Source organism: Chiroxiphia lanceolata, chromosome 1, assembly GCF_009829145.1.
Source record: "Chiroxiphia lanceolata isolate bChiLan1 chromosome 1, bChiLan1.pri, whole genome shotgun sequence".
Classification (NCBI taxonomy): Eukaryota; Metazoa; Chordata; class Aves; order Passeriformes; family Pipridae; genus Chiroxiphia; species Chiroxiphia lanceolata.
Window position 1 is genome coordinate 121,991,780 of NC_045637.1, and position 71,461 is coordinate 122,063,240.

Sequence of the window (71,461 nt, forward strand, 5' to 3'; positions counted from 1 at the left end):
TCTGAGGAGTTTTATCCCAATTATTTTTTGTTAGGGGACTCATGTGTAAGCAGCAAACTCCTCTTTCCACAGTAGTACATAACACCTGAAGTTGGTGGGTTTTTTCCTAGTCTTGCCTTTGTTCAGCCTTTATCATCGTTCCTCAAAGGATGTGTGCAGAAAACTCTTCCTCTTGGAGCAACTTTGTTCAGTGCTGAATGATCAGGGCACGTCAGCACCTGAACATCACCAATAATGATACCAGTGGTTGAAATAACTGACTTTTCCTTTATATGTTTAGTGGTCAGGAATCATTATACAAAAAAAAAAAAAAAAGGCAGGCAGGGAGGACAATGCTAGCTCTCATTACGTTTCGCGATGATGTGGCTATGAAAGAAGGTAGAGCTGTTCAAGAATGTGTAACTAGGCAAAAAGGGATGAGTCTAAGCATAGGAAAATTGTGACAGAATATCAGGAAACATTTCCTCACGGTGAGGCCTTCAATTGTGTAATGGTCACCCCAGGGAAGTGATAGAAGTCTTGGCACTTGAGTAATTTAAAATTAGAGTGGGTAAAGCACAGGGGAATACCCTGTTGGGAGCAATCCTGTATTGATAGTTGAATAGGCAGAGTCACCTAATTGGTCTTTTCAGGCAGAAGTGGGAGTCTGTGATGACTGATCTGTCCCTTAGGCATTAGGTTGCAGAATGACCATTTTGCATCACTAAATGCCTGTTCCCGATTTTCTGGTTGGACAGTTTAATGCATTTCTAAGCTTGACTAGCAGAGATGAATATTGTTGCATCCTATACGGGGCATAAAAACGTTAAGCTTGAAAGAAGCTCTTACGGCAGATAAGAGGATTTGTGATTCTGATCCAGAATGTTGTGATTAAAATCTAACAGCGTGATACAAAATTTAATGAATGGCTGTCAGCATCCTTTTGCTCCGGGTTCAATTTCACAATCCGTTTAATTTTGCACTGCTACCAGCAGCAGCAACCCTGCCACTTCACAACACTGGCAACTGCTGCCTTCCCGTCTTCTTTCTCCCTTGTGCCAGCACTAGTGACTGTGGGGCTGCGTGGTCAGCTAGATCTCTAAAAATGAAAAGTTACCCTGCGACACCTCCCAAAGACTTGTGCTCAGCCAAATCAGCTCTCAAAGCAGCTGCCTGCTGTGCTATGTGGATGCTGAGGCCAGCAGAAGGGAGGGATATGGATATACAGTTATGCAGCTTCAGGTTGGGGGCTTTCAGTGACAGCCCAGACTTAGGTCAGCCTCTGCTGATCAGCAAATCCAGTCCTTTTTATTTTAATGTTTTGGAGAAATAAGGCACAGCCAGCATAAGCACTTTGCTGTGGTTGCATGGTCAGTCTCCAAGAGCTTCAGTTACCTTGGGGTCATTGTGTCATAACCTTCCCTTTAAGATCATGGGTAGAAGTCAGATACAGCACAGATGCATAGTGTGGGATTCAGCTCATCTCATTTAGTTAGTTAGGCTTCCAGTATCAGCTTTCTGCAGCCCAAGAAGAGACACAGCATCTCCAGAGAGTGATTCACCTCCTGTATCTTAGGCTTAGCCTCGAGCGCCAGTTTCAGGCTGCGATGAATCTCAATGAGTGTAGAGGGAGCCCAGATGACTAATTCAGACTAGATATCTAATTTTCCACAGCAAAAGTGAGCTGGGGTGAATGCCTATCCTTGGATATAGAGAATTAGCCCATGAAGTGCTTGTGATAATGATAAGCTTCAAAATGATATTGAAATATTGTTTTAAATATACATTTAGCAATCAAATATTCTTTCAGAGAGGGAGCTCTGAAAAGTACCTTTTGGGATTGAGAAATGTTCTTTGTGGTCCCACAATGACAGTTCTCTGTCTCAAACAGGTGTTTCATCTCTCTCAGACATTTTTCTCAGACCCCAGAAGGAATAAACTCGCAGATTAATTTTGTTTTGTTTTTTATTAACTAGAACCATTTTCCCCTCAATCTGCAAAAAGCAGAAACAACTTGATAGCGAGCTAAGGCAAAGGGGTGATAAGAGTGACATGGGACATAGTCCCATTGTTAAAGCCTATTAGTTTGGCTTGTATACTCCTGGGTCCAGGTGCAGCCACACAGCTCCTCGCTCAGGTCACCACCCTTGGCATTAAGGTTTGTGATTGTGTGGACCAAATCACCCACGGACCAAAAAGTACTCAGATGCACCACTCCACTTGAAATAGATGGTCTCAAAGTTGTTACAACTGGCTACAAACTTGGACCTTTAAAAGCTGAGCTTTTCTAATACATGTATGTTCTAGGCAGACGCATTGTGTGAAGACTATGGCTGTGTGACTTCTGCTAATGCAGGAGGTGACACACAGCACAAATGAACACGGGCCGGATCACCCACCATTTTGTGCTGCCTGTGTCCTACCCCCCTTACAAATGTACAGTCACATTTGTGGTTGTGTATAAGCATTCATTCATCACCCTTAGTCCTAAAGTACCAGGAGGCAAATACAGTGCAGTTCATCCCCTTTAAACATACAGGAACTCCTGTGTCCTAAGGAAAGCAAGGCTGGGGTATAACATTATGGGCTTTAAATTACACAAAGCTGCAAAATCCCTCTACTTTGATAGCTGTCTGTTTGCAGAGTGATGACAAAGTGCGCCTTCCCAGCACAACTTAAGGACTGATCTTATACATTTACAGCAGAGATGAGGAAAATATATAAGGATTTACTAACATTCTGAAATGATGAAATGCAATAAGAGAGGAATGATAACTTTCCTTTTCAGCAACTGCTCTAACCTACACTAATGAGTAGACTGTTAGGAATTTTCTTCACTTAGCATTTCTCATTATTAATAAATTTTGCCCTGACAACTATAAAGTGAACACTCTGGATTTATGCACCTAACCTAATTACATATGCTGCATGTACGCATTTCATTATTTACTTGACAGATTCATTCCTTGATACCATAAATAATTAAAGAAGGATCAAATATTAACAATCAGATACACGTTAATTCTCCTCAAATCTGGGGAAACAAACACATTTTATTTTCCATCCAATAAAAATGAGGTAAAATAAAATGCTTTCATTAGAAGGATTTAAAAACACAGGTAAAGTTCTTCAGTGTCATTTTTATTTTGTATAGAGTGAAAATTAAAATGTCCAGCTGCTCTCTAGTTCCTTTACATGAACACGTATAGCAATTTTAATAAGTATAAAATGTTAGTAATTCCTTTCTGACAGTTTCTAAATGAAGCATTTTGGTTTGGTGTTTGTCAGGCAATCTCAGAGCAAGGCGGCTTCAAATATAGAGTCTGATCCTGTCCCCATGAATGTCAACAACCAATTTGTACTGAACTTCAGGTAAAACAGCATCCATTCCATTATTTCCTATGTATTAGCGGTTCATTTCTTTCCAGGCTGGAAACCCAAACTTGCCCTCTTCCACCAAGCACTATCAGCTGAGCAAATGCCTGATCCTATTCACTGGGGAGGGCTGACAGTGCCCAGGGTTAGCCAAGAGCCCGATGTGTGCAATACCTCCGGGATTCAGCCCTAATGTGAATAAAAGGGGAAATTCTGCTCCTACCCCTTTTTGCTGCTGTGTTACATCCTCTCTGGAAGCATCCTGCTCTGATTTGGTGGCGTTTTCTGTAGAGGGTGTTGCACAGCAGGAACCAGGCAAGCCAAGGAACTATGTGGCCCTTCCTGTGCCAGCGACAGCTGGGGGGGCAAGAGCCGCCAGACAGCCCCAAGAGCTGTTCAGGGCCTCCAGAGTAAGGGCTCTTCTCAGAAGAGTTACTGCTTAAGCTTTGAGTTATAATTAAATCTGCAGGCGAATTATTTGTGACGGAAAGCTGCTCCCAGTCACAAACCCGTACAAACTGTCTTGCCTGCTGTGCAATTTAAATTGATGTTTAAATATTTTTCTACACATTATTCAATATCTCCATTTGATCAAAAATATTCTCCAATTTGAACAAATTTACTTTTGGATATCACATCCCACAATTTTATCATTTTAAAGGTGTTAAAAATTCATAGATTGCCACATTATTCATCATGCAAGATTAATGCCGGCCTGACAGGTTTTTCAAAGATGTGGGGTTCTTTTTCCTAAGTGCATGTACCATATCTGTATGAGATGTACCATGGTTGTTGAATATTGATTATTCACATCCCCTTTCTTATTTTTGATGCTAAAGAGAGAATATTAGGGTGTGATTGTCAGGGTTAGCGTCTCTCTGACCTACACATGTACTATTAATAATTTATGAGTTGATTTGAAATAGATCTCTGCGAAATGAGCTGGCAATAAGCAGGGCTGTCTAAGATGACAAAGATTCAGAACAGGCCAACTCATGTACATTAGCTTCCTGGTTTCAGATTTTCAATCTGAAAACAAAACGAAACAAAAACCCAGTGTGGCTTATGCAGTAGTTAGGAATTTATTATTTGAATACACCAAGAAATATCAGTGCTACATATTAAAAGCTAAGTCTGGATGACGCAGTTGACATATTGATCGAACATTCTAAAGTATTACGCTTGTTCAACTGTATAAATATATATATATGATGCATGAAGAAGCAATAAAAAGTATGGTAATCTGTTGGTCAAGTGGATGAGCATCAGCTTACAAATACAGAGCCAGCTCATAGACTCCTAATTCCATTTAAGAGTTGTCTCCCTGAACCCAAAGAAGATAAAAATAACAAAGGTCAAGACCTGCAAATGCAGCTGCTGGATTGGCTTGCTGTTGCCAGCATCTAATGGGAGCTCTTCAAAGATTAATATCACGGATTTTTTACTTTAAAAGCCTTCTTTCTTTGCACTTTATCTCTTAATTTAGAAAGCAACCCTGCTTATGTCCACAGACTTACTGAGGATGCCCACATTGCATTTAAGGAGTGTCCTCAGGAGCAGACCTGGAAAAGGCAGCCTGTCCCCTTTCACTGATGTTGGGCACACCCTGACAAGGTGCCTCTGGCAGAGCTGAACCCTGCCACAACGCTCATGGAGAGGAGGGTGAACCCTGGCAAGGGACAGTGAGAGCACAAAGTGTCCCACCAGAGCAGGGCAGGGGTGGCCACACTCCAGGACCTCCCAGACAGGTTTACGTGTGATGGCAGCGAGACACGGCTAAGAAACCACAGCAAGGGTGCCCACTGCTTTTCAAAGGGCATTCCTATCAATTTTGTAGTAAACAAGTAAACTCTGCCAGCTCCCCCAAAAGAAACAGATCTAGTAAATGTCAGACCTCATCACTTGACGTTGGGCTTCTCTACGTCTGCCTTTTTTTCTTGTCTACTGGACTAAGTGTTTTTGTTACTCATTGACAAAGTGTATTTCTGGTTTCCTTGTCACACACACTGATGTGATCCTGAGCCCTTAACCTGCATGGAAATATAGCATATAACGTTGAAGTTTTTTTAAAATGTGATACAAAATCAAATGGCAAAAGCAGAAGTCTAGCTGACCTGAAAAGGAAGGATACTGTTACTTAAACCGCTAACAGTTAGGCAGAGGGAAACTAGTTAATACCTTGTTACAATTCTAAAATAAAGATGTTCAACCAAGGAAATTACATTGAGCAGCGCAAGCTAGAGCAGCACAGAGCAGCATGTCAAGAGTCACAGGAGTGTTGCAGTGACACAGAGACAATGAAATGGGATGACACCAGCTCTTTTCAGTGGGAGGGTTTTCTCCATCTGTCTCTTGGGAGTTTTGCTACACATCCACTGCAGGAAACCTTTCCACCAAAAGTGCCAGCAAGCCTTGTGAGAATCTTATTAATATTCTTCCTCAGTGCTGTAAAGTATGCTGCAGACAGGAGATGACAGTTGCCTTACCATGAGCAAGGGAAGAGCAGGAGGCTAACACCAGCGCTGACATACTCCAGTAAAACTGCACTGCTGGTATCTCGAAATAAGAAATGAATCAGGAGGGAGAATTGACTCATAAGTGCAAGCCCAGCCAGCAGCTAAAGTGGTTATTTATTATTTGCAGTATGGTGCACTGAACACATGCTTCCCAGACAAATCGCAGGGCAAGGTCCTTGCCCTGAAGAACATACAATTTATGGAGCCGACCCTGCAAGATGCTGCAGGCCCTCCCGGGAAGACCAGAGCAATTTCATCTCAGGATCATTTTGGCACATCTTGGGAGGTCTCGCCTCTCCTGCTAACACAAATGGTTCTTTTGACCCCAGGGGATGACTTCTGTAAGTGGGGGTGATTTGGTTGTTAATCTGTGATTCATGAGAAGTAAAATCTTTTATCTGTCTGTAGAGTTTCTGCATGTGCACAGTATTAATACCTGCCTAAGTGAGAGGGAAGCTTGAACTCTCCAGGTCTATCACGGGAGCTGCAAAGAGTCAAGCATTCAAGTGGCAGAGTTCAGCACCTGTCTCTCAGCAGACCTCAAAGCACCATTTCCTGGGGGGAATCTGAGCAAGGTGAAACCACATCAAAGTGGTGCAAACAGGGAATGAGCAAGAGAAGTGACTTTCCTGCTGCTGACATGCCTGACACTAACACACAGCCAAAGAAGTCTCCCTCAGCTGTGGCAGGAGTTTCTGCCAGGGGCTCCTCCTTGCCTTCCCAGCTATGGCAGACAGAGAAACAGAGAACTGCTGGAAGATCCTTCTCTAGGAACTACATTTCACTTTAAAAAGCCAAATCTTTGAGGTATCTCCTTCTTGAGTTATTCCCACATGGGAATTTGGACACTGTCTGCAAAGAAATTTCAGGGCATGCAAAAGTTGATAGTTATGAACTAGTGCAAGCACATCACCACCACGGCCATGAACTGGCTCCCCAAATTATGTTTCACTAAATTTAACATTAAGGACTCTGCTTCCTCGTGTTGCATCCAGAAAAACACCAAGTACTTGGTTCTCAGACCAACAAAATTCTTTGTGGAATCCCAAGCCCTGAAGTAGCCCAGAATACTCCTCTCCTTACAGGATGCAACATATCAGGGCACATCCAGCTCTTCAATACAAAGCATCAATGAGTTTGCCATCTTCAGAAGGAAACATAAGCCTCATCTTTTTACAATGGCTCCAACATTATCCAGGAACAAGGAGGGACAAACTAAACCAAGGCATTTCCTAATGGCTTTCTTCTGTGGGAAAGAGGAAAGATAACATTGTACTTCTGGCTTTTGGAAAGGACAAGAACTTTCTTATTTACAGGCAATGGCCTGTGCTGATAAATGCATTGTAGGAAGCCATTGTGATTAATAAGGAACAAAGTGGGAGGGAAGATCCAGTAGAGCTCCAGCACAGCACAATGCCCTGTCCTTGGCACAGTCTTCATCTCCTTCTCAGAAGTCATTGACTCTTTCTACAAACAATGCAGAATTAAGGATAGGCTTGCAGAGCCTTCTGGTGAAGTGTTTCAGTCACCAGCCACCTCAAGAAAAAGATCTACCCAGAAACCAAAATATGAACCTTAAAATATTCTTCTTGGTTTTAGTTAAATGAGCTGTTGTAATCTAAAAATATTGTATTCACCTATAATGCTTATATTTTAAGTCAATTTTTGAGAGTTTTTTTACTTATGAAAGGTCAGATTATACATCCCATCAGCAGAAGAAATTCATACCATGAGGATATCTGCTGGAATCAGCTGAACAGGCAACACAACTTTGGTAAGGGAAGTTTGCTGTGCTCATTCACACAAATGGTCTTTACTCATGCTAGCGGCTCCAAATTGTTTTAGTAAGTACTGTCATGGATGGATGAGTAAAGACTGAAAGATCTGGCCAAAGTCAATCTTTCTTATACTTTTCAGTCAACATCAGCTCCGCTTCCTTCAGTCCAGTTCCAATGTTAACACCATCTGATGGCAACAAAACCACAGCACTTCTCCAAGTATCCCTCAGAGAAAATCCTGTCAGTGCTGCTTATTTAACCAAGCTAAACAAGGTACCCTAATTGCCTCTCTTCTCTCCTCCTGATTTTTTAATTAGCGAGAAGACTGAGTAACTCTCATTTTACAAAATAGACATAAATTTCTGTTCTGAACACTGCAACCCCAAAGATAATTAGCCCAAAATTTTCAAATGCAACAGATGCCAGAGGGAGTTTGATTTCCAAGTACCAGAGTGCACAGTGCTTGGAAGTAAAAGAAAAAGCCTTTTAGGTGTTTTAAATCAAACATCAATAACTGGGACCGCTCTGCTACCTCTTAGAAGTGCTTCACGCTGATAGCTGGGGTGAGATTTTCACAAAGAGCATGGCACTTTGTCTCTCTCATCAGGTAAAGCAGCGGAGCCCAGCAGCAGGAGGAGCACTGTTCTTCCCTTATCTGTGAGAGATGCCTGGTAAATCATTGTGGTCATTTCACTGTTCCTCAATTTCCTCAGCTGTAAAATAGTAGATCCTGTTTATTGTAAGGATTAATTAATTCCTCATCACAAAAGGCTTTGAAACTCTGGATGGGGAAGCTTTATCCTAAACACAGACAAATTATTAACTTCCTATATCCAGCCCATGATATGCTGACTCTGGTGCCAGGGTGGAGCTTTAACTTCCCAGCAAAATTCAAACCATCCAGGATCAAAACTTGCTTTTATACTTCTTTTTGTGCGTGACCAAATTGGCAGCATTTTTATGGGTAGACAGTCATATCCCACCTCCTCTCCCACTGCTTTAGATCACTAGAAGTAGCAAGAGTTTTAGGTCTTTTGGAGAGCAGAAAATAGTAATAAAATAGAAGATTCATAGAAACAGCACTTAAAAGGCATTTCTTGCCATGCAATAAGAAGCTATCCTATTACTATAAACAGGTTACTCTTCCAATGAAGTTATTTCTTGTGGCTAAGTACTACTGTTCCAAGGTGGACATTCACACGGTTACTTTTCTGTCATAGGACTGGGTCTTGAACATCAAGACCCTTGAACATCAGGAGTGTGGTGGGCTTCTTCAGGGAATGAGTCAGAGCAACTAAATTTGTTTAGGAACCAACCTCCCTAAGCCAATGTTAACTTCTGAGAAAAGCTCTGCCCACATTTTTAGTGCTTCAGTCTCATAATTCAACACACAGAGCCTTCAAATGATCATTGGAAGTAAAAGGTGGTGTGCAGACACAAATGGGAACACAGGAACCCTGGACCTTGTGGTTTAACTCCTGTCCCGCATTGAGATCTCTCATTAAAGCCCAATTTCAAGGGATAAGCTGGATCCAGATCAAGTTGTATCTTACTACCTGACATCCATTGCCTTCAAAAAAGCAAGAACTGGGTCAAACCAGCAGTTACTGTGACTCTGAATCTGCTTTCAGACAGGGGCCACCAGCAAATGCTGAGAGTAGACTGCAAGGGCAAGACAGGAATAGAGAGAAGCCTCCCTCCTGGGAGACCTGCCCATCTCTCAGCCCCACACTGACTGTTTTCATCCCCACACAGGGATAAATACACAAGCCCAAAATCTGGAAAAAAAGCCTCCAAGAAGTAATCACATATCCAGATGAACACAACTCAGGGAGTGAGCTGTTAAAATCTCTCAGAGCATCCAGGCCAAAGTGAGAAGTGCTCTGAAGAACTCAGGGCTGCATTTTCAAGTTTTTAACACCTTCATCCAACTAAAGCCTTTAAGATGTTTGGCCATCTATGGCCACTGACTGCCTTTTCCTCACAGAAACCTTTTAAGAATGTATTGCTTACACAGGAAATAAAACAGAATCAAGATTCCTGATGCTCAGCTCAGAGGCGTGACTTCAGAAAAATCACAAGTACTCCTTTTCTGAAGAACAAGGAGATACTGTCTTTTGAAACAGTTTTCATTACCTGTTCAAGTAGCAGGAAACAAGAACTTATGCAAGGTTTTAGCATCTGGAAATACATGGCACTTTAAAAGCACAAACATACAAAAAAGAAAGGATAAACTTCATAGTCCACTTTATCATCACTATTATTGATCAGTTAGGACAAGGGGTGATGGCTTTAAACTTAAAGAGGGTAGGTTAAAATTTGATATTAGGAAGAAATTCTTTACTGTGAGGTAGTGAGGCACTGGAATAGGCAGCCCAGAGAAGTTGTTGACAACCCATCCCCCAAGTGTTCAAGGCCAGGTTGGATGGGGCTTTGAGCAAGCTGGTCAAGTGGAAAGAGTCTCTGCCTGTGGTAGGGGAGTTGGAGTTAAATGATCTTTAATGTTGCTTTCAACCCAACCCGTTCTATGATCCTGTGATACCACACATTGAAGACTCATGGCTTAACATAAGCATAAGTACACCAAAAATAGAAAATAAACCCAGAACTTCATCTACTACCTATTATCTTTCACAAACAAAGAATGAGTTTGCACCATATTTGAAAATTATTGTTTTAAAATGTTCTCTATTTCAAAGCAGACATTTTTCTGTTTTGAGGGAGAAATTAACTATAGCACATTTTAAAAGGCCACCTATTTGTTCAAACAAAAATGTCATTTTTAATCTGAGTGCCTTTCAGAATATAGAATGTTTTCACCCTCATAAGAAGCATGAAGTTTTTACCATTGACTTCAACTGAGCCAGCACTTAATATGTCTTAATCAATTCTACTGTGAAATTTGCATTTAGTATTTGTACTCTAACTAAACCAGGCCTCTGGTATTGTTGTAAGTTACAAAATATCTGAAGCAAATATGTTTTTATTCAGAAGGCTTAACTAGTTTTTTTTCTGAATTCAGTTTTCCATATCATGTTTTCGCTTTGTTTTCTGATTAACCATGAAAGAATAAAAATAACATAAGAATCTGACAAAATACTCATCTCAGCTGATGACTGTTTTCTTACTTACAAGCAAAAAAAAAAAAAGGAGAAGACACTATGAGTAATTTTGCAAGCACTCAAAATCATCACTGCCCCAGTAAAGTTCTACCACTCAGGTATGTTTTAAATATAACCATGGGAAAAAATCAGAGAAAGTGCAAATACTTGTAATTACAGCATCCATTTAAACTTTACAATGTATTTTATTGCTGTTAGAAATAATTCTAAGCTCAGGCATATGCTGGCACATTTAACATGGAAATTAGCTGTGACTGGTAAAAATTCAGTACATTTTAGTAAAACCTATAGCTGCAGCACTACCTGAGTAGTTTGCTCCTCCTGATCATTAAAAGAAGCAAAGATAAACTGAGTGAGACAATGGTTGAGTTTGGTGCACCATCATAAAAGATAAATTATTCCCTACCTTTGGGGAAACGTGTGATAGTTGACACATGTGAAGATTTTTTAATTTATCAGGAGACAGTAAAATAAAATACATTGTTTAAAGGAGCCCAATTAAATTGCAATCTCTTGGTCTGGATTGGGTTTTATTGTTCTTTTGAATGGAGGAGATTAAAACTATGATCCAGATTATTGGCTGACAACTACAAGAGCAATGTGAAGCCTACAATGGAGCTAGATCTATATGCCCAAGACACAGCAGCCCTTCTTCAAAGAGTTTACAATGTGGTGAGGACTCCAGCACTAAATGCTTAACTTCTGGAAGATTCCCAAATTTAGGACTGAATGCTCAAGTTTTGGTACTGGGATTCGTGTAATCATTCCAATACAACGATGGACAACAAGACAATACGTATATGGCCAAAGATGTCCAGAGGACTCAAGCCACATAGGCCTTATTAGTTGTGTTTTATTTTTAATCTGCATTTGCCCTTACAGTCATTGCAAACAATTGTGGTTTTACTGTCCAAACCCCTGTTTTACATCTTTTCCTTTCTCCACAGGAGCAAATGGCAGATCTAAGCAATCAATGAAGGGGAAATGTTCAACTATCAAATGGCATAAAGAAAAGAAACAATAAGAAAAGGAAAAATACCTCTCCCTCTCTGCATAGCATTCATCACAAGAGTAGGGAAACACTTAGCATGTAGAAATATGATGATGCATCATGAAAACCTTTTAATGTCTTGCCTAACAACTGTATTCACTACCAGGGCAGTCATTAACAGGTTGCCAGGAGAGAAAATAAAAGCTCCTAGACTGTTTCCATACTGTCTGCACTCAATGTTATTACTATTATACCAATGCCAAGAAATTACAATGGGATGAGGGCCCGCCCCAGCCAGGCACCATGAAAAACCATACCGAGAGGTTGTCAGGAACCAGTGGACAAAGGGAGTTTTCTTACTCTTGTCTTGAAGCTGAGGCATATCATGTGCAGAGCCACCCTTGCCATGGCTGCATGGAGGCCTGTCCTTGTCCCTGGACCTGGTTCTTACCCACCCTGAGCATCCTTTTCCCCACTGGGGAGGGAGTCACAGTCCAGGCTGAAAGAGAGGTACCTCCCACTCCCGCCTTCCCCAGTATCATGACATCTCTATCTCTAAACCCCTCCAGCTCTTGGCAGCCTAGACCCTGTTACCAGAACCTCTGGCACTGCAGCCTCAGGTGCTCAGTGGCTCCCAGGAGACTCCATCTGAAGGTCTGCCTGAGGCAGCAAGGCCCATGCTGATGCTACAGACCTTCAGGCACTTTCCCTATACATCATCCCAGGGCTGCCTTTGTGGCATTTTCATTGCCACGGAGCTGGGAAAATCCAACTCTGATGCCTGTGCTCTCCAGGATATATCCCTCCTCTCCCTCCCCTGCTTTGCTCCATACATGAATACATTTCTCTCTCTCTCTTTTTTTTTTTCTTTGGGTATTTATTTTTTTCCTCTTTCCCATTACCCCTTTAATGCAGAGCAGGGCTGCTGATTACAAAAGAGGCAGTTTGACTTGAGCAATAGGTCTTCTTCACTAATCCTCACTGTCATGGAAATTCCAGCTGCTACAAGAATAAGAGGCTCAATCCATATTTGCCAGCTCTAATATGAAATCTGTCAGGGCCCAAATTAATGAGTTCCAAATTCCTTACATCACGATAACAGGTTAAGACTGGTCAATTAATTACATAAATCCTTCCCGATTCATTGTGCATTTTCAGGAGAGATTGTGTCTTACATAACTGGGTGACACAAGGCCTTTTGGCTCTTGCTGTTCCGCAGAAAGGCCTCCATTTAAGAGCCGCCTGCCTGCCACCGAGGCTGGCAAATGTCTCGCCTTTGCTCTGCGCTGCGCCCTAATTGCTTTTGTATAAAAATATAAATAAATAAACAACATGTAAAATATATTTTAAAAACACAGCAGAGCCGTGGGGGGCAGGTGCAGCCCCTCCCTATCCCGGCTGCGCCCCATCCCCAGCGCGGTGGGCACCTCCCTTGTTTCGCCCGATTGCGGAGCTGCGCTGCGGGAGGGGCTCAGGGGTGGGGGGGCCGATGGGGAGCATAAAAAACTAGAGATAAAGGGGAAAGGCTCGGTCGCCCCCGCGGAGGGCCGCGGGCACGGAACGCGCACGCAGCGCGGGGCCCCGCCCGGCCCGGGCCCGGCGGCGCGCTCCCGCTGGCGCACAGCGCCCCCTGGTGGCCGTGCGGGCGGCGGCGGGGGCGCGGGCCCGTGCGGGCTGTGCCGCCTTCCTTCCTTCCGCGGGGGCCCCCGCGCCCCCCCCGCGCCGTTGCCACGGGCTGCGGTTGCCACGAGTTACCGGATGGAGGCTGGGAGGCCCCGCTCCCTGCCTGGCGGGCGCGGGGCGGAGCGGGGCGGACAGCGCGGCGGCCCCAGGTAAGGCTCTCGCCCCGCTCCGCGTCCCCCGGGCAAGGCAGGGCAGGGCGCGAGGAAGGGCCGGGCCGGGGCGCAGCGGGGAGCGCGGTCTGGGACGCTGCCTGCCTGCCTTCTCCCTTTTTCCCCCCTGTTGGTTGGTTTTTTTCCCCCCTCCCTCCTTTTTTTAAGTCCTGCCCCGCGCTTGTCGCTCGCACCGGCGGCAGAGCCCCGCGGGCAGCCGGCGCTGCCGCTCCCATCCCCGCCGGCACTGATGCTACGGGCGCCTCGAAGTCAAAACCGCGGGATTCGAGCCCAAAGGCGAGAGTTCGATTTCTGTTTTCCAAGGCCACTTGAATTAATTTCTAAGGAGGTTTTGTTCCACGAGGCAAAGAAGCGAGCTAAACCGTTATACAGCATTTTTAACGCCGAAGAAGAGAATAGTTGCGTCTTTCCTAAAGCGTTTAGGCCTTTCCTGAAAAGAATCAGTCTGAGACTGGAAATCATTATTTACATTTTTGCAACATTGTAAAAGCTAGAGAAGAAGGGTTAAGTCCCGTCCTTCGCCCTGTGCCTAGTCCTGCAATTACAGGGAGACGACATAGGAACATGGAAGGTTTATTCTTTTGACTTTATCTGCACTATGTAATTTACAACAGAGCGAGTCACAAACGCTGTGTTTTAATAATTCATAATAATTATAAAAATTTAAATATTCCTCTGGAGAAAAAAAAAAAATCGGTATATCACATGTCAAAAAAAGACCTGGACACGGAAGTTTGCAGTGAGGCATTTTGAGTATAATTTTTCCTCAATGCTATAGATCTACATTGGTAGTTAAACATATTTCATTCCCAATACACCATCTTTCTCATCTTTCTGGTGTTTTTTTGCTGTTCTTTTTATAAAAATCAAAATGAAGTGAAAACCCAAGCACAACAGTGTGGGTGTGTGTATATACACAGTGTGTGTATCTCTCTCTCTCTCTCTCTCCACACACACATATATACACACTGTATATATATATATATATAGTGTATATACATATGTGTGTGTATATATATACATATTACAAAAATAATTGAAGAGTAAATCACACATGATAAGTCATAAGGTGATTAGGATATTGATATTGAAATAAAGGAAAGCTCACTGTCAGGTTTAAACATGAGCTAGAAAGTAGTAACTTGTTTTATTTAATTACTTAAAAGCTTTTAGGAAATCATCGTAAAAATGAGGATATAAAGTTCTAAGCAAAAGATAAAGCACAGCTTTTGAGGGCAGAAATACTGCAATTAGATAGAATGTAATCTGATTACTATTTCTAATTTATAAATTAGATATTAGCCTGTTAAAAACAAATAAAACAAACTAGCAGGAAATGTCAGCATTATTTAAAATGAGAATCAAAATACCAGTGATCAACTGATCAAACTGCCTGCCAGTGTTGAGAAATCACCAAATCACTGAGGTCACAAAGGACATTAAAAATCTTTTTTTTAACATTTAAATTTGTAATAGTTATATTTAATGTTCCAAATGAAACAAAATGTCTTAAAGCATTTATATGCCATTACATACAGTTGATACAGAAAGTGGACATACTAGAGAGCATGGAATACTTTTCCTCACCCTTTCATACAAAAAATTCCAGTAATACTAGCTACACAAGCAACATTCAAAAGATAAATATTTAAACAAATCTCTGTCAAAGCTGAGAAGAAAGTTCTGTCATAGTAGTCTTAAAATTTTTTAACAGGATGACGAGAAAATAACAGAACAACAATAGAGCTATTAGAAAACAAATATTTATTTCAGAAACATCTTCATTTGAAAAACACTCACTGGCCTACAGATAAGCTCCCAGAATTAAAAAATCAAAAAAACACCACAAAGGCTTTCCAAACCTCGTGTTTCTGTAATTTTTTGCAGATCTTAAAGATGTCCTAGGAGGCCAGAACTGTAAAGTGCTTCAACAGTTTAGCTCAATCTTTTAAAACAAAAGAAAAAACCACACTGTGTTAAATAAAAACATTAGTATCCTTCTCAGACATTATTCCAGTTTTTGTTTTTATATCCTTCCCATTTTTTAAATAAATTCGCTAAACAATTTTTCTTGTAATGTGCCAACTTACTGAAAAAAAAAAAAAAGAAGAGAAGAAAAGTCAAGAAATCAAAATCTGTGCCTGGCAATAACAGCTATTTTTAAGCTACTTTTTTGTGATAACTTGTTGCTTTAATTAAATGTTATCACTTTTAGATTAAAATAACATTGTTGCTAACTCACACACAAGCTGAGAAAGTGAATAGATACATTTGTGCAAATCAGTAAGACCAAAGAAAAAGAAACATGGATATTTATCTTTAAAAAGTGCTGCCATCAACAAAATACAGTGGCTTAAAGTAGTTACCTAAGAGATGTTATTCTCAAGGCTATTAAAACATGGTTCTAAAATTACACAGATTCCCATCTGGATGCTTTAAAAAAGCATGCCCACACATGTCTATGCTAGCCCTTATTAGCTGGCCATTTAATAATCCATTGTTTCTGTAATTCACAGGTTTAAAATGTTCCTTCTTTGAAAGTAACCACATAATTCTTACCAAAAAAAAAAAAAAAAAGCAAGCATGTATTTATATCCATTTCTAGGCCGGTAACTACAGCACTGAAGTTAATGGAAGCTTTGCTAGGGTGATCAGACCCCCTAGCTCTTTTTAATAGCAGTTAAATGTCAAATATAAATACAACACCACAGTGAAACATACTCCTTTGACAGAATCTGGGACAAGACACTACGCAGCTGCTGTGAACAATAAAGAGCAAAACTGACATTTAATCAAAATAAGTGTTGGTGGTTACGAAGTTGTGTTTAAGCCTGCCTTTTGTTTGTGAAAAAGTCAATATTCCAACGTGTTAACTACAGCCACAATGAAATAAGCAGCTCCTGTTACTCCCAAAGAGTGGAGAGGACAACATCCGTACAGCGTGTTATAGCTGTGTGATTATCATCACCTCTCCATTTCAGCTGCTAAACTAAAACATCTCTCCCCAGCATCTTCAAATGTAAGTGCCAAAAGTAAAACATGTTGGGTGAAATCCTGGCCTTAGCAAGGTCATTGCAAAATTCAGCCATTGGTTTCAATGAGCCTTATCCAGGATTTTCACTGCGAATGAGTATCCATAATTCCCTGGGAACTGAGAACCTCCATCAAGCCTAGAAATTATGTAATTTTTATTTATATTTCTAAACTTCTAAGCAACCATACTCAAAAATGTTTGCCTTCAGTACTCACACGTGATAAAACCAGGCTTTCTGTAAACACTACAGAAAGACCATGGAAACATGTATTTATTTATATCTCAAATTGTCAGCAGCATATAGTTTGTATGAACGTTGTTTTGCTGATGTTGCTGAGCTACTTTAAAAAGTGAGTACCTTGGTGGGGTGTGTAATTTCATCACCAGTGTCAAATGACTTCTAAAGATGAAACTTCTCTGCTGCGAATTACAAAAAGATGCTTTGAATATGTTTAATACGATATACCAACTTTTAAGATGAGGAATTAAGTTATCTTTATTTTTCTGATCCAAGACATGCACTCACTGAGGGAAATATTTTAATTGCCACGTATGCCAGAAAAGGACTTACCCAATACTGAGATTTTAATAGTCACAAAAACATAAACAGGTAACATGCAGACCTGAATCAAGATACATTAAAAAAAAAAAAATCAATGAAAAGATAGTATCGAGGTCTGTTTTGAATATTTTGTAAGGACATATGGTTGTATTGATGATGAGTCTTTTAGGTACGTGTTACCAGACAGCCCTGCTTATGTGGCACATGTAACCAGTAAACAGAGCAGAAACTGCTTTGTACTGTCCTTAAGGTAGTAATAGAGGAATGATTTTTCATGATTCTTCAGAAGCTGGGCTTGCTTTACATCCACATGAAATGCTGTCATCACTAGGTCGGAGCCCGGAGGATGAACTGCAGAAAAGGGGAGAGGGGGGGAGAAAAAAAAAAATAAAAGGAGGAAATTGGTTTTCACAACACACTCAAAGCCTGAGTAACAGAGGAGAACTTTAATTATCTCCAGTCACAAAGAGAGACAGGAAATTTGGACTTTTAATTAGCCATTTGGAGTGCAGTTGGATATTTTTTTAGCAAGATAATTTAAACGCGAATAATTCAAGTCTGACTAAATGAAATTCACATAATCAGAATGCAGATAATTGAATTTCTACTGCATTCATTAATTCAGTGTGGAGGTGTGTGTGAAGACTTCTATGATGAGCTGTCACAGCTCAATAAAATCTCAGTCAATTAATTTTTTCATTATCTTAGTATTACATCAACAAAAAAAGTGAAGCATGCGCGTGTGTACGTATGGATATATAACCTCAGAAAGTAAGGAAATACAGAAATCACCTCTCTGAATCAGAGTCTGCATCATTTTTTCCTTTTTTTCTCTCTTCATCTTCTATAGGAAAACGTCTGTTCAAAGAGGCGAACTCGTGAATCGCATCAGCAACAGAATATTTGGTCTGTCCAGACACACAAGCCTCCATATCTTCTGGGCTAAGCTGAGTCTGCAAGAAGAGGTGAAGTCTACTATCTGAAAGCAACAATGCATCTTGTAGGATCCTGGAGAAAGAAAAAAAGGCAAATGTTTATATATAAGCTGTGCACAGACACATAAACTGTTTTCTCAGAACAAATTCTAAATTATGTCCTGCTTTTAAGTTTTCAGATGAATCCTAAATCAGTAACAGAAGGTAATGAACATATTAAAATGATTAGGTGCGTGTTACTTTCTTATTGCATTATTTGGAATTTTAGGTGAGTAAAAACACGAAGCTAATAGTTAGGCACATCTGCTATTAGAATAACTTCAAGGACATTTCTTCCATTTAACCATCTGTTATTACCACATGGATCAATTAATGAATTTTAGGCAGTTGGAAGCATATACTCTTACAAAAACTTGGTCTTTTTTGTTTGTTGCTTTTTTTTTCTTTTAATAGCTAAACTTTTATAAAAATTACAAGTCATCAATTTGTTTGGTGGAATAAAGAAGTATGTAGAGAGACAGTGTGTAGACAGAACAGATTTCATACATGTGCAACATCAAGACTTTGGCATACCTGTAAACAATAGAGCCAACATTAGACAAAATTATTTACCCTGTTACAAATATGCATATATTTAAGCTAGAATGAAAATGTTAATACTGAATATCGATTTTAGTTTACTTGCAAACAGTTTTCAGAGACTCTTAAATTTTATTTCATTCCAGCTATTATTTTAAAAAATCCATTTTAATATTTGGTTCATATATATTTTAAGTCTCCAAATAAATTCAGCACAGTGTATTTACTTAACACACATGAGAGTAAACAAAATACAATCCATTCCAGTAACACAGAAAGTTGCAGAGTTACTTTTTCAAAGCCTCAGAATTGAGGATCACCATCACTATTTTGAAAAAAAAAAAAAAAGCAACTCTTCTTCAACATTTCTTTACAGAAGGAATTCTTTAATATGTAAATCCTAGAATGATTAACAAGAGCCTTCTTTTATATGTGCATGTAATTTTACTCATGTAATAAAGACATCAGACCATGCCAAAGAGTGCTCCACAGAAAATTATTAAAATATCTTTAAACAACTCAAAACTATTAAGAGTCAGTCAATATTTACCTATTTCTACCCATTTAGGTAACAGTTTTTACCAAAAAAATATTACTGTGCAATAGGAAACAAGAGATGATATTAATGTAAGAACTAGTAAGAGCAGAAAGAAATATTGCATTTTAAAGATACTCTGACTAAAATAAAAAGTATAACTGATTAGTTCCTTCGCTTGAATAAGATTAATGGTGTGTTTGGACTGTAATGTTTTAAAACACAAATACGTTCTGAAAACTGTTCTCTAAAGTGGCCAACATTACAATAATGTTTAATAAACACACAAAAGGATTTTTGGCTTCATTCAAGCCTATAAAATCGGTCAAATTAAAAATAAGTAATAAGAGGTATCCGCTTGAAAACACGAGATACTTGCGCACATGCACATTTCACTGGCCTGGGTAAACACACACACACGCAGTCTCAAACAAATAACTCAAACTCTTACACCTTCCAGTGAGGAAATGTCTGCAATGACCCTAACGATCTACCCAGGTACTACTGAAATTCAGTCTCAGAAAGACCAGATTTTGCTGAAGTTCAAAATAAGCACACACTCATACCTGGAGAAAGACTTTTTAATCCAATTTAAATTCTCACAATTTTACTTAAAAACAAACATAGTAAATAGACGTGTGTAAAAATCAATGCGTGTAGTGTATTAATACACAGAAAAACTTTGTAGTCTAGAAGCCAGCAAATGCTGTGTAAAAATGATTCAAAACACAGAATTTAGAGGTCCACACACCTTGACAGCAACAGCTTCATGATTACAGTTTGAAAAGCCATCATTCAGCAGCCACTAAAAGAGGATTTCAGCCTTGACTCTTGATAAACACACATTCCAAACAAAGACAAACATTGCAACAAAAAGTAAAAGTATAATTCCAGACAATAAATCCACTTTTACAGTTTATGCAATCAGGGGAATAAATATCCTCCTTCCTCTTCCCTTCCCCTCAAAAAGAAAGAAAAAAAAAAGAAAAAAGAAAAAGAAAAGAAAAATAACATGCTGGAGTTTACTGCAGAGTAACTACTGTTACTGTTTTTCACAGGCACCATGAGGGGATGCACATTTCTGCAATTCTAACATTTGCGTGTCTAATACCAAGTAACCAAGCAAAAAGCGAAGTCATTAAATTCTGTGGATGGCATTTAGTTTCACAGATTTTCCTCTTGCCATACCTTCAAAAGTTTCCTGCCAAGCAGCAGAAACACAAGTAACTAACTGTTCATGAGATTACACTACACTTACAGCTCTGTTGCTGTTTGAAATGTATTTTATTTTCTTTATAAAATAACGGCTAATCTTTAAAATTGATTTAAGATGGTTTGAGGCATTACACCAGAGAAGTAATGAGCACTAATGTCAATGATATTGGACACAAATTCATTTTAGCTTTATTTCATGTCCAGTACAATTCTGCTAAGCCTTGAACTGCTAAAGCACTGTTATTAACTCAGCAGTAACCTAACATATGGAACAGCAAACAAAAGTGATAAGAGTACAGACTGATCAGGACCTCAAGGCTACTGTCCTTTTTCTGCAGCTATAATTCAATTTCCAATTTTACTTTACATTGGACTCATTATTTCACAGTAATTTTCTTTTCTGCTTCATAGTGCCATCTGGAGGCGAAGGGAGTGAAGAGAAACCAAGGCGAAGAAATGGAAAGATCTTTATAAAACTAATCACACACACACACTCATATATATATGTGGGGGGGGGGTGGTACATACATATATATATGTGTGTGTGTGTGTGTGTGTGTGTTCACAATGTGACCAAACACTCAATGCATTTTGCAAATCTTTTAAAACCATCCTGAAAGCAAATATATGAACATCTTTCACCTGGTTGTACCCTTGAAGCATTTCTTTTTTCTCTTAATTAAAAAATAACTCCTGCTTTTCCTACCCCATCTGAACCAACAGGTTAGACTGCTTTTTAATTGCATTCTTCAAGCAATGAAAATGAAAAATAAATTCTGTGCTACCCATAAATGTTATGCTTTCCTGTTCAAAATATTCCTTCTTCAAGGAAATAACCATATATTTGTCACCAGATGGTACTAGTAGCATTAAGTGCTGGTATAGTAGTTGCACTCTGGGGCTTTCACTGTCCTGGGGACTCACTGTGTGAAGGGCTGTACATCTGAAAAACAGATTTGGCTCCAAGGGCTTTAAAAATCAAAATTACAACCCACTACCTAACAAATTAAAAAGGCAAGAGGAAGGGAGGAGCATCATAATATTAATACTGGGATGTCTTCGCAGAGGCTGAACGCATGCGCAGTCTCAACGTGACCAGTAGCACTCCCAGTGCTTCTTCAACACTTTTATTGCAGCCGGTGTCAGCGCAAGGCTATGCTTACAGTGATGTAAATCAGCACTCGCTGCCGTTGCGCTAATGGAGGAGTCACGGCTCACGGTAATAATTCCTATAAACTGACTGAGCATATTTAGGAGAACAACAGACCTTCTATGCAAGCCTGGAATAAGAACGAAAGGCTAAATCCTGCAAGTCTTGATCCCATCAGTAGTCATTACTTGTCAGAGATCTCACTCCTCTTGGCCAGATTGCTCACATGCATAATGACTGCTTATGTGATTAAGGGGGCTGCAGGATAAGGCTCTACATTAGAATTAGAGATAATAAAATCATTTTTTATTCACAGCCATGTGAATCTTTGTAAGCTTTCAGTAAATGCTCATGATCTCTAGACCTTTAAGGAAGCAGGGCTGAAAAACATCACTTCACAACCAGAAGAAATAATGTCATTTTTGAGGAAATGCTGGATACTATACAAGGAATATTTCTCTTTCCCTGTGTTATGGCAAAAATATTTACAAAAGACAAAACATGTGTTTTGTCTTATTTGGATAAGGTCCAAAATCTGGTTTTCTTCAACATGATTTTATTAGGTATATTATACACTGTTCTGCTGGAGGAGAACAACATATGGCTCAACAGTACAACTTAATCCTAACTAAAGATTTCCTGTATCTCCTGTAACCTAATCCAATGACAGATGCATGCTTGCATGTGTGTGGAAGGTTAACACTCTGGTTTTGTTTTCGACAAATTTACTCTGCCCATTTACATCATATCACGAGAGCAAGGTTAAAAACCAAGGAGTTGAGAGGCGGGGGATGACGGCCTGTGCTGTGGTGCCCTCTGTTGAGCATCCAGCCCCTCAGCCCCAGCCTACACCAAACAAAGCCCCAGCTCCCACTTAGAAAAAAGCCGACTCTGTTTCCTCCTTCATTTTTTATAAGGGAGGAAATGTTACTGATATCAAGCAACTGCGAAGCAACTGTTGGGTATCTGATAATGTGTGCGTTTAGGAAAAGATTAAGTGACACATGCCTGCTAGACATTATTCACTCACCAGATAGTAAATACTAGCAAGGCTCCACTGGAAAGAGGCAACCACCACTTGCCGAAGGAGATCCACCTGCCCCACAGCTGCTGATACTCCTACCTGAGCCCCTGGCAGGGGCAAGCTGGCATCCACCCCTTTTGGAGCCAGCCTCCCACTTTCCACATCCCTGAGAGAGCACCCAGTGGAGACAACTCCAAAAGAAACCGCTGACCCTGTACCAGCTTCTGCTTGTGGGATTGCAGTGGGGAAGGAAGGGAGGTGGGAAGAAAAGGGCAAAACACCAGCCACCTTCAGGGAATGGCTCTGCCTTAGGCAGCCAAATTTTGAGTGGCTTGCTCACTCCAGCACCAGGCAAGCCCAATGCATGGCCCTCTGGACCACCAACACTGTGGATGTCCTTTATCTCCTGCGGATCCAAGCACTTCCTTTCTCAAAACTCCTGCTATGTCTTCCACCCCCTCATAAACTGCATGTCTGAAAACTAATTGAAGAGTACTCCTTTTTCCTAAATCACTTAATTTTTTGAGATCCAACTATATTCAATTAAAAAAAAAATAAAGTCAGTGATTGAACCCAACTTCATTCAAAATATCTTTGTTAATTAGTTTTCTCATAAGCAAATCCAAATGATCTTCTGTGGGGGTAATCTAAATCCCAAAGTTAAACCCGTACAGCTACAAAGGGATGAAAGCAAAGAGGATCTTTCAGAACCTAGTATCACAAGACAGTGTTTTAATATTGACCTCTAATTTAAGAATAAGCTTTTCCTGTGAATTTACAGGCATCCTCAAAGTATGAGGATACTTACCAGGAAAAACACATAATTTTCCTTATTCTTACTGAGTAATTCATAATTGAAAAGGGGCTAGCTGACTTCCGTTAATGCAAATGGCCTCTTGAAATATTAAATTATGCCAGACAAGAAGTGAGCCTTACAGCTCTTCATCACTCAGAGATAATAACCTGTAAGACAAGTAGGTCTTACCCTGCATTTGCGCAGCAAACCCAAATCTAAATGGGACACTTGTTTCCAGATTTCACCAAAATCTAGTGCTTTGCTTAAGTTTCCAGCTGTTGGCCCAGTTCTTATGCTACTGTGCTCAGCATAGAGAGGCTTCACAAAGGTTTTAAGTATGAACCTTGCCCTTTGCTAACTTGTCCTGGAGTGAGACGCCAAGGAGGACAAGAGAATTCTGTAGCCATCCACATACAGGCAATATGGAGGTGTTCCCAGGGCCAGAAGCTGAGTACTAGAGAGCCTCCAGCTGCTCGATCCTTGCTCCTCAGGCACATGGCTCCTGCATGGGTAGATACTACAGCAACCCGCTCATGCAGCAACAGGCACAGGGCACAAACCAAGACTTTGAAAGATCTAACCCCCCTTTTCAGAGATGGCTTGGATCCTGATAACATCAGAAGGCACATAGAGCAGAGAGGAGCTGGGATTCCTGCATCGCATGCGGGCATTTAAAACTGTTACCTGCAAACATCTCCCTTGACAGGTCCACATAGGCTTGAATCCCATTTCTTCCCACTGCCACAAAGGAACACTGGTGGGACTGTGAGCTTGTGCACAGTGACTGCTGGGGCGAATGGAGCTTTCAGCTTTGCAGTTTTGGATTCTGCTTCACCTGGCATGGCCACACCACAGAACGTGCAGCATCCAGACCCACAGCTTCAGTAAAGTCAAGTGCGTGCAGATATATAGATATATAGATACATATACGCGTAATATATGTATATTATACATATATGCATATTATAAATATAGAACATACATATCTACAAAATATATATGTATATTATACATATGTATATTACACCTATATATTATATATATGTACATTATATATATATACACACACACTTCTTAAGGAGTCCCACAAATTCAGTTTCAGAGAAAGAATCATCCTTTGATTCAGAGTCATAAAATGGGGGCAGGGGGGAAGCATCATGGCAGCACGGCAGCATCATGGCAGCACGGCTGAGCCACTGGAGAGATGCTTTCTGTGAACAGCAGCAGCACACAGATGCCAGCCAGCAGAGGGCAACGGTACAGCATGTAAGGTGCCAGGCCAATTCATCACAACACAATCTCTGAAAATTCCTTCCAGTTATTCCCCAGCGCTGAGAGAAAGCTGATGCCTTTCTAGTAGTCACATTCAAACATTTAAACCCTTACTTGACAACTGAGTTTGCCTCTTTTCCCAGTCCTGGACTAACAGCAGCAAAGTGAAATGCTCCATATGCTGTCGTCTTCTGCTGCCAGTACTCACTTAAACTGCAGACATCCACAAAATTGGAGCATGATGATGTTTTAAGAGACTCTACCTCTCTGTTTTGCCTTTTAAAGCACTGACAGTGGTTTTGAACATTTCTGATGCTGATATACTGTACCTTGTTACCAGACTGGCCTCTTCGCTATTTTAAAATGAGAGTGTTTTTTGAAATGCACTACTCCATGGGGCAACACAGCTAAGCTAGACCTGCTCAGACCCTGGAACTTGAGCTACCACACCCTTTGTATCATCATTAATATGCTTCTAGGAGCACAGTCATTCCATTTCACTGTTTCTCTTTCCTGAGATGCAGAAAAAAGCCTCTGATCATTTTCTGCTTTCCCTTCCCTGTCTCACATGCCTTCATCCAGTATTTATTGGCTGACCTTTTGGCCACAGATCCTATATAACTGTATACAGAATACTATTCCTGCAGCAGTTAGCTCTCCCTGCCTTCAGCTGTTAAGCCTAACAAATGTAGCTCAGGACCAATGATTTGTAATCCGTTAGGGAGGCCTATAACACACTGACTGGAAAGAAGATGAATAGTCTCTACTTGCAGTGTTCCACCATGCCCTTACCCCGAGCAGCAGCTAGACAGCCTGCAGATGTATGCACAGTTCCTGCCCCAGCAGCTGTGAGCAGCCTGCTCTCATACCAGCAGTGCCAGGGCACTACAAGAATGGCAGAGAAAAAGCAGAAAATTACACCAACAGGGTCTCTGCCACTGCAGAAGGTGAAGTGGTTACAGCCGTGGGACTGAAGGATGCAATACTGAAACTCACAGTACTGCCTTGTAACACAGGTCAGGCTCCAGCTAAGCCTGATGAATGATTTTAGACAGATTGCAGCTATACTGAAAATCGTCACAGCTGCTAGAGGTTGCTTATATTAGTGGGACTGGTAAACAAAGTAATTTGCATTATGGAAAAGCTCTGTGTTAGGAGATCTCACTTGAGAATTTTCCCAGGTTCCCAGGGGTTTAGCTCACCAAAGACACTGATTTTCCATGAACATAAAGAGGGAGACTAGTCTGCATCTTTGTATGACAATATCTAGCTCATTATTGAAAGCTAGAAACAGACATCACAGTGAAAGATCTCCCAACTTCAGTACACAATTGCAAAGTGAATCAAATCCAAAACATTGCATTTATAACCAATGCAATGAAAAGGAATGGAAAAGCCCCAGTTGATGCTTCCTTATAACCAAGAGAGCTGAAGTCACATGTATGAAATATGACAGTGCAAATAAAAAATATAACCAAATGTGTAGCAATACAGATGACCACACGGTGGCTCTCAAGTACCAGAGATGAGCTATTTTGAACCAGAAATTGATGACCTCATAAAAATTCCAACATTTCTAGAATAGGCTGTACTTACTTTTCCAGGAATTCTTGCAGACCCTGACGGCGATGGTCCACGTGATGAGGATTGTTCATATTGAAAAAGGGAGTCTTAGATGGCAGTTCAGGTAGCTGTCTTTATTAACAGGAAGAAAATATGCAGTTAAAACCAAATGTGAAACAGCAGAGAAAAATGCAATAAGCAAATGCCAACCCCAAGCTTATGAAAACCATGAGTCATGTTCCAGAAGCTCTTGAAATCAATGTGGGAACACAAGTTGAGAAACCGGAGGGCTTCTCACACACCTCAAAGGGGAAAATAAATTAATCTGATTTTTCTGGTCCAGTTGTTGAGCCTGCATGCATGTCTGGCTGGGTCTCTTATGGTGCTTGCAAAACCTAAGCAGACCCAAGAAGTGCAGAGAGGAGGTGCAGACACCTATGCTAGATTGCTATTTCTGCTACCTGTGCATAGCAAAAGAAAACACAGATCAAATCTCTTACAAATTAGAGAGGGCCTCACCAAACAAAGGCTATCAGTACAAACCACATTCTTCTGGGTTTAAAGCACATAAAATACCTTGTACAGAATGAACTTGTCCTAGTAAGAAACACAGGACATTTTTCAGATCTGATTTCTGCGGTTCTCAGAATTAAGATGAAACAATCCTTCCCTTCCTTGCCTGACAGATTATGAAATAGCCATGTATAAAGTTGCTCACATAAGCACCGCATTGCTCTGAAGCCTCTGACGAAGCCAAACAAATTCTCTAAAGCGACGTCTAACACAGGATGTTTTCCTTGTAAAGCACATACTGTTTGTCTGTTGGGAAATAAAAAACATTTTATTTTGTGAATCAGTGCAGGCATGGTATTAAAAACACATCTGAGATTCTACAGTAATGCCCAAGACAAAAATGGAAAGCTTGACATTAATTCAGTTTATGTTAAAGACTTTGCTTTATCTCAGGCAGGACTGGTGACAGTTTCTACTGCTTCCCAGGGAAGTATTTTTCATTTGCTTCCTTTTTAAAAGGAAGAGATTTGGATTACTGTACAACTTACACTAACAGGAACAAAAAGACCTCAGAAAAAAGTTTCAGCAGATAATGTCAATCTTTGCAAGGGAAAAAGATCATCTTTAGCTATTCTAGTTATAGTCCTGCAAACAGCTACACAGAGGTCTTCCAGTGTGCAGTCTCACTTATATCAAACCAAAGAAACCAATGTGACTGCTCTCTGCAAGTAGCAGCATATAGAAATTTTCCCAAAGAACACTCTTAGTTCACTGGAAAAATGACAATTCATCAAAAGAGAAACAAGTTGTGGAAATTAAATACTTTTGCCAAATTTTCCCATGGCGTATACATTTAGCTGAAATCCCACCTACCAGACAAGACTCCATTAGAAAACTACCAGCAGCCCAACCCACCCTCCTCGCCTGTCAGGAGCCATAGCTCCAGAAGATGCAGACTCTAGAGGGCACAAAGATGACAGCTTTCTGGAATAGAGGAGTATCCAGGATATCTCACAGTTTAAGAAGCCAAATGTTCTAGGAGCTGGGTAGAAGAGGAACTCAGCTGGCTTAAGAGCATGGCAGACACAATAACTTAAATCCACTGAGAAGTCTGGGTGGTAGGACTGACCTAGGGAGTTGGTCTCCAAAAGCCCTGGCATTGTGATGGCAGGAAGCTGAGCTGGTGCTTAACAGCTTCACAGATGCCCAGTGCTGGAGAGTTAATTTTCTTCACAGTAGCTGGTATGGGGTGTGTTTTGGATCCATGCAGAAAACAGCGTTGATAACACAGGGATGTTTTTGTTATTGCTGAGCTGTGCTTGCACAGAGCCGAGGTCTTTTCTGCTCCTCATCCGTGAGCAGGCTGGGGTTGCACAAGAGGATGGAGGGGACACAGCTGAGACAGCTGACCCCAACTGACCAAAGGCATATTCCATATCATATGGTGTCATGCTTGGCAATAAACTAGGGTGGAGGTTGGCTTGGGGCCGCTGCTCAGGGACTGGCTGGGCATTGGTTGGTTGGTGGTGAGCAAATGTTTCCATTTGCATCACTTGTCTTTCTTTGGTTTTATTTCTCTTTCTTTGTTGTTTTCCTTTTTAATAATGATGATGACGATTATTATTACTGAAAATTATTAAACTGTTTTTATCTCAACCCATGAGTTTTCTCACTGTTACCCTTCCAATTCTCTTCCCTCCATCCTCCTGGTGGGGTAGGGTGGGCAGTGAGCAAGCAGCTGTGTTGTGCTTAGTTACCAGCTGGGGTTGAATCACAACACACTGGGTCTAAATGCAATCCCCCCAACTTAGCAATTGCAGAGAAAACCAGTAACACACTTCTATTCAGAGGCACCAGTGCCAGTAAAACTAATATAGCACTCACCCTGCCAAATCCACAGAATTTCTATTTACCAGAAATCAAAAATATAATTGATTTGGAACCAGCACTTGAAGCAAATTGCAAAATGTAAAAGTTTCACAGTTCTGATTGCTACACAGGAGAGAAGTACTTGTCACACAGACATTTAATAAGTCATCATTTGACTGCTTGCTTTCATTACACTGAATGCTTAACTCTTCCACACAGGAAGGAAATGCTTTTGGTCTTGTGCCAAGCATTAACCATGTAACTCGGTGCTCTCAAATTCTTTACCTGATAGTAGATATAATTCACAAAAAAATTATTTTACACTGCAGTTAACATCCCTGGATCTAGATTTGGTAAATCAGGATAATGCCTTCCATACGTCATCCACCAAAGAACAATCAAGAAAACAAAATTAGGTATAGGACAGATTTAAGGCACACAAGAACCGTAATTCTAGGTGCACTTCCATTACATATGGTGGACTACAATCATAAACCCAAATGCAGTTATTTGACACATCCAAGCACAAGTAAACTAACATAATATGAATGTCAAGGTATGCTGAAAACAACCACCTTGCAGCAACCAAATAACTTGGCAAAAAGAATTGAGGAGAATTTGAAGTACAAATAACCAAATAATTACTCTAAAAGAAAATTTTTTTCCCACCAATACCTGAACATCAACATTGTTCTATAACGGTAAGATACCACTGACTGTGACAGTCTTCTGGCTGGTAAGTAAAGCTAAGAATCATCTCTGTTGCAAGACATAGTGGAATGCACATGTGAACAAAAGAGGTCCAACTTCCAACCTCCCCAGACCTACTACATGGCTACTGGTCAACTCACCTTATCTGTTTCACTGCATCTCAGTTGCTGAAAGGACAATAATAGCCTCCAGCCTTCCAGAAGCAGTATACAGAAAATTCCACTAATATCCCAAAGACAAGCCTGGCTTGGACAGAAACAGCAACAAGAGCCCAAAGAATCTGTGGTGATATTTTTATACTTACATGAATAAATATCTCATAGTCTATGTAAGAATGCCATGAGTCTTCTTTCTGTGTCCTGGGGTCTCTCACCAAGACAGTTACAAATTCCTGCAAGAGCATAATAAAAATCAAGCAATTAACTTCAGAAAGCAAAGGCAGCAAAGACTCTCTTGATTGTTCTCCTGTTCCACAAACTACTGTGCTCAGATTAAAAGCTGAACTGCTGTTTTATTGAATTTTGCAACCCTATAAATGGAGAAGCAAAAAGCAATGAATCATCTGAGCTACATCATGTGTCTGGGAAATTCCCTGCCAAACTGCTGTCTGAAAAGGAGTATTTCAGATTAAGTAATACTGTGAAAACTCATACATGTTTCAGGCATGGGAGATGTGTCTTGGTAGCTACAAACTAAAAACCTAACATTCAAAGCTGCACATGTAAAGGAGAACTATGCAGGTACTTTAGGCTTTCCCCACACTTGTAACCAACATTTACAAAGAGACAAAGATGCAGCACCTGGGCACTTCTATTCCAATCTGCCCATCCACCTGTCCAAGGAAGCAACACAGCTGCACTGTAGAGCATAATTCCCCATTTTAGGGGGACAATGACATAGCGTATTTGTTGTAGAAGTTGTCATATCTTGTCTATTACCTTGTAATTTCTACATTTATATAATAACTTAGAGGGATTCCAAAAGAGAAAGAGAGGCCTGTGTGCATTATTGTAATGTAACTGGTACATCCCTAATGGGAGTCAGAAGAGACTGAAGAATTAAATGTTCCCAAATATCATCAGCTAATGATCAAAACTTGTATTTTAGAAAAAACAGAAAACAAAAACCAAAAAGTCTGATAAATCTGTATATTCATACTAAGATGGAAAAGACTCCTTTCAAATACAAAGGTCAAAACTGTGCTTAAGTACCTGTTATTCCAAAGCAAACAAGCAGGCTGCCCTACTCCAGTTGCTTACATAAGCTATTCACCCAAAAAGCTAAGCCAACCACTTAGCAATGACTCAGTTAAAGAAAAGCATATCACTTTAAGCTGTAGATATACTCCCTCCGAGAGAAAGGCACTGCACAAGATCTCCAGGTACAGGATTCGACTGTGGGAGGAATGACAGTGTCTCTGGTAAATAACATGCTTTTTTAGTACATATTTGCATAAATCAAGAAATCTTGAACTAGAGAGCTCTCAAAATGTGTCTTCCCATGCCCAAACCACAGACATCAAAATAAAAGCTTTTCTCTTCAGACAAGTCTTCTGCCCCTGCCACACACTTCAACACGTCACCAATGGCAACTTTCAATGGACCAACAGGGGAACAATGACAACCTTGAAAGGAAAAGATATCTTTTTCCCTGAACAGCCGTTGCACTCAGTACACGGCAGGGAGGTGTTCAAGGTCTGGATTAAGTTATTTACTACTCTGATTTCCAGGTGGTACTGCTTCAGGCTGTGCCTGATGGCTGGACACAACCCACACTTTTATGTCACTTAGGCCAGCTCCTAGTCACAGCAGCGTCATCTGCATTATTGCTGGATACCATCATGTGAGTAACATGAGTACCTTACCAAAGAAAGACCATTTGAAAGGCTCCCACAACCTCTGCTGCTTCTTTCCTCACTGAAGAGCACTGGAGGGCCAATTCTCCTCTGCAGCTTTTAAACCCCGTGCCAGTGTGAGACAAGAGGAACAAATGAACAGAGCTGTAATCATTTCTACCAGCTGAGGGTCATGCCTTTACTTTTACGAAAACACCAGTGGGAGACATGAGGAAGTTATTCCCACTCCTGAGATGATCATGAGCAACGTGCTGGACACAGGAGAGACAACCATTTTTTTGGTTGCTTTTCTCCACCTGCCTCACTGTCTATCATATTTGGCATGCATATATAGACAGAACATACTTTCACACCCACTGTAACATCTTTTCATATCCACAGTCTTAGGTTCTCCCAAGTTTTTGTCTTCCCCAAACTCCTATTTCCCTGCGTCCCACTCCTCTCCAGAGCTGCAACCACTTCTAAACATACTGTCTTTTCTTTGCTGAGCACTAAATGCATCAGTCCTGCAAGAGGAAGAAGAGGAATTATGCCAGGAAGCTTCCAACAGGATGCTGCTTTCCTCCTCCCTTCAACTGCTGCAGCCCTGGAGTCACAACTGCAGTCAGCCTGCTTATAACCTGATCTCAGTCCCTTTCCTCTCATCTACTGCTGTATCAGCTTCTTGTTGACCTTCCTTTTGACCAGGTTCCCCAAATTACTCCATTTCCATGTAACCTTCTATAACCCTGTCCTTTGTATATAATCAAAATAGTCTTTGAAGTAAAATACTTCTTTCAAACCTTTATTATACCGAAGTTGCTATCGGATATGCTGTGGGTTAGCTATGGCTTACCTTGCAAATCATTCCAGACCACAAGATTTACACAAAAAGTTTTGTACTCTTTCAACTCACACTTAACTAATCACTGAATTTCAATACAGAGGAAGTTAAAGCCCTTCACACTCTACCTACTAAAGAAAAGAGACCTGCTGTAGGCACTCTGGCAGGCAGGTGTCTAAGTAGTAAAGCACTGAGCCAAGAGCAAAAATGATCTGCAGAACAGCAGAGCACCTCAGCAAACTGCAGTCCTCACACAGTCATTGTCAGCTCTGATTTAACACACCAGGATTTCAGCAGAAGTTCCTTTTTTCCCCTTTATTTACCAAAGAATGTTAATACTGAGTTTAGAATGAAGCAAGATAAACATTAGGCAACTAGAAATAAAAAATAATGTACAGCCTTTCTCAAGATCTAGGGTTACTTCCCCTAGAAACCTCATGAATCTAGGAAGTGTTAATCCCAGTTCCTCTTGCAAAGGTTCTGCTGCTCTGAAACAGTGTCATTGCACATGTAGACTACTCCTTATCTTTTGACCTTTAGTTCTTCTCCAGGATACAAGATCCCTCAGGGAAAACAGTATTGATTTAATCAAAGCAGACCTAACTGTCCAGTACAAATGACGATCCACTCACAGAAAGGGTGCTTATGCCTTTGCATCCCTAGAAAAGTAGGCTTGTAAAGACCAATATTCACATATAGGCTATGTTAGGGTCCAAGCAGAGTCAGCTGGCAGAATATTCCTCTGTGAGATTGCTGTTTTATGCTCAGTCCATCCTGCATTCACTAGTCACAAACAGTCACAAGATTACAGCAGTTCTGGGTAATAATTGCCTTTATCCTCCACTCCTATATACTCCACTCCCTCCCTATCTTGTTATAAAAATTAGGATACTCTCAACAGACACGTCTATCCTCAAGTCCACCTGGGGGAGGTGATGCTGACCTCTTCCTCCCACAGCCCACTTGAAGACTAACTTAATTATTTGTCACAAAACTGGACTGCAGACCAGGTGTACAACATGGGAAGTTCAGCCCAAAGAGAGACAAGGTTTCAGGGACTTTTTACTTTTGCCAGCTGCAATCCTTTCCAAGGTGCCTCCTTCTCCTGCCTAGTGCTGCTTGGTTTTTCCAGAATTGCAGATCTAGTTATTATGCAACACTACATATACTTTCAGTTTTGTTTGGGGTTTTTTGCTTGATTGTGCTGTTTTGTTTTTTCTAATTGAGGGGCACAACATATGCATATATATCATGCATTCAAGAATTATATGTGTCCTGTAACACTTCAGTGCAACAATTCTCTCAAACCAGAATTTACTGTTGACACTTCAAAGTGTCCAGGCTTGGGCATGGAGGCCTACTGCACTAGGCACAATACAGACTCAACAGAAAGCTACTGAAGTGTCATCTCCATTTATTCCTTCTCCCTGCAAACTGCTAAATTAAACACAAAACATTTCCTGTCCAAACTGCTAATGCTATAGCTAATGCTATAGCTTTGATATGGATCCCAGCAGCCATGCTGGCCTGGACATCCTCATGAATATTCAGAATTTTCAAATCTGCAGCAAAAGTAGTCATAACTACTTAACAAGCAGGAATTGCAGAGCAGTTTCTCTGACTGGATGTGCCTTTTAATTCCTGGCTAAAACAGTCAGTTTAAGCGTGGTACTGATGGTATTTTGCTACCTTGTCCTCAAGGTTGGGAGTAGTCCAAGCTGTTAGCATCACTGCCAAAATGGCCAAAGTAACACCTAAACCTGGTTTACACCTTCTCCCTCATGGTTATAGATCTGTGCAAAGAACGTGAGTGCTCACAGCAGAGTAAAAGGGCAGCACTGAGGTCACATAGACACAACCATGGAAACCCAAAGTGTTCCCATTTGGATTTGCCTCAAAAGGAAGAACACACCAAAAAGGCAGCTGAAGCAAACACAAGAAGTCTTCTCTTTTAGTTTTCTCTTTTTTTTTCTTCCCCCTCTCTCCTTTCTCTTGTTGGATATATTTCTGCAAAATGCAATGGATTGCTTAGAGACAAGGGTAAATCAGAAGCTTTATTATATAGAATTTGACCACAAAACTTGTCTTTCTGAAAAGTCTCTTTAACATTTTCCTACTAGGAAATAGGAAATCTGACATGGAAATATCTATTTTTAATATGAGGGAAAAATCTAACACAAGGAGGTGGAATAAAAACCATCTCACATTGGTTGATTATTTACATTAATCATTCCAGCTGCATTTTAATTCAAATCTCTGTGCTCAAGACTGTATCAGGTGATAACCTTGTGCTCCTGTTACACATCTGATTAGTCAATAATCCCTGAAGAGTCATTTTCCACAAAGCTTCAAAGAAAAATAGCATATCCCATCAGGTTGCCTGACAGTAAAAGGATCAGCCACAAAGGACGTGGGGCTTTTCACACTGGGGGTGTTGGCATCTTCCTTCCACATGTGCTGTGTAATAAGGCTGATAAGAGACTATAAGCTGAGATAAAATAATTTGTTGAAACTTTTGGTGTTCATTGGAATGAGCAAAATAGAACATGCAAGTATGATGATTGTGGTCCACACAGCTGGTAATCAGTTCAGACCCAGCGCCAACCATTATATCGTAGAAAATATCTAAAGACTGATGAAAAGAAGACTCCATACAAGTCCTTCTCTCCTGTCACTATGTCTGAGCCCCTTATGCACAGTCACTTACTCTGAATGAATATCTGATTCTTCCATCAAACTTTAACACAAGGAACTGGCACTGCATCACCTCAGAATATTCTGTATCCTGGCAACTAAAAGGATGAAGAATGCAGCCAATTTTCCCTGATCCACGTGAACCTTAATGAAATTCAATCCACAACTGCCAAACTTCAACCCTTTTTTATTAAAGCTTAGACATGACTTACCTGTTTTTCATGTTTTGGTGTCATCTTCACTGGTACGTAGCAAAATAAAAATCAACCTGAAAAAACCAGAATAGACATTAGATTGGTATTTAGTAGTTTTTTTAAGGCCATTATCACTTTTGCTACTTACTAGTAGACTGTGGAAAGAGCCAGGCTTAGTGCCATATATACTAGAAAACATGCTTGCATTAACTGTACCTCAGAAAGTATTCATTTTTAAAAAAAAAACACTTTAGAAGCACTGGGCCCAGTCCCTTTCTGTTTGTATTTGTCATACATGACAGTCCAGTGATGCCTGTCCACCTCTGAAGTCACTGCTTTTCTTCATTGCTCCAAGAGCGCTCTCAGGGCTCATCCTTGCACCCAGCTCCCAACAGCTCCACGCAGCCAGCGTTCCCAGTGCACAAACACAGCTGAGGCAGCACTGCCTGAGCCTCATCCCAGGTGCCCAAGCACAGGTCTGCGTGACCACAGCTGAAGCCCAGAGACTAAAACATCCGAGTCAACAGAATCAAATGCCCCTCTCAACCATTTCCCCAAAACGGAGAGAACTGGAGAGACAAACAGGCTAGCTAAAACTCAGACTAAATTTCACAGTGTCTGTGGTTTTAAAACCTTCACGTAGGGAAGTGTATAATTAGACCAAATCAAAACATCCTGTCATTAACTCAAGTTTTAAATCTACTCTTTCACTGAAAATCCCAATAAATTTTTAACTACCCCCGCAGTCCAAAAAACCAGACAGTTTGCTTAGGACAGATATCCACATGGGAAGATCGGGACAGCTTTATTTACTTGCCAGCTTACACACACACCACCTGCCCGAAAACAACTGCTGTGGGAAAAGGATGTCCAATATATTTGCAATTTGCCTTTCCTCATTACCTCTCCCACATGCCAGCCGGCCACTGCCAGCTAATACCTACATTGACCCCCAGTTTTAGAAATATCCCACTGCCTCCTCAGCTATTAAAAGTCAACCTCCTCTTTCCAAACTGACCCAAGCAGGATCCCCCTTTCACTTCAGGATTATAACTCCCTACACTGATGCCATGGTCAGGATGGATGCCACTCGAGTAGGAGAAGCTGAGCAAAATCCTCCTGCACATCCCTCCAGGCAGGCACTTCACACTGGAAAAGCTGAATTTGCAGCTTTCTTTAGGCAATCCCTAGAGTTGCTCTTAGCCACCTGCAAAATGTTCACATGTGCCAAGGCAGACACACGGCTGTATTTTTGGACATGGTTATCATTAAGGTTTAGTGATACAAAGCTTGAAGACGCTCTTGTTATTATACAACTAGATATTTAGGTCAAGCCCAGCTAAGGAGTGCTGGACACCCCACCACTGCCCAATGCCTCTTATAAACAGCTTAACTTTCAAATTACAAACTCCACCCACTTTAATAAAATACAGAACAAAGATAAGCACACATACATTTCTTACACCAGGAAATTATTTTGGAACAAACACATTGTTGCCAAATTTCTAGAGGATCAATTGTATCAAAATAGGATACTCTGTTTTCAAATCAAAATGTCCATACACAGGACTTAAGACATCCTAAGGGTGCCATTGTACAGTTCCCATCTCCATGATGATAAGTCACCATCATTTCACTTCTAGAGCTAGAATGATGCTGACAAAAACACAGAGGAATATAAAAAACACACTCCCAATAAATTTTCCTTTTTTTTACTCAATGTATTTATGATTAACTTGCATGTATGTTCTGAGCTGAAGGCATAGAAGAGCACTCAGATACTTCTTGCTGCACAGGCTCAGCAGCTCCAAGTACCTCTGCAAGGCGAGGCTAAGAATTTGGCTTATTGGATCTAACTAATGTTAATACAAAAGTATATTAGAAACTTTCCTTTTGGGGACATAAATAGCTTTTACGTCACAGGAGAGCGTGAGCCCACATCACAAACCAATCTCTTCCCATTTGGTATAGCTCTAAACCTATATAGTTTGAGGTTATTTTCCCCCCTTTCTGCTCTGGTTGAGTATGTTGTGGTTTCTTTCAAAATGGCAATTCAATTTTTTTCCCCAGTTATATATCTTTATTCCATCAAATGCTGCAGCATGTTTCTCTCCTGTCTCTGAACTGATTTAAGTAAGAAATTATGCAAGCCCAAAATACCTCATTCCTGACACAGCTCGTGAATGACAAGGCTGAAATAATACATTTCATTTTTTCATCTGTTTCTCTAAAGACTGAGTTATGCGCTAGTGCAGGTTAGAAAGAATAGCTTAAACTCTGAACAGCCATCCCACTTTTAAATCTTTAGTGACAGAAAATTAATATTTCAACACAAAAAAGCTTCCTAAAATATTTAAAATACATCAGTTCTTCATCAAGTAATTTGAAAAAAAAAAAATAAATCAATAATGGAAACACAAGCCCCCCAGAGTTGCCTTTTTCCACTGATTTCAGCGAGATTGCTTAGTCATGCTGCAGCCACTCGCAAACACACCGAACGTAACATTCTGTTTGGTAGCAAGATATATATTTGGGGACTTCTTTAACACATATAGAAGCCAGTGAAGCAGAACAGTTCAACTATCTGCTTAAGAAGTTGTCTTTTTATCTTGAGAAAAAAACTACCCAAAATAGCAGTGATGGAGAGAAGCAGCCATCAGAAGGCAAATGGAAGGCTTCTGGTCTCTTTAGTCATTAAAAAAAATTTCCTCTGACAGAGAAACGAAGGGCTGCCAGGAAAAAGAATCAAAAAAGGTAGTGGTAGATTTGTAGTCTTGATAAAACAGTTTCTGCTGTGACTGGGAAAAACCCCCATTGGTTTATGTATGTTTTTTTTCTGCTTTTGATCCATTATCAGTCTGAAGACTTCCTTTTTTTTTAAATTAGTTTCATATACTTAGTATATCAACTGCTCCTTGCAGTACATATTTTTGATGGTTCTTAATTGCATAACCAACAAAACTACCAGGGAGCAGCTCCACAAATGCCAACAACAACCACCCCAAAGCAAAAAGATTACGTAAGATGAATTGCCATACTTCTGTTGCCTAAAAGAGAATCGTGAAGAAGTGGGGAACAAACCCAAGTACTGCAGTGCTTTTCTTGGAGAAAACAGGTAAACTGCTGTGCTCTTCTTCAGGGTAATAGATAAATAATACTGAGTATTATATTTCATTTAGTATTTTAGAGATTATTTTATATTTTAAAATCTAAATTAAAACAGGTAATTTGATATTACTAGGGGAATACCCTTTTATCATGTAAATGGATTGCTCTTAAAGGAGGAAGTAACTTGTCCCCTACATTGCCAAACTGCAAGATGAAAACTGAAGCTGTAGCACTGACAAAAACCATGACAACAGAACAGCATGCACAAATTAAATCCTCCTGGCTGCCTCACTAGTAGCCATGTTTAGTTGCACTGAAATTTTATTATTTCATTCCTTGCTGGCCAGTGGCCTATGCAATGTGCTTGTCCACTCTGGGAGTGCTGATGGATTCCATGTGGCCAGTGTTTCCCCTCAAGGATGAATGCTGATCTTCAGCTCATCCATCCACACACCTTTGGTTATTTCTAATCATATAACTAAACGACCACCTTCAGGCTTTAATGGGGAAGTGTGATTTATTTTTAGACCTTGGTGATGACTGAAAGCACTATCCAGTCACAAGCAAAGCCCTCAGCTGCACTTTCAAGGTTGTTCCCATCATCAGTATCAAATGAAACTTTTATTCAGGGCTTTGATGTGACCAAGTGAGAGAGATGAAAACTGAATCTCTAAATGCTTTCAGATCTTTCCTGCATTTTATGTTTTGCTTGTTCAAGACTCAAAAAGTCATAATAATCTTAATCTAAAGCCTGTAGAAAGTTCAGCTGCATCCATACGTGGAGTTTGCTATCACAGAACGTGCCCACGTGCACCTGACCGCACTATGTTCCCGAAAGGCAAGTAATCCATACGGATTTATACGGAAGATACACATGCAGGGGTGATGGTGGGAGGGGGAGGACAGGAACAATAAATAAGAGAAGATATTAGCTCTGTAGAGTTAAAAAAAAAAAGACCATAATAAACCCAATTCCATGCTAAAACAAAACTACTACTTAGATTTGGGATAGGATAATCCTAATTTCTTTTGGGGAACATTCACTGCATTTGCAGAAGCATCAGGTTCTAGACTAATTCTTAAAGGTCAGTCACTGGCAGGGAAAGTCACTGATGCATAAAGAGCATCTCTCACAGCTCCTGGATAGATCAGAGGCCCCAAGAGGCGTCTGTGCCACTGCTGTTGCAAGGGAGTAGGAAATAAAGGAGCTAAATCTCCACTTAGTACTAACTCAAAGCTAGTCAGAAGCATGGATGAAATATTACTATAGGTTTCAAATGAAAGGATAATAAATGGGAGAAAGCAATGTTAACTTGTTTATGGAAAAAACCTGCCTGAAACCATAAGATCAGACATACTGCATGTATCAGTGGAAAGGTCCATCTAGTCCAGCAGTGACTTAGATGGTGACTCACAGTGGAACCTCAGAGTACAAGAAACAGGCAACGCTTTGAGTGCTTATTCCCATGTTTTGAGGGGAAAATTATGAAAACTATATATGTATAAATGTATGCCGCCTGTAAAAAGTGTACCATTCTGTGATGCCAAACCGACCACACCATAACACAGCTTGGCATTTACAGCAATTGTGTACATGGCTATCATGGTTATCCCATCTTGCTGATGGGAAAAAATCTTATTCAAATGCTGTTCCCCAAGCAGGGACTTTCAGTCCATCCAGAGAAACTCAGTCTCAGCATAAGCAAATGTCTTGTACTTCACCTGGTCCACCTTAATACCTGGGGTCAACCCAACTGTGCTGATCAGAGTCATGTGTTGCCTTCTGTTCCTCACTGTCCATGAACCAGATGGTGAGGACTGAAACTCCAGACTGAGCAGGTCACAGAGCATCTTCCCTTCTTTCATCTATTCTGATGACCCCTCACCCTCCCTCAGCAAATCACCATAGGGGTCTGCTCATCAGAAGTGAAAAGAATATGAAAGACATCAGCATTTTCATCTAAACTCTGCACAACAGTCAGGAGTGCACAGATTACTTAGTAAAGTCAACAAAACCCCTTTAGCAAATCCATCTCACTTTCCAGGATCAAGGTACCCCTTTCATCAGTGTTGTAGAACAGTAGCAGAAGAATCACCTTGTTGCTGAGCAGGAAACAAGCACATCATCTAAACTGCTTTTAAAAGAACAAAAGCTTTCCAAACCACTGACAGAATTCACACACCTTCCCTCCAACCACAACGCCACAAAGAAACATACTGCCAAAAAAATCACGTGTTTGCAGCTACACTTGAAATTCTGACTTCCAGCCTCCACTGCCAAGAGGCTTAGTTAACTACTCTTTTCCTATGAGATTTCAGTCCATTTGGTTGCTAAATGCTTGTTTATGGCCACCAGGTATGTTATGCTAACATAACCATTATGTTAGCATTTCTCCCCAGTCAGCCATTCCCTTGTCCTGCAATCTTCCTAGATATTAAGACCTGTTTTATCAAAAGAATTAATTTGGTTCATTTTAAAAAAAAACAAAACCAAAGCACTACACAAGAAATTTTAATTTATTTCAGAGGAAATTCAGAATCAAAGAGTTAATCAAAGATACTAATTTCCCTTTCCTCTCCAAAATAAATACATCACATGGATTACAATGTCAGGTGTGGATCACAGATTTCCAATTACCTTGGTATTATACCACACTTTGAACTGCTTCAAATTAACACCATATTGCTGGGCAGCAGCATGACTCACTCGCCAAGCCTCTGTGAAACGTCTAAAAGCCTAAACAAGGAATAAGTACTAAGAAATCTGTTCACAGTAGGAGAGAGCATCAGATGTTTCCTCATCATCCTCTTTTTCTTTTTTTTTTTTGTTTTGTTTGTTTTTCAGTCTCAAATTGCAGACGTATCCTCAACCAAAGGACTTCATGAATATTCTGCAGTTTCGGTGGGTTGCTGATCCCAGAGCAACTATTACTTCAGTTTTCTCATATTAGAAAATACTGATAAGGCTAACACTTGGAGCTAGGACTTTTAGGCAGTGGTTAGCGAACGGTAATTGTAGGTCAAGACACAGGAAGAACAGTACCTGTCAGACTTCCTCACAGCAATTATCTGATGCTTGCCACAGTTTCTGCAGACAACCTGGGGACCACTCAAAACTCTCCTGCAGCTTTGGCTCCTGTGTTTTCCAGGCAGCCTGTCAAGCTGGTCTGCCATGTGAGCTTGCCTTTGCTACTCTTTCCAATTATTATGGTGCATAGTAAGTAGCTTAAATTACATGAAATGATTTTGTGGCATAAATGATCACAGGTTTTGGCCGGTTTTTTGCTAGGGCATTTTCAGAAGGCCAATAAAGAAATAAGGTAGTCTTTGAAGGGAAGTATTGGTGACTTTCAAGGTGAAGTTTCAGAAAGCATGCTTGCTCCAGAGAGCTTTTGAGATCCCTTGAGCTAGAAGAAACCAATTTCAAAAGAAACAGCAACCTTAGCAATCTGGCAAATTCAACCATCTTTTAGCTACAGCCATACTTAAGATGGAACATACTGGACAAGCACTAGGCTTCTTACTGATACACAGAAAGGGCACACCACTGGCATTGAAACTACTTTTGAAAACAGAGGGAAAAAAGCAAGTAATTTCCAGGCTAAAACCACTTGCTGACATAGTACCTGTGTACTTTCCAAGTGAGAGTTCTGTTCAGTTGCAAAAGCGATGAGTGAAGATGTACATATTGTGCACACATAAATGACACCAGATTTTATTAGATATACCAATAGGGACAGACAAGCAACCCCTAGGTATTTTTTACATTATGCCAGTTACAAACAACACATCAGACAGCTTTTACTTTACAAGCTGGATTGCAAACCAACAAGATGGGGGTTGTAAAGAGAGACTAAATTATCAGCATTTCAGAACACAGACAAAATTCCTAAGAAAAATATTAAATGTTTCTTCTGAAGAAAGGTTCAGAGAATGTATGTCTTTCTCCCAAAAATTAAATTGCCTTAAAAATAGCATCTTCCTCAAGATATCTCTCTGTAATAACTAATTTTTACTTATCACAGGAAAAGAAGGGCGGATGGAAGCTGTATCTTTGCTGCTGAGTAAGCAGAGCAAATTCAGCAAATGCCGTGCAGTCTTATTGCAACATTTCTTTGTCTCTCAAATGCTGTCATCACCTGATCCCTCCTTTCCTGACTCACCCACTGGAACATTTTGAATCTCATGTGCCAGAAATTTCTCATTTTTTGTTCATTTCAAACTCTTTTAATTTATGATACAATTTTTGTCTGCTGATTGAATTGTTGTTACTTAGCACTGCATGTTTTAGCTTGGCTTCCTTCCTGCTGCAGATTTCCTTATTCTACCAAAACGACTATTTTTGTGACATGCCACCTGGTCCAATCCAGGAAGTGCTAGGACTTGGTCTTGTTCCGAGGGAGGAAAGTGAAGCAAAAGAGATGTCTCGGCCATAACCACAGAATTAGAAGTCCCAGTCTCATGACGTTTGTCTGGGGAGATGGCTGGGAAAGACCAAGCACAAATACAGACAAAACCAAAATGAATAGTTAAGCAGTAACATCCTGAGACAGATCGATCCTAAGCAGTCTGTATAACTGCAGCTCAAAACAGGTGGGTAAGATAGGAAATACTGCAGTCGATACAGTGTGCCCATAAAACTTTTTTATCAATTCTCTTCAAACTGCTGTGTTTCTTGTGTCTTTTAAGTTGACCACGCCCATGAGGGATCATTACAACAGTGCAGCTGGATCAGATGTCCAGTCTTTCACAATGTGGCAATTCACCCTTCAGGCTCTCTTCCCCTGAAGAATGCATCAGATGGCCCACTGTTACCACAAAACCTTACTGTTGTTGTGTATCTGTGTAGCTGCATCCACATATTGCACTAGTTTGTGAGCTGGGTGTATTGACCATCAAATTAACCACTTATGAGTATATTAACAATGAATTCAACTGGGCAGTTTGCTTGTTCAACAGGCTTTGTTCATTTTCTGTGCTAGTCTATGGCAGTAGCCTGAAAACAGTATTTTAGAAGTAAATAGCTTCTAAATAGTGTTACTTATTACTAAAGAAGACAATTCTGAGAAGCAAACACCATTTGGCAGGAGGAACTTTTCATGAGACTGATCAATAAGAAAAACAGGTGGAAAATCAATGATTCATCTATGTCCCTGGATTTTCTATTTCTCATTTGTTTTGTGCCTACTAAATCTCAAGATGTGATTTTAGTTGGTTTTGCCCCACTGCTGCAGCATGACTTCATAAGGTTGACATCACCTTTTGGCCAGCTCTTGGCATAGGAGGCACATTTCTGGTATGGTAAACTTCTTTCAGAAGTTGTGAGAGAACAGCAGGACACATGTCAAACACACAAAAATGGGAGGGAGAGAAGAAAAGCAGCACTTGGGTTTGACTGTTCTGCCATCACAACCAAGTCAAAGAAGTTGCTGATCAGCCTGGAACAAACCCTGGTTCAAGGTCAAGTGATAAAAGAAGGAAAGGTAGAAAACTTAATGCCTGCAGGACAAATACAACCCACAGCTTGTTTTCACAGTGCCCAAACCCATGTGATATTTTTCCAGCAATTAATTCGGGTTGACCAAGTGGTCTGAAGGACAACTTCTGCCTTCAGTAGGAGAAAGACTTCCCACTCATGGAGCAGATGCTGCCTAAATGAGCAGAATGCACAGATTTTGTATTGCAAGATTTGGATCAAGATGAAACTGGTTTGTGTTAAATAAGGCTTATTTCAAGTTCACTTAAATATATCTATTTCAGGCCAAAAAAAGCACAGTTCAGTCTTAAAATAGAACAAGTGTCAATTTATATAATCACACCCTTAGCTATAACCAGTTGAAACCTACACATTCTGTATGGACATATTTAAAATACTACTTTGTGGTCCTACAGTTAAATCCATAATAAACATCTATCACATGGCTGGTGGGATGGGACAACTACCAAGAGATTCTGTCCAGCTCTACTGTTCTGTAGAAACACAGTAATGTCACAGGGGCCACAGTTTCTCAGCCCAGGGCTGAACAAAACTGCAGTCAAGGCAACTCAATGAAACAAATAGCCCAGATGAAGAGGAGCAGAAGGTACCAGTTACAGCACATCCTCTGCAGCTGGAAGCCCACAGAGAAAAGCTCCACTGCAGGTATCCAGCCTACTCTGTCACTGCCTGTAAATTTTCTGTAGAATTGACACAACTGGGTCACTACTGCAACCAGAGCTGTAAACAGCCATTACTGAGGATGCATTCCACCTTATAGGTGAGTTTCAAATCCTGCACCACTTTATACAAAGGCAAGTGCCTTACATACTCAGAAAGCACTATATAAGGATAGCACTGTCCTTGACAGGGTTTGTATTATTGTTCCAGCAGGAGAACAGGAACAAGAATGGTTGTCATCAAGCCTAAAAACAACACAGCTTTTGCAACTGTAAAAGCTAACCATTAAATGACTGCTGAAATCCAGAATTTAAGACAGACTAAAGCTATTCAAAGTTTGAAAGTTATATATCTAGTTTAGCCGAGCTCATGGAGAAAAGACAGTTCTCCTTAGAATTAAGTTTTGGTAGAAATCCAATGAAGGATAATCATATGCACCAGACTCAATCATTTTTCCACACCGCTAGCAGACTTATATTTCAGATGTCAAGGACAAGTCAATTACTATCCAAGTTTTGAATGACAGAAGCTCTAGTGATCCTCAAGCAGTTAAAATAATTCTGTAGTGTCAACTAGTCTTTGTTGCAGTGTTGTTCAAATGCTGTAAATCCCAAAGCCTTATGTTTCCAAACAAACCTACTACTCTAAGAAAAGATATTTAATTTGCAAAACTCTCCTTGGACAAAAAGATCTGTGGCTCTAGAAATCCTGGAGAAAATGGACGAATCATTTTTGAAAGAAAATCACTGCTTATGAACATATGCTACAGTGTACTGTTTTTTCAATGTGACTGAAGCCTAAGATTGCCTTTATGCTTTCTTAAAAGTAGTCCACGCTACTCCAAATAATCTTTACAGTTGTTTTGCATTACTTGCAAGGTTTGATGCAAGTATTGATGGGTAGTTTTCCTGAGAAAATCAATCTGCTTTCTTTGTAAGGTGACCTGCACTATTAACACCAACTTCCTGGGGTTTGCATTAAACCCCTGTGATTCGGCTGTGGAAAGGTCATAGAAAAAGACCTCAGCTGGATCTTACATGCCTACTCTAAGATTTAGCCTTCAACTACACACTCAGTGTAGACATCCTTTCCTGGCCAGCAGGTCAAACAGATCTTCCTTCCAAATATACATGTGATGATGACAAAATAGCAGCTAGAAAGCTTCCTTGCAGATGAGAAGATTACGAAGGCCTTGTTTCTGCACAAGTATTTATGTGCCTCAAACGGGTCTTCATAAAACCCCCAAAATAATATTTTGGCCATAAATTCTCTTTGATTCTTCAGCCTTACTGCCCAAACTCAGTTTCGTGGTCTGGGAGGTGGAGGCACTGTTTAAGACAGGCACTTAGCTGCTTTCCTTGCCATCTGCACAGGAACCCCTGCCTTTGTCTACCCAGAGAGGGCAAAACAAGGGACTTTACCTCATCTGGAATAAGGGATTTGCCTTCCTGTCTCCCCAACAACCCTGTCGATTCAACTCCAAATAGTCATACCTGCACTCAGCGACCAGAGAGATCTAACAAATCACAAAATCCTTGGGGAGTAGACCAACTGTTGTCACAGGCGTTAAACATCAGACTCATTATTTCCCATGTCTGAAGACACATGAGAGAATCTCTGGGCTGTGCCATGAGAGACAAGGCTATTAGATTCAGCTGTTCTCAAGGCAAGCATGACCACAATGACACTACACACCAATGTGACTATTTATACACACAAGTACCTGGTGCATCATAGGCTCTGGCTCCTTTCTGTAACCACTCACCAACATCACCATTACCACCTCATCTTTTCATGCCTCATTAGTAGAAATTCATTTCTTCTGGGAAAAGGCACACTGCTCTTGGGAAAACAAAGGAAGATCTCATTAAAACAGAACCTGAAGTTAGTTATGACTTATTTAAAACCATACATCACCATTACACAATTAAAATTATGAGACTATTAGAAGGTACAAACTTATAACCAGGTGATTGTTGGTGTACACAAGAAGCAAGGTAGGTGAGCAGTTAGGGCTTCCCTGAGGGAAAGGAGGGGCAGGAACTTGAAGGATGCGTTGGCAGCACAGAAACAGAAGTCAGGGCAAATTAGTCATTGTCAACTCCATCGTACAACAGATGCTTTGCTACCGGAGCAGAACATCTGTTTTGCTTTGAAGAGTAGTTTTACCTATAAGTGAGTGTATCTTCCTAGACATCTCTGGTAGAGAAGAAAGTGAAAGGAAGAAGTAATTTTCTTAAGCCACAAATCCTTTCAGTACCAAGAAACAGGAATTCCTTCATACCACAGAAAAGCAGGCATGCTTTATACACATGTGTCTTTATACACAGGAGTTAACTGAGGGAAGATCCATACCAAAATCATTGTTGCTTTATTTATTCTCAAACAAATGAAACCTACTGATATACACCCTGCTTATCAGCTCTGTGACAATCACATGCCAGTCACATGAAGAAGCTGGAGCAAAAAGAAACTCCCTTCAAACCAATCATGTACCTCACAGGGTCATGCTGACTTGCAAAGGTTCTTTGTAAGGTTCATGTCTGTTGAGGAACTCATCTGCCATACTAGGAGACAGTTTGAAATAAATCACGCTGAGGTGCCAGTTGGACACCGTGCAGTGCCCACGTACTGGGGACACCTTGAGCACGGCATCTACCCAAAGACATACCCTGCTCAACTGTAGACTTTCAGCAAAACAGAAGAAAACAGGCAAGAATGTAGTATGTATATTATTTATGTGACTGTCCTTTAAGTACCGAAGGATATTCAAAGAATATTCTGAGTTGGAAGGGATCCACAAAGATCATTGAGTCCAACTCCTAAGTGAATGGCCCACATGGGGATTGAACCCACAGCCTTGCAAGTACAGGGCCAGCACAAGGCTGGCAGACAGTGTGGGCTATTGATTCCTTTAGAGCTCACTCTGTGAAGAACACGCCCAACAAAGTCAGAAAGGAAACTGGTTTCTGAAACCAGGAGCCCTGAGGACATTTAAGGATTCTCTGACGACATATCGCTAAGTAAACCTCGAGAAGATAAATGCTATTTTGAAGTTCTCTAAGTTGAAAGAGGATCCCTGGAGGAACACTGTGAGAAATGCAGGATCATTTGTGACTATATCATGGCACTATGTTCCATTAAAACTATCACTGCTCCCCCTGGTCTGCAGAAATCTGGGAAAGTAGGATTCAGATAGCTAGACATGAATATTCTGTGTCTTTGTGGGTGCTCACAAGGTGTCCTACTTACTCTTCAGCTGCTCCCACCAAGAAAAGCGGGATCAACTGTAGGTCATGTGTCAGGGTGCCAGTCTCATACAGGTGTCTTGGACCCCTCTACATGGTCACCTTGAAAGGGAGCAGTCACCCACATCCAGGCAACCGATCCATGTCCAAGCTGCTGGACGCTGCACAGGCAGCACTTTGGTGCTACATACACTGGGGAAGGATTGCTCAGGAGACTCTGCTCCATCTGCAACATCTCCAGCCATGAGGGTTGGTCTGTGCCAGGGCTGTTGCAAGTGGTTTCAGCTCCAAGCTGTCTTTGCAGTCTCTCTGGTTGTTCCTTCCCTCCCACGGACGCTCGATTGTAAGAGCACAGAGACCTGTTGACCAAGTGTGTGACTCAGTGAGAGCTTCTGCCAACAAGGAAATCACGGTGGCAGGCTGCTTTCTGTGAGCAGAGCGACCACTCCTACAGCCACCAATGAAGTGACATGATAAGCTTTTTATTTCTGCTTCCTTGTTCTTCACTATCTATATACAAAACGTGAACATTTTGTAAACACATTAATCAAGGATTCCCTTGGGTTTGTTTTTTTCCTCTAAGCTGGGGAAGAAGAATGCTTATGGAAGGTGTTTCCATTCTTAAGTTCTGTGTAGAGATTTAGCAAGCAATGCTACAAAGATCCAAAGCCAAACATTGTGGCAGGAAGAATGTAAACACCACCTTAAAACATTACACACCAAACTTGTGCACATAGTCATGTAGCATGATTTGCTTCTCTATTCCAAGAATTATCTTTCCAAGAAGCCAGGAAGTTCCTGTAGGAGACACAGCTATACTCTCCCCCTTGTATTTTTAGTATCAGAAGAACAAAAAGGTCACTGAGGTTTGGGTTTGTTTGGGGTTTTTTTAGATAATAAAAATATGCAAAATGTTTAATGAGAAGAAAGAAAAATCATAATATTCTAAATTAATGAGCTCTCTTTTACTCGTCTGTTTACAAAAGCCAAAAGCTTATGCATGTTGCATACCATACACATGGAAATAAGATCCATGTGACACATTGCAGAGATATGATACACCAAAGTCGTCACCTGTCTTATCCTACCTACCTACTTCCAGGAAGCAAGAAACACCCCCAGCAGTCCATCCTGCTGAGTAAACGTTTGCTTTGTGATTTATTATAGCATGGGGTTTGTTTTTTTATTTCGGTTTCGATTTTTGTTTGCTTTTTTTTTTTTAAATCAGTCTGCCAGAGAAGTGTTTCCTTCTTTCATATGATGAAATTACAAAATTGCAAAATAAAAGCAGAGAAGGCTGCAGTAACCTGAAATTATGACAATCTGGAAAAGTATTGAGCAAAAATTGACTAAAATGAGGCTGCAAGACTGATTCAGCCCTTTACAGTCAGAAAGGCCCTACCTTCTGAATTGATACCCTTGACCCCTATCTCTCACTCCACAGGATCAGAGGACCAGAGATGGGTGGCCAGAAGGGAACACTACACTGAAGCAAGCATATTTTGTACTAGCAGGCTTAGCCCCGTGGGCCAAAGGCAATGCTGCTCTATGGCAGGGATAAATAAGCTACCAGGGAAGAAGGAGGGAAGTATGAAGGAAAGGTGCTCTGGGGTTGCTTAGCTAGAAACAGGATACAGGAATGTTTAAACTGATGACTGATACAACATTTTTCTGGGTGGAAAAAGTTATTCTCTAAGAGATCCACGTGCAGGAGCAGCAGCATGAACTCTAAAATTTCTGGGAACATAGCCTTCAGCCTTATCATGTTCTGGTCCTCATCTGGTCAGTGGTACTACTTTGCACTAGTCACATCACCGATCCAAGAGGTCACATCACGTGTTTTTACCAATTGCTGGCTTGATTTAATGCTCCACTTCCTCTTATGTCTGAGAATGACACGGTTTGACCCACATCCTCAGTAGTTTTTGCACTGTATGGCACTGTGCTCAGGAAGGGAAGTCTCAGGACATTTGGAGCCAGTGGCACAGCAGGACACCACTGACATCTGACCCGTATGCTGCATCTGCGCTAAAAGCATCACATCCCTGCAGACATGATCACAGAATGATCCAAGCAATGATCACAGAATCAGCTTAAGCAGGTACACCAAGGCTGGTTAATGACACTGCCTGAGAATAGCTGTTCTTCAGGAGTTAATGTGGAAAAGCACAGCTGAAAACAACTTCTAAGTGTATGAAAAGATGAGAGAAAAAGGTCTCGATGAGTAAAGGCACTGTGTAGGCAGGTCTGCCTGCAGGGCAGGGAACAAGGGAAAACCAAAAAAATTGAAGTCTGCTGAGAGAGGATTGCGGTAGTATTTCATGAAACACAGTAACACTGTGAAGTGATGCTACTCCAGCTTTCCACTGAACTATCCCTGACTGTACCACAAACATCCCCTATTAATTGTATAATCAATGAATAAATAAATTAACCACATGGTTCAAATAAATTACTATCTTAATCAAATATAAAAACTACTGCAGCAGATTCTATCACAAAACAACTAATTTTAGAAAAGCGCATCTGCAAGCTGGCAACTGCTGTTTTGCAATGGTACACGAGCACAAATCCTTACATTTTAGTAGTAATATTTTCAGAACATTTTTCTCCTTTTTCAAAAGATACTAATATATAATTATTTTCCAAATAAAATTTAAAGTAATAATGATAATAATAATAATCTATAATAAAGCTAATACTTAAAACTATTTATATGAATACAAGCATGGTGTACCAATGCAAGATTTTTAAATTTAAATTCATTAAAAGGTAAATACTCTTTAGAGTCAACAAAAAATATACATGGTAAACAAGAGACACCTGGATTTCAAGTCAAGCATCCCTAGGCTAAATCAGTCATAACTATAATTTGCATCTTCTACACACAGAAAACATTGGTATTTCCACTTTTCTAAAGGAAGTCCAGTTTTGTGTCATTCAGGAAAGCCCTGCCTTGCATTACTTTCAGTTTCAGTTGTCCTTAGCACAAACAGGAAGACCTTTCCCTTCACTTGAGCTATTTCTGTCAATGTGAGAAGCAGAGTGGGCAATGAAACCTCCAGCCGCTGATTCCCGTGGGCAATGGGTGACGTGGGCACGTGCCAGGTGGCAGCCTCAAATACACCCGAGCGGGCCAGACCCTGATCCTCCATGGCCTGGCTCCACATCTCCGTCTGCCTTTATCCCTTCGACACTGCTAGCAGAACTAGGCAATATTTGCTTAGAATTGCCACATCCTAGAAGGGCTGTGAGAACACCCAGCCCGTTGTACTGATCCGATGGCGACTGTCTGTCTCCACGGCGATGATCCCAGTGAGTGCGTACGAGACAAACAGCAAACACAGGCAGCTCAAGGAAAAGCACAGGCAGCTGCCCGTGTGCCTCTTGTGCCCAACTCCAGAACGTATCCCATGGCAAACCCAGCAATTCTCAGTCACTGGAACTTCCTTTGCTTTATAAATCGGTTAGTTTTAATTGCACACTGTTTCCAAAGACTGTCTTCGTGTGCACCTAAAAATTCTCATGCTGCTTAATTTAGATTAACACAGAATTTAAAAACAAGGCAGTCTCCTGACTAAGAAAATAGTACAATGAATATGAATGCATTTAATACAAAGGAAGTCATGATATAGGTGTCATTATATATTTGTATATTAGTATACAAATATGCATGAGCTGTATACACAATAATAACAACGTGTGTGTATATATATATATATACATATATATATATATATATGCATGTATATATATATATATATATACACATACACGCGGAGCTTTTGCACATCCCTGTAAAAGTCACAGTTGCCAAAGGCGATGGATTTGCCATAGCGAAACAAAAAGCGGCGGTTTAAAACAAGATTAGTAATTACTTAAACCGAATTTTCCCCCTGCCCGGCGTTAGCCACTGCTCAGAGTTGTCATTTACAACGCCGTAAACCGCGGCGGAACCCTCTATCAAAGACCAAGGGAACAAACACACTTCAAAGGGCCGGGTGGAGCCGAGCGCCGCCGCCGCGGGCAGCCCGGCGAGCGGGCTCGTACCGGGGCTTCTCGAGCCGCTGCCTGGACCACGGCCGATGGGACCGAGCTCAGGCAGCGCCCCACCGTCACCCCAGACCGCTTCCAGCTGCACACAGACACCCCCCCGCACACAGAGCCCCAGCAATCCCGCACCGCTCCGGTGACCCCGGCTGTCCGGAGGGGCTGACACCCCCCGGCCCCGCCGCCGCCCCGCTCACCCGCCGCTCGCCGCCGCTCCCACCGCCGCAGATCGGGAGAAGCCGGCGCGTCACTGGCAGCGGGCGGAGCCGCGATCCCCCGCCCCGCCCGCACCCTGGAAACTCGGGACGCGCGGAATGGCTTTCCTCAAACAGAGGTTTTCTTAGTCGCCAGAGCTCGGGGGGTGTGTGTACGGGGTGCTGAGTCCTGAGGCCCCGCTGATGGAACAGGGCGTGGTGATTCTCTTTGATCTGCATCCTGATCAGATCTGCATCCTGTGATCAAGTCACCACGGTTGAGTTGGGCTCTTTGATGTTTACACCTTGTAACGCCTCAGTTGAAGGCACCCGATGTGCTTTATGATGTTGCACCCTAATCACGCACCTTACTCAGAATGAAGAAAGCACAGGTTTCATTAGGGCTTTTTAGAAGCCTTTTGGTTCAGAAGGGGAAGAAAATAAGATTACACCTGAAGGTGTTCAAGAAATGAGTGGATGTGGCAGCTAATGCTATGGTCTAGTTGACAATGCGGTGATGGCTCAAAGGTTGAACTTGATGACCTTGGAGGTCTTTTGCAACCTAAATGATTCTGTGATTCCATGATTGATAAGTTAATTTTTAATTTTTTTTGAAGACTGAATAAAATCTACCATGAAGGTTTATTTTCAGCTTTACTTGATTTCTCAGGAAACCAAGATACCAGTAATTTTGTTTCCTTACTGACTAGATGCTAAAGATCCCAGAGGGATTTGAAATACACAATTAACATCATATGCCAACGTTTGGAGATCTTCTTCATAATAGTATGGTGATTTTATGCCAACAACTCCAGAGCCTTGGATTCCTGCGTTTTGGAATCTGGTTTATGAAAAGGAGCTTAGCAAGCTGGGGGAAATAACTTATCTGGGAGAATGCTTGTCTCTTGATTTTGAGGCTCTTTCTTTGTGCTGAAATTAAGAGGAATAAATAAAAGTGCCTTGGGAAATATCCACTAATGACAGTGCAAGGAAAAGAGTCAATTTTCTGCTACAAGAAGAGAGAAGCGGTGTTTCTGCTTCTGAAGAGCTTGAATGATCTTTACTTATCTCTGTACTGATAAGAATCAGGAACTTCTCCTATTTTAAAAAAGAAATAATTTTAACACCATAATACATATTTACTTTATTTCTAAATACTGAAACCCCATAATATTTTCTTTTCTTAGCCTTTTTCTGTAAACTGTTGGGTTAATTTTTCCCATGATATATCAAAATATTAAGCAAATTCTAAGATAAAAATTCTCAAAGAAAATAATTATTAATTTGCCTTGAGTACCCCAAAGCTTTCATTTGATAAAAGTCCTTAAGCAAAACTCTACACAAACAGGTAGAGGTCAAAATTAATAACTACTGAATCACAGTAACAGAGTACAGAGAATTACGGGGTCTATTACATGAGGTGGCTACATCAGCCTTTTCCACAAAATATTTGCCACTTTTTGTAATGGTGGTTCACCATCACTGGCAGTGGAAACCCCATATGGGTGTGGACAGTGCTCCGAGTGGCACTTGTGCTGTAGTGGCAAATTTTGTGGTAGGATGGTGAAAGCGCCAAGACTGAACTTCACTTTTTTTTGCTATTACTGTCAGGTGCTGTGCTGAGCAGTGGCACTGAGTAACCACCCCGTCCAAGAAGTGATTCACAGAGGAAGGCCAGCATAGGAGAAGGCTGAAATGAAAGGGAAGAATGAGGCTAACTGGTAATTAAAACACTCTCTGCGGATTGCCAGTATAAACTCATTTTCAGAAATCAATTTTTTCTTATATTCTAGTATTAAAAAAATATTATCAATGAGATTTATAAAACTTGGTTGTCTCTGCATAAAAGTGAAATAGTGCTACCTCTAAGCCACACAGTTTTGCCAACAAAAGAAAATCATAATTAGATATAGTTAAATTTAGCAAAGACAGGCTAAACTGGCAAGCATTCTTAATGAAAAAAACTCTAAAGAACGATTATGAAGGAACAATTTATTTTTTTAAAAAATGTCTGTTCAAACTTCCAAACCACTTATTTGTAGGATTTGATTCCTTAATTCCTTTTTCAGACTGTTTTTGTCCTATCTCACTTCAATGCCGTACTGAATTACCACTTTTCATAAGCATATGGTGTGCAGATATATTCTAGTAAAGAATGGAAACTGAAAGACATCAGACCTTACTAAGATGACCGTGGCAAGCAGGAGAATGAACACATGAATGATGCTCCTACAGGACTTTTCTTCCTCCCTGTTTTGATAGGAAAGCTTGCATCAAAAGGACCAGATGCCAATCATCATAATATCTACATTTTGTGGTTCTGAAGTGGAAGGTCTGTCCAAGACCTCCTTGATGAACTTCCTCAGAGGGGTGGATTTCTCTTTCCATAGCTTAGTTTAGTCAATGTATCAGTTTTTGCTACCAGAGAACTGGTGTTGCCAATTTAGTTCTGTTGACAGATGAGAATTTGCATAAAGGAAATTCCTGTGCATTTTCTGTTAAGTTCTCATGCTGCTTTTGTCCAGTTTTTTTGTGCCAGTAGCATTGTGTCCAGAGATGATGTCCAAGAATGCATTTGCTTCAAGGTTTTTTGTGAGCATTCCTCGGGGGGCAGTTGTGGTGCTAGTATGAGTGATACAGCCTCCTGCTGGCCTTGGCTGACCTGCTGCTCTGGGGGGACTTCTTCCTCTATGCCAAGAACTTCCTTCTCAATGTTGTGATAAACTAATTGCGCTTTAGGGAGTTATTGAATCTATGTAAAGTATTTTCTCTGTGTTTCAGCCAAAAAAGAGGAGAACTTCATTCCACAACAGCTCTCAAAATTTCTACTGAAACAAGGTTTTATTCTACTGTCTTTACATCAGTTTGATTTATTTCAGATTAAACCTATCACAGCTATGGCCATCCATTTATTCCTATGGATAAACTTAAATGTGCTTTCATCTACATTAACATGTTGTTTCAGATGAGGTATGTATTGTTTGAAGCAAATCTCTGGTTGTCTTCCCTTCCTGGTCTTTAATTCATTTTGTAGAGCAGCCCTAGAAGACACATAAGAAATGCTTCACCTGAAACATAACAAGAAGCTGCACTCCAATCACTGATGAAGCCAGACTGGAACAAACCTCCCAGAGCATGCGGAGGGTGAAGGTCACATCCTCCACAGAAGCTGGTTTGCACTGCAGAGTTTTTCCTGTTGGCATCATGCTGCTTGCTAATATAGACCTATCCTAAGTCATAGAGTGATTATTTCATTACATTTGAATAAATTTCTGCATTCAGAAAATGCTACAGGACTCTCTGGATCTTGACTGCTTGATCATATAATGAAAACTTCCAGATAAAAAGAAAGATTCTTAAATTTGCAGAGTGCACTGCTTTGAACTAGAGAACTAGAGTTAAAGAAAAAAGATACATGGCATACTACAAAATTAAAAAAAATATTTTTAAGATTTTCCTATAATTTCCTTTCTGTGGCTAAAGAGAGGAGGAAATTATGCAGCATTAGGCTGCAGTGGGATTTTAGGTGTTACTATCAGGTAGCATCAATAAAGAGTGCAGAGGAGTTGTGGCAATGACTGCAGTTCTGAAAAACTCTTAGTAAAGATGCTTGGTGTTTTCATCTTGTGGAAAGTGTAAGGATTAAGAAAACAGCGAGAAGAAGAAAAGAAAGAACTCAGCAAATATTTCCCCTTACTGGTTTGTGTTCTGTGGTGGAAAACAAGTTGTCCCTCAACTGTGATGTCACATTGTGTTTGGCAAGTAGTGACTTCTTTGTAGCCTATTTGTAATAAAGTGTGAAATTAACACATTTGCCGATGTCCTGCTAATAATTTGTATCCATTTTCCAAGTATCTATGGTGAAAAATACTTGTGAATAGGATGTTCCCTCATGCAGTTTAGGCAGATGTTCTGATATCTAAAATTGCTCAAGGAATAAAACTCTTGGCTTTGGCTTGTCCATTTATGTGAGCATGGCTAAGGCAGGACTTCGGTTCGAACAGGCAAGTTGCCAGTACACTGGACATTTTAGTGCCATAACTGCAGTAGCTTGAAACTTGATTTTGCAAGTGCTGTGCTCTCATATTCAGTAGTATCTGCTAAGTTTGCAGTCTCAAAGGTACCTGGCTTAGAAGCACAAAGTCTGCCCAAGCAAAATTGGGTCAAACTCTGGGAGGGAGGGGATTATTTGGATTTGCATGTAATACGAAAAAGGACTGTTTATTTTGTTTCTTTTTTTTTTTTTTTTCTTTTTTACTCATAAGTAATTCCAGTTTTCTGTATTATATCTGATCTGAAGACATGGTAAAATGAAAGACCTCAATGTTTCTAGTGTGAAGAAGAAAATTACAAGAAAAAAAGGATTATTAAAAAAATCCTACGCCATCTTTTGAACTTGAGTGGAAGCCAAACGACTTATTAAAAACTGAAAACCATCAGAAAGAGCTGTGATTCATTGCCACTCACTTGGTGTTTCATAGAGTTGTCTAGCCAGGACTTGCATGATATGCTGCAGTAAAAATAAGCGAGGATGAAAGAAAAAGAAATATTTTAAAAGGACTCCTCCTTTACACATTTGATAGAAGCAAAGTAATATAGACTCTCTTTTCCTTTTTCCTCTCTAACTTTGCTTCTTACAAGGTTTTTGTTGTTTACTCTCTTTATTTCTAGGCAATTTTTATTCAGCTTAACTTTGTTTCTCCGAGTTAGGTTTAATAAAATGACATAGACCCACTGTGTTTACTTTCATGAATCCTCCAGACTGACAAATTAAAATCAACATCCAGGGAAAATCCTAGAGTAACAAAATATATAGCCCTCAGATTTGCCTTGATATTTGTGACTATTTCAGAGAAGGTAATAATAGCATAAAGCAGTGGTTGATTGGAAGAGCCTCAGGCACTGGTTTTACATCTGCAGTTTCTTACTGGTTGTGTCCTGGTTTCTTGCAGAATATGAGACCAGAACAATCTTCCTCTTGAAGGGGATTTCAGATAAGTGTTCCCCAGTTTCCCTTCCTATTAGTGTCCCTTTTTACTGGGATGCAAGGCACAAAGGCCAAGGAGCTGGCTGCCCTATTTTCCCTGCCTATACTGGTTACTTGGATGTTTGTAGTCAAGGCAGATACAAACATCTCTTTTAGACAATTCAGTTTGCCTAGGATTTAATTTGTCCTCTGAGAACACCTGTGCCTCTAGGGGCCAGGGCAGCAGCTGAGGGCAATTCTACACCTCAAGTGGGAGATGTCTGGGTCAGGCTGGCTATAAAATGGTAGTTTTTAATTTTGGCTTGCAGAGTCTTGGTCATGAGCTGGCATTTGGTATTTGGTTAGCACAGAAAATGTGCATGTCATACAAAAGACAGTACCCATGTGGACTACTGTGTACTGCCACCATTGTCCTAATACATTCATAAAAAGGGGTGGAATAAGAAGAGGCTTGTGATATTCTCAGTCCAAATACTCTCAGTTAGTACAAACCTTTCTGGTTTTAATTTTGGTGAAAGAAACCTGTGATGAACTCTCATGTACCATTTATTCCACGTTTTGAAAAATAAAATGAAATTAAAAAAATTAGCCATTCTTTATAAACATTAGAGGGACCCCTGCTTTCAGCAGGTTGTACATGTGTGTTTCCAAATGATCATCTGTTTCCTTTGGCAGATTACCCCACAGTTCTCACCACACTCTTGAAGTCTTGGAAATGTGCCTCTTCTGCTCATGGTACTCCAAGACTGAGGGGCAGGTGGGTTGCACCCAGTGAGGTGACTTCTGCAGTTGACTTCTAGACAGTGTCTGTGCACTGACCTGCTAAGGTAACTTTTTGTTCCCCTCAGGCAGAAGGAAGTTGAAGTACCAGCGATGGGGACCAGGGGTGACAATAAAGAAGCTGGGAGGAATTAGTCATTCTGAAAGGCATTTGGATTGACAGGTTTTTTTCCGAGATGAGTACAGATGGGAGGGGTCAAGTTGGTGGTGAATATTTTAGGAAAAGTTGCAGCCAGGTGTCTACCAATGGAGTTAGAGGATCAAGAAAGCGAGAGGCAGTTAGGAGAAGCAGGTTTTGAAACACCAAGATTTACGGGGTCTGGCATTACTGGAGGTGGTTGGGTTACTGCGGAAGGGACCCCCTTTTTTCCTAACAGCTGGAGGGCTTGTTCTAGTCACACACCAAATGAACATTTCCCATTGGTACATTGACAGCAAAGGCTCAGGCCTTATGCCTCTGTCAAAGATGTGGCAGCTGAACAAGTTATTGTGCATTAGCCAAGTTTCACTGACGCTGCTGTTAGTTCATGTAAATGCCAGAGCATACAATCTCCTTTAGGAGGCAACAAGAAAACTTTAAGCTAAAGCCTGTCACCTTGCTTTCCCAGTGCTATGACATGGATCTCTCAGGCCAAGGAACAATGGGAGCTTGCCCCTGTGGTGGATTTTTCCTGCCATTATCACCCCTTGGCCTTGTGGCCTGGTTACATGCAGGGTTTGTGCTGGCGTAGGTGCCGTTTAGGGCAGTATTTTTTTACCAGAATAAATATACTGGTACAATTCCTACTATTAATGTATTATGTTGATTTAAAGCTATGTTACCTTAGTATAACTTACTCTCTTCCTCAGCACAATCATAAACTTACACCCTCCTAATGCCAATTTAGTGAAATCTTTGACAAGTATTTATTATTTTAGACACGCCTGCTTTGGCCCAGTCCCAGAGAGATTTGACATCATTGGCATAAGTGAAACCTAGTGGGATGAGACCTGTGACTGGAGTGCCCTGTTGGATGGTTACAGGGTCTTCTGGACGGACAGGCAGGGCAGAAGAGACGGAGGGGTGGCACTGTGTGTAATAGAAGAGTTGCAATGTATGGAGCTCACAGTTGGCAATGGCACAGTTAAGAGCCTCTGCATAAGAATCAAGGGGCAAAAAAATAATGTGGATGTTATCACGAGAGTCTGCTACAGACCTCACAACCAGGACGCTGACACCAATGAATTATTCTTTGAGGAACTAAGGGACGTTTCCAAGTCAACTGCCCTTGTCCTTATGGGGGCCTTCAACTTACCAGAAATTAACTGGGAGCATCACACAGCTGGTACAACCCGGGCCAGAAGATTGCTAAAAAATCTGGATGACAACTTTATGGAATAGGTCATAAGGGAGCCAACTTGGAAAGATGCCCTCCTTGATCTACTGCTTGTCAACAGAGTGGATCTCATGAGAGAAGTGGAGATTCGTGGACGTCTTGGCCACAGCGACCGCGAGGAGATTGAGTTTAAAATCTCTGTTGACAGGAGGAAAAGTGGCAGCAAACCCTCAACTGTGGACATGAGGAAGGCAGGGCTAAGGATTGGACTTGATGAGCCTTGTGGGTCCCTTCCAGCTCAGCATGTTCTGTGATGCTGTGATAGTTAGAATGATACTACTCCCATGTGATGATATGACTCCCATACATAGGCAACCTCTAACTACAGCATTTAACACGTCAATGGTTGTCACTTTTAATTATATCAATACCTCATTGCTGCAAATAAATTTTACAAGTACCTATGGCTGAAATCTACTGAACCAGTTGGCTTATTCAACAAAGCAGATGGGTGAGCTAAACTATCTGTTGTTCAGAATCTCTTCTTATATTTTAGGGGGTCTTGCTTAGTTCTTTCAACAGTAAGTCAGGTGGATCAGATATCTCCTACTTCCTGGTACAGCCACGTAAGACAAGTTTTGCCCTCCCTGTTTACTATGTATTCTGTTCCTTTTAGAAGAGTATATCTATTATCTTTTAGTTAATACAGTGAAGAAATGCTGCTATTTTTTTCAGACTCGTTCTAAAATCTACGTGCAATAAGCAGTCACGGCTATGTAATATTTAAACTTACAATATGAATTATACTGTATTCACTAGTACATTTAAAGCAGCTTCTTAATTGACTTAGAAACATCTGCAATGCCATTTATGGCCACAGAAACACATTGGAGGGTGTGAGTGCTGCTGGACTATTGTTGCTTCTTTGCAGTTGGCAGCCTGGACTTTGTGAGACTAAATGTATTAGTTGCAGCAATAGCTCAGCACCACAAGAAGCTTCTGGCTAACTATTACCTCATCATAAATCCATGTGGTCTATTGTTCCATTTCCTTCATTTACAATGAAGGAGTAGTGCACTTTGGATTGATCTGTGTAAGATGGTTACTGGGAAACAATCTGAAGTGCGGAATTGAGAACCCAGCAGTTATGGTGTACCAGTTCCTCCAGTAGATGCACTTATTTTCCATGATGAATGCCTTTGTTTTCTTTCAACATAGTTCACTTCTCATGTGTATTAAGCTAAATCACACAAATGCAAAAAAACATGTCCCCTCCGGGAGCTGTTGCAGAACAGATACTCTGCAGTGGTTGCTCTGAGGTCTTTCCTGTGTAGACAAGCCCTGTGGTGTAGATCATTGCTTTGTCTGCCCTTAATGTCCTCATGTGGTTTTTAAAATTATATTACTTGGCAAAAAAAGCTAATGTCAAGGTCTATCGGAAGTGTGTTACTTAATTAGACATGCTTTTGGGCATTTGAGTGATTCTAGTTTCCACTTGTGGCTTTATTCCCTCTTTCTGACTTCAAATTCTAAAATATTCGGGTTTATTTTTAATCAGCTTGTAATCAGTGTTGGATACTAGTGTAACATGGGAAGAACGGTAAGAATTTTTTAGTTAAATTTTTACAAAACTCATTGGTCTGACCTTCAGATTTGTTGGTAATCCCTCCTGTCTCATCTCAGTTTGGGATGTGCCACACGCTTGCTGTGATTTCAAGTATTTCCATGCTGTACTGTGCTGCACTCTCTCACTTCAGTTAAGCAAAAAAACAAAAGCCTTTTTGCAATAATTTATTTGTTTTCTCAGGAAGTTTTCGTAATTCTAAAACAAAATAAAATAGTAAAAAAGCACTATGTCCCTGTGAATGGAGAGCATGGCAGCTGGGCACGCTGTTTTCCTTATACAGATTATATTCTGATTACAGGTACATTGTGTAATATCTGGGGAACAGGCAGAACTAAGATTTCAAGGGAGCACCTAAGCAACTCTCCCTTACCTGTCAGTCTTACATGCCTTTCTATAGCATGTATTCTTTCATGTCTGCAATGTCCAGCCCTTGATACACCAAACTCCACTTAGACCAGCCTCAGACACTATGGAATTCGTTTCTCACTAAGTGTAGGAAAGTACAGTTTCTCACTAAGTACATAAATTTTAAATGAGAGCCTGCCAAGTTGTCTTAATAGTGCAATGTGACTGGGTCAGACACAAAAAGATGAAGTTGGATCTGTTTTAGTGCTTATTCAAAATAGACAGAAGCAGTGGGTAGTCTGTAGGCACTCTAATTGAGCAGCCTCAGATGGCAAGGAATATGAAGGGTGCTAAGGAAGAGCAAGATGTTTGAACCTCAGTTTGGCTTCAGATGTTTAAGCCTCAGTTCTCCACTAACAGAGAGTATCTCTGAAGTTTGTAACCCTGTCTTTGAAATCTACTCCAGTGCTCATGGCTTTAGGTACATACATTGTCCTCTACTAGTTCAAGCTTTAGTATTGTCTTAAACTTCAGTTTTGCTTTTCCAAAGCACTATCATACCAGTTTGCCCCTCTTTAAAAATACGGCACCTCTTATTTTGGCAGCAGTTAATATTAATCATGGGAAAGAGTGAGGGACTAGGCATTAAGACTATGATGGCATTGGTACTGTAGGTTTCTCGCAACTGTGTTAAAAAAAAAAAGCAAAATGCTCTATGTCTGTCCTTTTCATGTAACAGCCCCAGTATATACTCCAATAATTCTATCTGTATGGATAAAGTGCTGTCATTTATTTCCACTGTTTTTCCTCAGGCACTTTACTGCATTGTCAGCCTTGCATCAGCAGGTCAGCTCTGTGAGTCTAGTCCAGCATTTACTGATATTACTGCAAAAGGAACCAGAATGTTTCAGTGGGTGCTGCTTCAAGGGCTGTTTCAGCACAACAGCTTTATTGGAAAGGTAGTCATTTATCAATGCATAGTCTTTTAACTAATTTGAAATATTTGTATTCTGCAACACTTCCAACTGGTGAGAAAGTTTACCACCAAATCTGTTTCCCACCATTTGATCTGGTTTTTCCATTGCTCTTGCATGTGGGCACAGCAGGCAAACTGTGCACATCACTATGTACAGCTAGTCTGCATTCCTCCACATCTGCTCCCTCCTGCTATTCCACACCTGTCCCGGATGAAGTTAAACAACTTCTGCCTCCTGCCCAAAAATCAGTAAAGCCATTTGGAAGCCAATGAAGAAAATTGTTGTATCTTCAGGACATCACACCATCACCAGTGTGACTAGCAGCCATGAAATCACAAGCAGGAAGGTAAATATGACTCTCCCAAAATCAGTTTGAAAAGTTTTTCTTTTTCACCAGAACTATTGGCAGGATAGAAGAGTCCTTTACAGGATAGAAGAGTCCTTTACAATGTCTTTGGTAAGGGATTTAAATATTCTAATTCATGTTATCTTACATATCTATTCCACTTAATTTAATCCTTTTAAACTTTAACATTTAGTTGTCATTCATCCTAAAAATACATTTACAAACTTCAGCACGGATCTTGCATGTCTGCCATGAGATAAAAAAAATCGAAGTCTCTTTATTCAAACCCTGATCCATATTTAAGCCGTTAATATTTAAGACTTACATCACTATCTTCATTCCCGTGGTCCATTTATTTCCCTCCAAATGAACACAACATCCTCTTAATGGAGGCACTAATCTTTATGACAGCAGCTCTGACTGCTGATCTACTGGCAGCAAATAGATTAGTCACTAGAAAGGAATGAGCATAACTAGATTCCTGACGGAGGTGTCAATGTCTGGAACCATCTTGAGGGAAGTCACTGTTCACCTCTGAAATTCTTTGGCCACTTCTTGCCATTCCATTCTCGGCACAAGCACACCCTAAGTGGAGCTTCACAAGGAGCTGCTTTCATGATCCTCTTTCTCCAGCGCTGTCTATGCTATGTCACAGTGGCATAGAATCACAGAATAGAATCACAGAATGGTTTGTGTTGGAAGGGACCTTAAAGGTCACCTCATTCCAATCCCCCTGCCATGGGCAGGGACACCTTCCACTAGACCAAGTTGCTCAAAGCCCCATCTTCCAACACTTCAAAGTTGCCCACCAAGATAAGGGCCAATACGCCTGAAGAACAATTTGGTATTAGTGGTTGTCAGAAAGATGGTGCGCAGTACTTTGAATACGGTACCTAGAGAGAGCATTAGCAGCAAATTTACTGTGGAGCACTGAACATGGAGAAACAGTACATTGTTAATTTGACCCCAATCCTTACTATTCTGTAGGTTGTAAAACACATCCTATGGAGCACTCAAAAGGTATGTCATTGGAGCATAGCACACCAGCTATGAATTCTTTGCAGTTATGTGGGAAAACGCAAACATCACCCCCCAGGCACCAACAACTTCTGAAAGGGGAGGAACAGACTTCAGCAATCTGCTGTTAAAACACAACAGCTTAAGGGCCCTTTAGCCATGAAACTCTTGGAAGAGTTAACAGCAGATGATTCCTAAAGATTTTTAGGCATTTTGTAGATTTTAATATAGCTGTACAGTTTTCTTTCACCTCACACTTTAGACAGTTGCTTAATTTTTTCCCACAGTTTTGCAATGTTCCAATGAACTTCTGTTTAACAATCTTTCCAATGAAAGATATTTTAGCAAGGGCATCCTGTTTGGGATGTGTACCTGGACCAGAATAAGAAGATATATTTTAGTCAAAACAAGATAGAGGGCCCAGAACCCTTGGACGGGCTCCAATAGGACAGTTCTGAGGGTGGTACCAAGGGCAAAATGGTTTTCAGGTTGGATGTAGCCACTAGATATGGTAATTAGTTGAAGTTATGAAAGTGTGAGAATTCTGTGTGTGGGTGTGCGCCTGTGTACTCCATGCACCTGAAAGCTTTCATTAAAGAACTTCTCCCTACCTTATTTATACTAATATTGTTTGGAGAATTTTTCTTCTGTTTTAGGCATCACAGGATGGCACAAGAGTAACTCACTCCCTGCAAGACGACAGGTTCAGACCATGAACAACCAGGTGTTCTCAGAGGTCCTCTGTGGTTCCCCAGCATCTTCCCCTAGTCGATGCCCACCCAGCCAGTGCAGACCCAGCCACTCCACCTGCTGGGGACTGACAGGGTTGAGTGCAGGCAAAAACATGACTCCCATGTTGGAGTGCCATCTATTGAATCACCACCATCATTACCGATGGTAGATGGGTTAGGGTTTGTTGATTTAGCCACAGCATTTGAAATAAAAGCAGCAATATGTGAGATATTTAAATTATGTCTTATACCTAACCACACGTTTAAATGCTTAAACCCAGCAACTATGCCTTCAACTGCCCCTGCAGGTGTAAAACCAACTGTAAGTCATTCAAAACTCATTCAAAAAAGAGAGATATAACTACGATTTTTTTCTAAATTGAGGGGATAGGATATGTTTTCTAAGCAATGATGTGCAGAATACTGACAGACATGCCCACCTCTGGGTCCATGACAATTTAGAAAAACAACAGAATTTCAACAGGAAGCCCATGAATTCTGCTTTTTATCTGAAGACTACTAAAGATACTATCTAAAGACTGTATTATTCTATAAAAGTGAAAGTTTTAAGCGCCTCCACCTGGATCATTAATGCAGTGATTAACACTGTCAGGACACAAAGATTTCTCAGGTGACTGGAAGTGTGCTGCCTGCACACTGTTTCACCTGGCTTTTGTTCAACATAAATGTCTTGTCCAGGCTACTTGTGGTGCTTGGTGATGGAAGGAATAAATAGGGTTTCGGTTCTTTACCCTCCCAATATGTTTAGTATAAAGAGCATTTGGTGATTCTGAGAAACCCAGAGTCACAATTCATTGCCTGCCTTTTGATTGGTAATTAAAAACATTGGGTAAAGAATTTCAAGTAGCCTTTGAATTGCAGACAGTGGAAGAAAAAAAATACATTTAGCAGTCTCCTGTTGTCCAACTTGTGAGAATATATACTTCTTTATAGTAGCCGCAATAACAGTATTTATCTTTCTTGGTGTCATTCTCTTGGCTTCTTTTGAAATGGATTGTCCACAAAAATGAGAGATATTTTTAGATTGCTGACCATAGCATGTCCACATTAACGAGAAATTGTTATTGCTTATGGGACAGTATTTTTCTGTTTTATTTGTGTTTAACTGTAGTTATCTAGTTTAAACTAGTTTTTGGTTGTCATTAAGGGAAAAGAATATCTGACTTTTTAACATCAGTTACTGAATACTTGAGAATTTGCAGCTTGGTCTATTAGAACAGACATCACTGAGAATTATACTGAAAATCAAAATTTGTAACTCCTGGTTCCTTAAGGAAGCAAAACCTCTTTATTCATTTTTACATTTGTCTCAGATGTATCTTTGTGGTATCTCTTGCCTTAAATTTCGTCATCCAAAGTGTCGCACTGACCAATTTCTTTGTCAGATTTTATATTGCAGTGAGAGCAATGGTGCGGTTGCCAAATATAAAATCCTGAATTCAGAGAGATGCATTTACTCGAAATCAACTGTGCTGTGACTTGTCAAAACCAAGAAATGTTTACCAATAGCATCCAAAACTGCAGAGTAATCAGGTACAACAGATGGAATAATACAGAATAATCAGAAATGCTGCTCAGTTAAAGACAGTGATGTTTCTGCAACAACTGTAGAACGTCTGTGAAAACAAGGTGAGATGCTGTTTCTCCCTTGAATCTCTGATTTTACTGCCTTCTCAGGATTTATGGCCTAGCACAAGAGCTGGAGTATTAAGTTTGAAGGTTCAGCATATATCATGATTGCCTTCCTTGTCCTGGTGAAAAATTTCTCCTTTCTAGTAGTTTTACAGGTATATATCTGGTTTTTTTTTCAATTAATCAAATAAATGAAAATTAACTGAAAACCCAAACTGCAACTCTGTTCATATGATTCAAAATGAATTAATAAAAGTACTATTTCTTTGTTATGCAGAGAAGACTCCATTATTTATCTATGATTTCACTAATATACACTTTTTTAAAATACTAGGAAGATGCTTTTCTGTAGTGCTTTTTGGTTTCAGGTCAATAGTTTCAAATTATGGTAAAGAATCCACTGAACACAAAGCCCTGAATTACAGTGGGGTCCAGTAGAATCATTAGACTTCAACATGTGCACTATAACAGTCCCTTTCTTGTGGAGATGGAGAACTGATGTGCAACTTGATGTGCAAAATGGATTCGGTACATTGAAAAATTATGGAGAAGATCATGCTGGGTACTATGGAAAGACATTTAAAGAATAATGCAATCATCAGGCACCACAACATGCACACCATCAGTTAAGATTTTTTCTTAATATGTAATCTAAACCTATTCTATTCTATTGCCTGAACTCACAATTAGTTTAATAAAAGTGACACCACTATTTGCATGAAATACCAGGGTTTTGTCAGCTCCAAAAAACACTCTCAAGCACACAGAAAGGTTACTAGTGGAAAAAAGGAATCTGTTTCAGAGTCGATGCTCACAAGCATTAACACAATGTGCATGAGTAGCCAGGGGCAGACTTGCAGCATTTCAGAAATCTCTTTTGCATTTGTTAGAGAGGGTGTTTAGAAATTTGCCAGTGTTCATTAACATTAAGGTGTCTAGTCTGGAGGTTTACTTGTTGCATTACTACTTGAATGCAACACTTCACTGCTGCTTAATACCATATTGTTGACAGATCGATAAAGCACTTTGATCCCAATTTGGTTTAAAGCTATGTGGACTGAACAGGTTTTCCCTACACAACTCAAGAAAAATAACAGTTTAAAAAACCTCAGCTATGTATCACTTAAGGGTACTGTACAGAAGGTAGATATTTAGAGACTGAAAACAAATCACTCTGGAAAGTTTGTTCACATCCTCAAAATGCAGAATGACTGTTGATCTCTCTCCCATAAGGCTTATTTCTTGAGTGATCTACCAAGAGAAAAGGGAAAGTCACTGAGCTTGTTATCGGAGATGTTACTGTAGTCTGCAAAAGACAGCCTCAGCTGGGTTCATATATGAAATGAGAAAATTTTTGTGTTTGTTTGAACAAACTCTTCTTTTAGGCATAACACCATTATTCACATTCAAAACAACAGTAGAAAATGCTACTGCCTCTGCCCATTCCTGGAACAAAATAAGCAAAATCACTTCTTAGAAACCACCAGGAAAAAATACCCACACACAATCACACATATCTCTCTATCTATCATCTATGTCTATCTGTCTATATAATCTATTTGTCTATCTATCTATCTATCTATTTATCTATCTATCTATCTTTATATCTCTATATCTATCCCTATCTGCTGGGAAAGTGCAAATAAATGGTTGTATCACAGCAGTACTGCTAAGTCCAGCAGAAGGTATGTGCTGAGGACACCAGTTCAAAACACCAGTGCTGCAGCCAAGGCAAAGGGAGACAAGCTGGAGGGAACTGCAGCAGCCATGCTATGGCAAGAGAGGTACATAAGCAAAGGCAGGAAACAGGAGAAGCCATGAAAGGACATGTTGCTGATTTATGCTATGTCCTGAGTTGGTACCAAAAGGGAAGTGTGGGCTCTACAAGAGTAGGATAAAGAAATAGTGACCTCCTTAGGTGAAGAAGGGACCATTTTCTGATTGAAATAATTTAATCTAGAAATGATGGAGAAAAAAAAATTGCCATCATCTTCTTTTCATTATGATTTCCCAGACCAGACATGTGCGTTTGGATGTGTGAACAAATATTCTCAACTCTAGAATTTAAAATACCTTCAAGCTGAGAATAAGGTGAAGATTTCCTCATCTTCCATCCTAATAGACATAATTCATCTTTGCTCTGTATGAGCAATGGTGCTCCACTTACAGTCGTGTGATACTACATTGCATATAGTCTCCACACCCCGTCTTGAGATTATAACTACCTTTAAGATTATTTTTTTAAAACTCTTTGGATAAAATGAAGCACTATTGGCACATTTGTATCTTAGGAAAGTTGGTGAGTGAGCCAACAAGGGGAGGCACCCAGCTGGACCTGTTCTTTGTGAACAGACTTGTGAGTGATGTGATGGTGTCTTGGTTTTGGTTGGGATAGAGTTAAATTTCTTCCTACTAGTCGGTACAATGCTGTGTTTTGGATTTAGGATGAGAATAATGTTGATAACATATGGATGTTTAGTAGTTACTGGGTAGGGCTTACTTCAGACTTTGAGTATCTCATGCTCTCTCAACAAGCAGGTGCACCAAAAGTCAGGAGGAAGCACAGCCAGGACAGCTGACCTGAACTGGTCAAAGGATATTCCATAACATAGAACATCATGCTCAGTATATCAATTGGCAGGAAATTGGCCAGGAGGCACTGATCATTGCCTGGGGGGCTGGGCATTGGTCAGTGAGTGCATTGTGCATCTCTTGTCTTTCTTGGGTTTTATTCCTCTCTCTCTCTTTTTGTTATCTCCATTTTCATCATCATCATCATCATCATCATTATTATTACCCTTATTGTCATATTTTACTTCATTTCAATTCTTAAATTACTTCTATTTCAGCCCACAGGTTTTACCTTTTTCTGATTCTTCTTCCCGTCCAACTGGGATGGGTGGGGAAATGAGTGAGTGGCTGCATAGTACTTAGTTGCTGGCTGGGGTTAAACCATGTCAGAAAGTTGGAGGCCGTCTCAGACATATTAAATGATAGAGTTTTTGATTTTCAGAGAAGTAAGGAAGAGGGTAAGCAGAATTGCACCTTGGACTTCTAGAGGGCAGACTTTGGCCTGTTTAGGAGACTGATTGACATAGTCCCTTGGGAGGTAGTCCTGAAGGGCAAGGGAGTCCAGGAAGGCTGGACATTCTTCAAAGAGGAAATCTTAAAGACCGAGGAGCAGGCCATCCCCATGTGCCAAAAGATGAGCCAGTGGGGAAGGCCAGCCTGGCTAAACAGTTTTGGCTGGAGCTCAGGCTGAGGTACTTAATGCCTTCTTTCCTTCAGTCTTCAGTGGTAAGTCCAGTTGTTCTTGTGGTATCCAGCCCCCTGAGCTGGAAGACATGGACAGGAATTAAGCCCCCATAATTCAAGGGGAAATGGTCATCAACCTGCTACACCACTTAGACACGCACAAGTCTGTGGGGCTGGGTGGGATCCACCCAAGTGTACTGAGGCAGCTGGCAAAAATGCTCATCAAAGCCACTATCCATCATTTATCAGCAGCTCTGGCTCACTGGCGAGGTCCCAGTTGACTGGAAGTCAGTAAATGTGATGCCCATCTGCAAGAAGGGTCGGAAGGATTCAGGGAACTACAGGACTGTCAGTCTAACCTTGGTGCTGGAGAGTTAGCGAGCAGCTCATCCTGAGTGTCATCAGAGAGCAAGTGCAGGACACCGACAGTGCCCTCTGCTGACCATGGTTAGAATTGCGCCAGAAGGCAGAAAGTACTGAACTGTTTTTTCATAGAATCATAGAATCAGCTGGGTTGGAAAGGACCTTCGAGATCATCAGGTCCAACCCTTGATCCACTATCACTGCGGTTACTAGACCATGGCACTAAGTGCCACATCCAGTCTCTTTTTAAAAATCTCCAGGGACAGAGAATCCACTACTTCCCTGGGCAGCCCATTCCAATGTCTGACCACCCTCTCTGTAAAGAAATTCTTTCTAATATCTAACCTAAACCTCCCCTGGCACAACTTGAGACCATGCCCTCTTGTCTTGCTGACAGTTGCCTGGGAAAAGAGACCAACCCCCACCTGGCTACAACCTCCTTTCAGGTAGTTGTAGAGAGTGATGAGGTCTCCCCTGAGCCTCCTCTTCTTCAGGCTAAACAACCCCAACTCCCTCAGCCTCTCATAGGACTTGTGCTCCAGTCCCTTCACCAGCCTCATTGCTCTTCTCTGGACCTGCTCCAGCACCTCAATGTCCTTCCTGAACTGAGAGGCCCAGAACTGGACACAGTACTCAAGGTGTGGCCTCACCAGCACTGAGTACAGTGCACTTCCTTGGACCTGCTGGCCACACTGTTCCTGATCCAGGCCAGGATGCCATTGGCCTTCTTGGCCACCTGGGCACACTGCTGGCTCATGTTCAGCTTCCTGTCAATACAAACTCCCAGGTCCCTTTCTGCCTGGCTGCTCTCCAGCCACTCTGTCCCCAGCCTGTAACGCTGCATGGGGTTGTTGTGGCCAAAGTGCAGGACCTGGCACTTGGCCTTGTTGAACCTCATCCCACTGGAATCAGCCCAGCTCTCCAACCTGTCCAGGTCCCTCTGCAGAGCCCTCCTGCCTTCCAGCTGATCGACACTCCCCCCCAGCTTAGTGTCATCTGCAAATTTGCTGATGATGGATTCAATCCCCTCATCTAAATCATCAATAAAGATATTAAACAGAACTGGGCCCAACACTGATCCCTAGGGGACACCACAGTGACCGGTCACCAACTGGATGCAGCACCGTTCACCACCACTCTCTGGGCCTAGCCCTCCAGCCAGTTTCTAACCCAGCACAGGGTGCCCCTGTCCAAGCTGTGGGCTGCCAGCTTTTTCAGGAGAATGCTGTGGGAGATGGTGTCAAAGGCCTTGCTGAAGTCCTGGTAGACACATCCACAGCCTTCCCCTCATCCACTGGGCGGGTCACCTGATCATAAAAGGAGATCAGGTTGGTCAGACAGGACAAAACCCGTGCTGGCTGGGTCTGATCCCTTGTCCATCCTGTAGGTGCTGTGTGATTGCACTTTGAATGATCTGCTCCATAACCTTGCCAGGCACTGAGGTCAGGCTGACGGGCCTGTAGTTTCCCCGGTCCTCCTTCTGGCCCTTTTTGTGGATTGGCGTGACATTTGCCAACTTCCAATCATCTGGGACCTCCACAGTGAGCCAGGACTGTTGGTAGATGATGGAGAGAGGCTTGGCGAGCTCTTCCGCCAGCTCCCTCATCACCCTTGGGTTGATCCCATCTGGTCTCATAGACTTGTGGGGATCCAAGCAGCTCAGTAGGTCACTAACTGTTTCCTCCTGGATTACAGGGGGGCTGTTCAGATTCTTGTCTCTTTCTACAAGCTCCAGAAGCCAGCTGTCCTCAGGACAACCTGTCTTACTGTTGAAAACTGAGACAAAGAAGGTGTTAAATACCTCAGCCTTTTCCTCATCTTTGATAACTATATTCCCGCCCATGTCCAGTAAAGAGTGGAGGTTTTCCTTGCCCCTCCTTTTGCTATTGATGTATCTGTAGAAGGACTTTTTTTTATCCTTCACAGAGATGGTGAGATTCAGTTCAAGTTGTGCCTTTGTCCCTCTAATTTTCTTTCTACACGACCTAACTATATTCCTAAATTCTTCTTCTTTTTTCCATAATCAGTAGGCTCTCTTCTTTACCCTAATTTCTTGCAAAATCTCCCTGTTCAGCCAGGCTAGTTGTCTTCCCCACCAGCTTGCCTTTCGGCACACTGGGACAGCCTGCTCCTGTGCTTTCAAAACTTGCTTCTTGAAGTACGTCCATCCCTCCTGGACCCCTTTGTTTTCAAGGGCTGTTTCCCAGGGTACACTCTGAACTAGTCTTCTGAATAGGCCGAAATCTGCCCTCCGGAAGTTCAACGTAGAGGTTTTATTGACGGACCTCCTTACATCCCTGAGTATTGAAAATTCTATTATTTCATGATCACTGTGTCCCAGACGTCCACTGACCACCACACCTCCCACC

At 40.9% G+C, this 71,461-nt stretch overlaps 1 protein-coding gene and 2 long non-coding RNA genes across 5 annotated transcripts; 2 read left to right on the forward strand and 1 right to left on the reverse strand.

Moving 5' to 3' along the window:
• The first annotated feature begins 13,499 nt into the window (after window positions 1-13,499).
• Window positions 13,500-19,447, forward strand: LOC116791722. The gene is made up of 2 exons (XR_004358833.1): window positions 13,500-13,593; window positions 18,061-19,447. It is a non-coding gene; the product is annotated as an uncharacterized LOC116791722 (long non-coding RNA).
• On the reverse strand, window positions 14,746-51,748 carry SNX10 (sorting nexin 10). Of its 3 annotated transcripts, none has more exons than XM_032697998.1 (7): window positions 51,699-51,748; window positions 34,957-35,012; window positions 29,677-29,763; window positions 26,998-27,098; window positions 26,313-26,411; window positions 18,003-18,218; window positions 14,746-17,561 (listed from the first exon to the last, which is right to left on the reverse strand). In XM_032697998.1, the coding sequence occupies exons 2-7, from the start codon at window positions 34,978-34,980 to the stop codon at window positions 17,483-17,485; spliced, it is 606 nt and encodes a 201-aa protein (XP_032553889.1). In that variant the 5' UTR covers window positions 34,981-35,012; window positions 51,699-51,748; the 3' UTR covers window positions 14,746-17,482. The 3 variants fall into 3 exon arrangements, with proteins under 3 accessions (XP_032553889.1, XP_032553881.1, XP_032553873.1); XM_032697990.1 differs by lacking the exon at window positions 51,699-51,748 and adding an exon at window positions 24,129-24,179; XM_032697982.1 differs by lacking the exon at window positions 51,699-51,748 and adding an exon at window positions 24,129-24,182.
• Window positions 51,749-62,785: 11,037 nt separating this feature from the next.
• LOC116791775 lies at window positions 62,786-64,368 on the forward strand. The gene is made up of 3 exons (XR_004358860.1): window positions 62,786-62,962; window positions 63,061-63,093; window positions 63,747-64,368. It is a non-coding gene; the product is annotated as an uncharacterized LOC116791775 (long non-coding RNA).
• The last annotated feature ends 7,093 nt before the right edge of the window (window positions 64,369-71,461 follow it).

Bases quoted from the DNA above. Each gene is read 5' to 3' on its own strand.
- SNX10 (XM_032697982.1), bottom strand. From the start codon at position 34,980: ATGACACCAAAACATGAAAAACAG. The intron at 18,219-24,128 runs GTAACAGTTTTA...TTCTTTCTCCAG, and splicing joins GTCAAGGGAGATGTTTGCAG to GATCCTACAAGATGCATTGT. The intron at 17,562-18,002 runs GTGATTTCTGTA...CCTTTTCTGCAG, and splicing joins GCAGACTCTGATTCAGAGAG to TTCATCCTCCGGGCTCCGAC.